The sequence below is a fragment of the Dendrobates tinctorius genome, unplaced genomic scaffold, assembly GCF_039654945.1.
Source record: "Dendrobates tinctorius isolate UK_male_01 unplaced genomic scaffold, ASM3965494v1 ptg000107l, whole genome shotgun sequence".
In the NCBI taxonomy this organism is placed as follows: domain Eukaryota; kingdom Metazoa; phylum Chordata; class Amphibia; order Anura; family Dendrobatidae; genus Dendrobates; species Dendrobates tinctorius.
The window spans coordinates 38809812-38881900 of NW_027361775.1; the positions used below are offsets into that span (position 1 = coordinate 38809812).

Below are 72089 nucleotides of genomic sequence, written 5' to 3' on the forward strand. Positions count from 1 at the left end.
TATCGGAAAGAGTCTTCAGTGCAGCTGGATCAATCCTGACAGAAAAAAGGACCCGTCTGTCAACCCAAAATGTGGATGATCCAACCTTCATTAAAATGAACCACGCATGGGTTTCCAAGGATTTTGTCCCACCTTCCCCTGATGACACATAGGGTGACAGAAAAATGGCTTGCTTTGGTCCACCTCTTCCTGGTACTTCACTTATTTCGCCTTTTGCATCAGCTGAATGTCCAACATCAACATATGCCACTTTCTAAAACTCCCTAACTGTGCTGCCTCCCCCCCATGGCCGGGGTCAACACCTAGCGCACGACACCGTGCGAGTGCCGTTGCCCTGGACAGGTGGGTAGGCCGACTCTTGGGCGCGGGCACTGGCACAGGGTCCCTGATAGTGCAATCAAGTGTCTCTGACGGTGGTGGTGCACACCCGCCGTCAGACACACCGCTGTACTATGAGGGGCCCAGTGCCAGTACCGACGCCCACGAGTGGGCCCCCCTTGCTTGGGCAGGGCCCCAGCATTTGCAATCTTTACCTCTCCCTGCTCCTCCGCTGTGTAATCTGGGCCGTCAAATCCATACTGGGCCTAACACCGTCTGAGCCTGCCTCCTGAGACATATATTTTGAATGTGTACGCTATCCATACATGTTATCCAGGGATACGGTACCCTTTCTAACCTTTGTGCAATCACGTGCAATCCATACTGGGCCTAACACCGTCTGAGCCTGCCTCATGCTGTATAGACATATATTTTGAATGTGTATGCTATCCATACATGTTATCCAGGGATACGGTACCCTTTCTAACCTTTGTGCAATCACGTGCAATCCATACTGGGCCTAACACCGTCTGAGCCTGCCTCATGCTGTATAGACATATATTTTGAATGTGTACGCTATCCATACATGTTATCCAGGGATACGGTACCCTTTCTAACCTTTGTGCAATCACGTGCAATCCATACTGGGCCTAACACCGTCTGAGCCTGCCTCATGCTGTATAGACATATATTTTGAATGTGTACGCTATCCATACATGTTATCCAGGGATACGGTACCCTTTCTAACCTTTGTGCAATCACGTGCAATCCATACTGGGCCTAACACCGTCTGAGCCTGCCTCCTGAGACATATATTTTGAATGTGTACGCTATCCATACATGTTATCCAGGGATACGGTACCCTTTCTAACCTTTGTGCAATCACGTGCAATCCATACTGGGCGTGAGAACGGCTGGCGAGCTGTTAAGCAAGCTACAGCACCTGTCCAGACAAGTACAGGGATTCCCTAGCGAGGAGACTTATTTGATTGTTTTCAATGTTGGGACAGCAATTTTTGGGGAGCACTATACTCTGGAGAATGGTAGATGGGGCCCACCATACACTGGAACATTCCAAAGGTGGACATCAGACACTGGAGCAGCATTTACAGGGCCCATTATACACTAGAGCATTAGAAATGGGGCCCATTATGTTTGGAGCATTATTTGGGCCCATAAGACAGTGGAGCTTCATCCATGGGGACCAACATATACTGTAGCATTATGTGGAGCTCATCATATACTGTTTCAAACATTATATGGGACCAATGATTCTGTATGGAGAAATAGATGGGCCTCGTCATGAGATGTAAAAGTGAGGTATTTTTCATTGTACTATACCGCTATTTATCTGCCATATCGGAGCATGATGAGTTGTGGTATGTGTTAAAGGGGCGCTCTTTCGCCCAGGGCACATGAAAACCTGCAGCCAGCCCTCCCCTCCCCACAACTTTAGCCAAATAACCCCCATTTTTCAGTGCGTAACTTGTATTATGAAGTTAATTAAGGTTGACAAGCTTAAGTAAGAAGAATTGATGCTTTTGACATTCAAATGGGCACTGTAGGTGTGTTTCCTGTCCTCCTCTCACTGCTGACTTTTATTCCCCATTGACTTACATTGGGTTTCGTGTTTCGGGACGACCCCGACTTTTCCCTATAATCGGACGATCTTGCTCGACCCGACTTTTGGAAAAGTCGGGTTTCACGAAACGAAACGCGACCCTAAAAAACCAAAAGTCGCTCAACTCTAGTTAACATAAGTACTATTGAGAGTTATGTGGAAAAAAAATGCCAGACCTAAAGCATGCTGCATTTTCACGTAAAAAAGACAAACAAAAAACGCCACCAATCCCTAAATACCAAACCGATGTGAAGGTAGACTTCAATATTTTACTCTCAACTGTTCATCGACATCTGGCTGCAGCATTTTGCAAGCAGAGGAACAAAAATGCCTTGAAACACTAGCTGCTGTAAGTAAAAGCTCCCTATGTAAGCTTTTATATTTGGGGGACTTGATGGCGGAAAAATGTTCTTATATTTCTATTAATTTATTTTCCCCAACTTTTCCTTTGGAGATTAACTACTATTGTTTTGCACTTGTCAGCGAATTGGTGATTGTAGTTCACACATGTATTTGGTGACTGCATCTTCACTTTCCTTGAAAATATGTACAAAAAAACAAAACAAACAAAAAAACAAAAGAAAACATTTTATTACATTAATTAAAAAGTCATTTCCACAGACATATAGTCTTTTTTAGATCATTCTTTTTTTTTCTAGGCCAATAGATTGACTAAACGCCATCATAGAATCATAGAATCGTAGAGTTGGAAGGGACCTCCTGGGCCATCTGGTCCAACCCCCTGCTCAAAGCAGGATTCGCTAAATCATCCCAGTTAGATGTCTGTCCAGCCTCTGTTTGAAGACTTCCATTGAAGGAGAACTCACCACTTCTCGTGGCAGCCTGTTCCACTCATTGATCACTCTAACTGTCAAAAAGTTTTTTCTAATATCTAATCTGTGTCTCCTCCCATTCAGCTTCATCCCATTGCTTCTAGTCTTTCCTTGTGCAAATGAGAATAAAGTTGATCCTTCTACAATGTGACAGCCCTTTAGATATTTGTAGACAGCTATTAAGTCTCCTCTCAGTCTTCTCTTTTGCAAACTAAACATTCCCAAATCCTGCAACCTTTCCTCATAAGACAGGGTTTGCAGACCGGTCACCATTCTGGTCGCTCTTTTCTGAACTTGCTCCAGTTTGTTGATGTCTTTTTTAAAATGTGGTGCCCAAAATTGGACACAATATTCCAGATGAGGTCTGACCAAAGAGGAGTAGAGGGAAATAATTACTTCACGTGATCTAGACTGTATGCTTCTGTTAATACATCCTAGAATTGCATTTGCCTTTTTTGCTGCTGCATCACACTGTTGACTCATATTCAGTCTGTGATCTATTAGTATACCCAAGTCTTTTTCACATGTGCTGTCACTTAGACCTATTCCTCCCATTCTATATATGCTTTTTTCATTTTTATTGCCCAGATGTAGTACTTTGCATTTCTCCCTGTTAAAAACCATTCTGTTAGTTGCTGCCCACTTCTCCAGTTTATTTAAATCTTTTTGAATCCTCTCTCTCTCTTCTCTAGTATTAGCTATCCCTCCTAGCTTTGTGTCATCAGCAAATTTAATCAGTTTACCCTCAATTCCTTCATCTAAATCGTTGATAAAGATGTTGAACAATACAGGGCCCAGGACAGAGCCCTGTGGTACCCCACTTGAGACATTCTTCCAACTGGATGTGCAGCCATTTACGACCACTCTTTGGGTCCGATCACTAAGCCAGTTATGAATCCACCTAACAGTTGCCTTGTCCATTCCATACTTAGTCATTTTTTCAATAAGGATTGTATGAGAGACTTTGTCAAATGCTTTGCTGAAGTCAAGATATACTATATCTACAGCATTTCCTTGATCCACCCAATCAGTGATACCGTCATAGAAGGAAATTAAGTTAGTCTGACATGACTTATTAGTTACAAACCCATGCTGACTCTGTTTAATCACTTCATTCTTATCCAGGTATTGACATACATTCCTTAGGAGAACTGAAACCTGAGTAGTTTCATTTCTGTGAAACCATTATTATCCCAGAGGAGGAGACGATGCTGCAGATATAAAGGCAAAGTCTTTCCATTGTTTCACATTCACACCAAAGAAGAAAGAAAGCTCAGACATTTACAGCAAAACAGGTAAAATGCTAAAGCTGCAGGTAACAAAATCCTTCACTTCTAGCTAAATTCTAGTGAATATATAAATTGTTTTTACACATTATGTTTTACTTCTAAGGTTTGCACTTGTATCAAACTTTGCTATGCAAGTTCCTATGGATTTAATACATCTTAAAATTATTTTATTTTCTTGGAGCTTACTGTTTGCCACATGGGTTTTTTTTGCCTTCCTCTGGATCAACATGTTAGGATAGGATATGGGTTGAACGAGATGGACTTAAAGTCTTCCTTCAATCTTAATTACTGTGTTACTATGTTATAAAATACAATTTTGCACTGTCTTTTTACACAGGAGCTCATGCAGACATGATCCCTTGTCATCTACACTCAAAGAAAGACCAAATTGTGATACATCATATCTAACAAAGTGTGATCATTGAATTGTTCTTAATAATCCAGAAGAAACTCTCCATCTAGTTATTAATGAGATGTCTGCTATTATGATATTGTAGTTCTTGAGAAATTCTACACTGTATTTACAACACTGACTAATAAACTGAGGTAATAGATTTTTCTGGTCACCTATAGTCCAGGTTCTTCACTGTACATGCACCCAAGGACTACACACCTTTAGTCCAGGGTTGATCACTTTCAGGGTATGTGCACACGCTGCGGATTCCGCTGTGATTCCGCAGCGGTTTTGGCCGCTGCAGACCAGCAGCAGTTTTAGCTGCGGTGTACAGTACCATTCAAATGAATGGTAAAAAAAAACGCTGTGTAGACGTTGCGGAAAAATCAGCGCGGATTTGCTGCGGTTTTTAAACCGCAGAAAGAATTGACATGTCAATTCTTTCTGCGGAATCCGCAGCGGGTTTCTATCTCCACCATTGTGGAGATGGTGAATCCGCAGGACCAAACCGCAGGCAAAACAGCAGATAATCCGCAGGTCTTTTGACCTGTGGTTTATCTGCGGTTTTTGCAAAATCCGTCTGGATTAATCCGCAGCGGATTCCGCAGCGTCTGCACACACCCTCATAGTCTTTGTTCTGTGGCTTTCACGTCCAGCACATTGGATGGTGATAGCCTTCATTGTACGTCTGATGCAGTTTAATCGAACTGGTTGGTATGGCGCTTGAAAATCATAATTAAATAAAAACAATGAGATACCAGTTTGATAAAAAAAAAAAAAAAAACTTGACCCTCAAATGAATTACATTAATTGATACACCATAAGGGTATGTTCACACACTGCGCTTTTGTTTTTCATTTCTCTCCTTGTGGGGGAGGAAGGGATCTCATTAAAATAACGAACATGCTGTGTTCATTAAAGAGGGAAAAAACAGGTCAAAAGGGGAAAAAAATCTAAGTTTGAGTGAGATGTTTTAGAAATCTCATAATTTTTGCTTCTATGCAACCTCAACTTTTTTTCTGCCTGCAAAAAAAACAAAAAAAAAACTAATGGAAAAAAAACATGTCTAAATGTTTTGCTAGTGTTATCAAGTTCTGGTAAAGTCATGGCATATTAGACTATGTGCAGTCGCTGAAATGATTTCTCTGCTGCACAATAATTGCCATAACACTGAGACAGTGGGGCTACTGGAGAAATTGGGGATAGATGTATTGGCAGCGACAGAGGAGTGTATTACTGACTACAAGCAGGTTAGGCTGCTACAAGGACTTCTGTAAGTAACAATGTTCACCCCACACTTGGGGTTGAGGGGGATCTAATCTTGAGGGCTCCATTTTGACATAATTACATTAATGGAGTCCACATTTTTGTTTTGATTTCTCACAGTTAGGGCTCCATTCACACGAGTTTCACATAGTTGTTGTTTTTCATGGTAACAACATATACCCATTAAAGTCAAATTTCTTGTTGTGTAGCACAGGATTTTCAAAATGAAAGCCTTTGATAGATGTAAAAAATGCCAAAGAAGCTTATTTTAAGCCGTCCTTTAACTCGGCAGAAGAAAATAACATCAAGTAAAAAAAATCCACACTTTACTCAACAAAAGCCTCTTACATCAGGCTGAGCATATCCATTCACCATGATCACAAAACCAGACATCACAACTATCCACACTTATTGCTGTTAATTGTGGAAACTCCGACAAGTGATTGCAGTATTCAGCATATAAGGCCGGTTTCACACGTCAGTGTCTCTGAGACGTGTGGTGACAGTTTTCCTACGTACCGGAAACACTGACACACGTAGACTCATTCAAATGAATGGGTCTATGTATATGTCAGCGTGTTTTTATGGACTGTGTGTCTGTGTGCAATACACGCTGACATGTTTTGAGCCACAGCACGGATCACACGAACCATACAAGTCAATGGGTCCGTGTAAATACGTACCGCACATGGATGGCGTCCGTGTGCCATTCGTGTGCGTTTTAAAAGTCATAGGGTTAACATTGAAACAAATTGTTTCAATGCACGGACACCATATGGACAGCACAGGATCACACACAGATGGTACACACTGATGCCACACGAATTTGACAAATTGACACACGGACACACAGACATGGATATCTCCGGTACCGTTTTTTCCGGTACAGGAAATATCAGGACGTGTGAAACCAGCCTAACAGAAGGCTCCTGGCCTGTCTCTTAGGGTATATTTTCACGGTCAGTAAATGCTGCGGATTGGATGCTGCGTACAGCCGCAGCATCCAATCCGCAGCGGCCAGATGTTACAGCATAGTGGAGAGGATTTTATGAAATCCCATCTTCACTATGCATGCAGGGACGCTTCCGTCTTCCATGCGTAACCGGACATGCGGCGCATCTTTCCAGGCCGCAGCAGGTCTATTATCTTGCGGAGATGCTTCATCTCCACAAGATAAATATCACAGTCCAATGTATAGGATGCAGTAATTCAGCATGGTTCAATGAACACATTCAGAATCACCATGTGTAGAGCTTTGAACAGAGCGGGCATGTGCTGTGTCCAAAGTGCTGCTGTTACGGACCGTGGAAACATACCCTTACAAGATCAGAGCAGACACCCTGCTGTAACTGAACTAGTGCAGGTAAGGGAATATGTAACACTATTATTTAAAGGGAACCAGTCAGTAGAATTGTGCACAGTAACCTACAGACAATGTCAGGTCGGAGCCGTTATACTGATTAGGCCGGGATCACACATGTGAGAAACTCACACAAGTCTTGCATCTTAATACCCGGCACTGTATTTCTATGCAGCTGAGCGCTCTGGTCCCGAGTGCCGGGTATTGAGATGCGAGACTCGTGCAAGTTTCTCGCATGTGTGACCCTGGCCTTAAAATGATGACTGGTGATGAAATCCATCTTGTGTTAGTTGTTTTAGGCTGGAGTCACACTGCCGTATTTCTCATACGATAATCGCATCGCACAGCATGGACTGGCCGCCACCTCGCCTGACCTGAGCATGACAGTGTGATGGATTGCTACGCAGATGTCATGCTCAGGTCAGGAGAGCTGACAGCCAGTGCTAGTTTTACCATGCTGTTCTCACACGTGAAATACGGCAGTGTGACTCCAGCCTAATCTTTATTTTCAGTTTTGTGTTAATGATATGCTCATGCCCCGGGACGGCCTGTGGGGGATCTTCATGTGGTGCTCTGATTAGGTAATCGTCAGTCTGGCTTCTGATCTCTCATACCTTCCCTCCATTTTACATACTGAAAATAACATGGTTTGGGAAAAAAAAAATCTGGGGCTGGTGGTAGCATGATACAGGGATAATATGCATATTTTTGTTTTATTTAGACATTGTTTTTGAAAAAAAAGTGTGAATAAAATGAAAATGTGCATATTTTTCCCTTCTCATGTTACAGCGCCCGCACCTGCCTGCTGAATGTGAATTTTTTTTTCAAAACCATATTATATTCAGTATGTAAAATAGGGGGCAGGTCACAGGGGAATCAGTGACCTGAGAAATGGCAAAAAATGCTGAATTAGGCCTCATACTCACTGGCGATAAAATCGGACGATTGCAATCTGATTTTTAATCGGATTGCACTCTGACCAATGTTAGTGAATGGGTGACATCTCACTTGCGATTTTTTTTCTCAGCCAAAATCGGTCTGACAAAAAAATCGCAGCATGCTGCGATTTGCAGCAATTTTCGTTAATAGAAGTCAATGGGTGCGATTAAAAAAAGGACCAAAAACGGACCATCCGTTTTCAACGCATACATCACCATTCTGTGGTATAGAACACTGTAAATGGTCCTGTAAATGACTGTAGTAAAAGAGTGGCTGGGAAAAAAAAACGTATGAAAAACAGATGGAAAACGGATGCAAAAATAAAAAAATCGCATGACACTGGCATAACACTCCACCCTTTTTTCCAGTCCAGAAATTGGACCGTTTTTTTAATCGCCAATGGGTATGAGGCCTTAAAACATAGCTTTTACTGAACAATTTTAAAATTAGTATAATACCAACAGAACAATTAGTAGCATTAACAACATACACAATACATTTAAAATAGATAAAGCTCGTATCACTGAAGAGGAAAAAATGCGATGACAGCGGTCACACAGTATAGAGAGCAAGTGCATTAATTTTTCACAATTAAGGATAGCATGTAAATTATATCTGGCGTAACAAGGTGGCTGTACAATATATTCAAGTGGCAATAAAATTGGAACATTCTCACCATTTTGTTTTATTTCTGCTGTTTCCTGTATGTTTTTTTCTGTCACCATCCAAAAGGGGTCCCCGTTTTTTGTCCATGCCACCCCCAATGAAGATATGTCCAATTTGCAAATTAAAATTGGCCAGTCAAGTCAATGATTCTGTAAAAGCCCCACCGCATTGCTTTTTTTTTTTTTCTTTTGTTTTTTAAATGTTCTATAAAAGAAAAAGAAGCTTTTACACCTGTATTGAATAGAATTAGAATGGATGCCAAATGTATGGTAAAAACATACATACAAACCAAGTACGTGTAAAAGAGATCCATTTTAAAAACAAAACCAAGACTTCTGAATAATTGTGATTGAAATACAACTTGGTAAAACTCTCTAATGTAAAACATGATGATGTCTGCCCCGGTATCCTGATATGACACTCGTAGCCTCACTTCTGCATATAATTTCACAAATCTTACTACCCCACCCCATGTCAGCGCTTGTTTTGACGAGTGACATGTGTGAAGGGGGCTGGTTATTTTGCGCAGTTGATTAGCTTCATCGGCCCCCTTCTCCATTATGATTTATGCAGAATGTTCTCTTCTGTGGAAAGCAAAGAAAAAGTGGAGAAACCCAGACCTGCATCTGGCACTGAAATCAAGACAATGTGGCAGCTATAAAAATATATATTTTTTTTAATCTAGTTTTAAACATTTTAATTATGCTATATAATATTACCAGGGTTTTGTTTTATTGCAGAAGATCTAGAAAATCCTGTTAAATCGGAGTGGCAATGAATAATACAGCTTGGATGGAAGATTTTGCTTGTGAGATAGACAATTCAGGAGTTCCTCATAGATGGAGTTTACATGTGGAAAAAAACCTTCTGAAAAAAAATGATGCTAAATACTTTTCACAGAAAACATTTGGCAGGTAAATAAAGAACTTAAAGCTTTAAAAACATTTAGAAAGCATTGGGGTTACTTTGCTCCATTTTTGGGAACTCTTTGTAAAAATGAGTTGCATTATGAACCATGATTTAACTACAAAGCTTAGAGTGCCCAAATTTGACAGAAAAATGAGGCTGAAGGCCTAGTAACCTAATTTACATAATGGCTGCAGAAAATTTGCAACGTCAAATATTCATTGTGGAAACGTAGCCTTACTATTATATTTTTGTACCAGCAGTGAAATGATTGCATGCATGCTTAAGATTATAAGTAGGATTAGGAAAAAGGACTGTTTATTGCTCCCCTAACTTTTATATTTATCCATCAATATGGCCACGTGAGGCTTGTTTTTTTGCGGGACGACACCATTGATTTTACCATGTAGTGTACTGGAAAATGGCAAAAAAAAAAATCCAAGTACAGTGAAATTGCAAAAAAAAGTGTAATTCCACATTTGGTTTTTGGGTTTATTTACCACGTTCACAAAATGCTAAAACTGACCTGTCATTATTATTCTCCTTAGTAGAAACTAAAAGAAAAAGAGCGCAATAGGGTCTTACCCGAGAAACTGAGAATGTAAATTAATTCGTTATACTCACCTTATGTCGGAGAGTATCAGACATAAAGGAACAAAGGTCAGCTTGCTGCACATCCAAATGACCACGCCGTGGTCATAAATCATCAGATTCAAAGAAAAGAACTTTTATGGATTAAGCGTGCGCTGCCAGACCATCACTCCTCACAAGTGGTGTGCTTTATACATTTATTCCCAACGCGTTTCAAAGTTAACAACTTCTTCCTCAGGGGATGACATGTACGATGTCATTACGAGTTCGCAGATACCAAACATGTATAGACTCTCTTTTTTTAATTATGTGGTGAAACAAAAAAATCCAAAGTTTGGGGGAAAAAAATGCCATTTTTTCAAGATCTCAGACTGGATGAGGGCTTATTTTTTGCATGCCAAGCTGACATTTTATAGATACCATTTTGGGGTAGATGCGATGATTTGTTCTCCTGTTATTGCATTTAATTGCAATGTTGCAATGACCAAAAACAATGTACTTCTGGGGTTTTGATATTTTCTTTCTCATTACGCTGTTTATGGATTAGATTTTTTTTTAGATTTTAATTAGGCACACCGTGCAGCCCTCCAAAGAAATGCCTCCCCACACCATTACTGACCCACTGCCAAACCGGTCATGCTGAAGGATGTTGCAGGCAGCAGATCACTCTCCATAGCGTCTCCAGACTCTGTCATGTCTGTCATATGTGCTCAGTGTGAACCTGCTTTCATCTGTGAAGAGCACAAAATTTTGGAGTTGTAGGTGTTAATTTAAGGGGTTAATTCGTTGTAAAAAATTGCGGGGAATTCCACTGACGTCACTGAGGCTGCAGGGCGTCCCCGCAATTTTTTACAATGAATTAACCCCTTAAATTAACATCTACAACTCCAAAATTTTACACAAAAACCCTCATCTAATTACTAGTGATAGACATAAAAAAAAAAACATGAAATGACATGGTTAACTATATGTAAACCAATGTCATTTCATGTCGGGTAGGGGAATGAATTTACAGAAGCCGGCAAATGTTACAGTGGCTATTCTGCTATGAAGATCTGCATGAATTATATATATATATATATATATATATATATATATATATATATTGCATTCTATGTGTCTATATCTATTCTTTCCTTTGTGTTTGAATTTGAAAACCTGTCATAGGGCTCCATTAGATGTCCATTTTGCAAGTCTGTGAGAAAATCTCGCCAGATGGATGTCAAACGGATGCTTACATGCGAATAAAATTGGTTCTACGCTGGAAAATCAGATCACAGACGGAGCCATTGTGAAGAAACCTTTGTGCGATTTCGGACCGTTAAAATCGGACTGGTTTTTTTAATCGTTGTGTGTGACTCCAGCCATACATGCACATTTGTGGCCTGCTGGAGGTCATTTTGCAGGGTTCTAGCAGTGCTACTCCTGTTCCTCCTTGCACAAAGGCGGAGGTAGCGGTACTGCTGCTGGGTTGTTGCCCTCCTACGGCCCCTCCACATCTCCTGGTGTACTGGCCTGCCTCCTAGTAGCGCCTCCAGCCTCTGGACACTATGCTGACAGACACAGCAAATATTATTGCCACAGCTCGCAATGATGTGTCATCCTGGATGAGCTGCACTACCTGAGCCACTTGTGTGGGTTGTATAGTCCGTCTCATGCTACCACGAGTGTGAAAGCACAGCGAACATTCAAAAGTGACCAAACATCAGCCAGAAAGCATTGGTACTGAGTTGTGGTCTGTGGTCCCCACCTGCAGAACCACTCCTTTATTGAGGGTGTCTTGATAACTGCCAATAATTTACATCTGTTACCTATGCAATTTGCACAACAGCATGTGAAATTGATTGTCAATCAGTGTTGCTTCCTAAGTGAACAGTTTGATTTTACAGAAATTTGATCTACTTGGAGTTATATTCTGTTTGTGTTCCCTTTATTTTTTTGAGCAGTGTATTTGTCTGGATCCTTGCGACTCCTTTTAACTTTCTTACAGTGCAGAACTAAGCTGTCATAGATTGCCACATGGGGGGCTCCAGAATGACATAGAACATCCATGCAGGGTTTATCTACAACACAGTAAAAAGTCATAATTGTGGCCTATAAGAGGTTAGTGCTATTTTGGTGAACATACAAATTGATTACTTTTTTTTGTGTACATATGAAAACTTTGTCTAGATGCTGAAGGAAAACGAGTGCATACGGCCAATTGGGCTTTATAGTATATAATTAAAAACCTTTTGGTCCTGGTAAACCCCACCACACCCTTAATGACCTGGGACAGAAGAATTTTTATGCATGTTTGCTCCATTTCTTTTCCAGAATCCATTAGAAAGTTCTCTGCATCTCTGCACAGGTTCTCACTAATGTGTTGGGGTTGTTGTTCTCTAGAAATTACAATTCAGCGAGGCACAAAAACCGTAATACCTACTGTCAATTTAAGTGATACTGCAAGTTAGGCCGGGGTCACACTGGCGAGGAATACGGACGAGTGAGAGGCGTTAAAAGCACGCATTACACACGGACAAATTATTCTCTATGGGTTTGCTCCCAACAGCCGTATATTTCTAGGGTGTATTCTATGGTCCGTGCCAATCGCAGCATGCTGCGATTGTCAGCATACTACGCCCGTAATACGCCAATGCAAGTCTATGGGTGCGCTAAAAATACGGATTACACACGGACCACACATGTGACTTGCGAGAAATACGCACCCGGTGTCTTTTAGAAAAGCCGGCAATTCAGTGCGCTATACAGTAAACTCACACTGACAGGTTTAATAAAGAAAGAATAGATATATACATATAGAATCCATATATATATATATATATATATATATACATGCATGTCATTGTGACAAACATATATATATATTTATATTTCACAGAGTTCTTCAAAGCAGAATAGCCGCTAATTAAATTGCCGGCATCTATCAAATCATTCCCCAACCCGACATGAAATGACACATGGTTTACATTCAGTAAAGCATTTCATTTCATGTTTTTTTTATATATCCCTGACTAATAATTAGATGAGGGTTTGTGTGCAAAATTTGGGAGTTGTAGTTGTTATTTTAGGGGGTTAATTCGTTGTAAAAAAATGTGTGGGCTTCCCATTGCCCTATAGTGGTGGCGAGTGGGCTAATCTAACAAAGGGTTAATGTCACCATTCGATTGTAAGGGCAATGGGAAGACCACGCATTATTTTAAGGCAATGCTTTACTGAATTTAAACCATGTGTCATTTCATGTCGGGTTGGGGAATGATTTGATAGAAGCCGACAATTTAATTAGCGGCTATTCTGCTATGAAAAACTCTGTGAAATATAAATATATATACAGTCATATGTAAAAGTTTGGGCACCCCTATTAATGTTAACCTTTTTTCTTTATAACAATTTTGGTTTTTGCAACAGCTATTTCAGTTTCATATATCTAATAACTGATGGACTCAGTTATATTTCTGGTTTCAAATGAGGTTTATTGTACTAACAGAAAATGTGCAATCTGCATTTAAACAAAATTTGACCGGTGTAAAAGTATGGGCACCCTTATCATTTTCTTGATTTGAACACTCCTAACTACTTTGTACTGACTTCCTGACGCACTAAATTGGTTTTGTAACCTCATTGAGCTTTGAACTTCATAGCCAGGTGTATCAAATCATGAGAAAAGGTATTTAAGGTGGCCACTTGCAAGTAGTTCTCCTATTTGATTCTCCTATGAAGAGTGGCATCATGGGCTCCTCAAAACAACTCTCAAATGATCTGAAAACAAAGATTATTCAACATAGCTTTTCAGGGGAAGGATACAAAAAGTTGTCTCAGAGATTTAACCTGTCAGTTTCCACTGTGAGGAACATAGTAAGGAAATGGAAGAACACAGGTACAGTTCTTGTTAAGCTCAGAAGTGGCAGGCCAAGAAAAATATCAGAAAGGCAGAGAAGAAGAATGGTGAGAACAGTCAAGGATAATCCACAGACCACCTCAAAAGACCTGCAGCATCATCTTGCTGCAGATGGTGTCACTGTGCATCGGTCAACAATACAGCGCACTTTGCACAAGGAGAAGCTGTATGGGAGAGTGATGCGAAAGAAGCCGTTTCTGCAAGCACGCCACAAACAGTCGCCTGAGGTATGCAAAAGCACATATGGACAAGCCAGTTACATTTTGGAAGAAGTTCCTGTGGACTGATGAAACAAAGATTGAGCTGTTTGGTCATACAAAAAGGCGTTATGCATGGAGGCTAAAAAACACAGCATTCCAAGAAAAACACTTACTACCCACAGTAAAATTTGGTGGAGGTTCCATCAAGCTTTGGGGCTGTGTGGCCAATCTTGATAAAGTTGAGAGTCGCATGGATTTAACTCAGTATCAGCAGATCAGTGACGAAGTTGAAGTTACGCAGGGGATTGATATTTCAGCAAGACAATGATCCAAAACACTGCTCCAAATCTACTCAGGCATTCATGCAGAGGAACAATTACAATGTTCTGGAATGGCCATCCCAGTCCCCAAACCTGAATATCATTGAACATCTGTGGGATGATTTGAAGCGGGCTGTCCATGCTCGGCGACCATCAAACTTAACTGAACTGGAATTGTTTTGTAAACAGGAATGGTCACAAATACCTTCATCCAGGATCCAGGAACTCATTAATAGCTACAGGAAGCGACTAGAGGCTGTTATTTTTGCAAAAGGAGGATCTACGAAATATTAATGTCACTTTTATGTTGAGGTGCCCATACTATTGCACCGGTCAAATTTTATTAAAATGCAGATTGCACATTTTCTGTTAGTATAATAAACCTCATTTGAATCCAGAAATATAACTGAGTCCATCAGTTATTACATATATGAAACTGAAATAGCTGTTGCAAAAAACAAAATTGTTATAAAGAAAAAAGGTTAATATTAATAAGGGTGCCCAAACTTTTACATATGACTGTATATGTTTGTCACAATGACATGTATGTGTATATATGCATTCTATGTGTCTATATCTATTATTTCATTTCTGTTAGAAACCCTGTCATAGGGCTCCATTATATGTCCATTTTGCAAGGCGGTGAGAAAATCTCGCCATACGGATTGCATACGGATGGCATACGGATTACATACGGATGTTTACATGCGCAAAATACGTGACCACACCTTGCTTACGGATGACATACGGAGCACTATTTAGGGGTCATTCATTTGTATTACGCCTGTAAACTACGGACCGTATTTTGCGTCGGTTAGTGTGACCCTGGCCTTAAAGGGGTTGTCGGGTCTAAATTGATAAGTCTCCAGTCACTGTGTGTGACTGCAGACTTTTGAATCCACCACAGAGCACAGACTGTGCTGTGGGGATTTGCCAGCGTTGCTGTATGTGGTGATATATGCAGTAAGCTGGGATCACACATGCGAGAAACTCAGACGAGTCTCGCATGTTAATACCCAGCAGGACTGCCACTAGGAATTTCAGGGCCCCATACTGGCAAAATTTTCGGGGCCCCCTTGAGACTCCGCTCAGGCTCCACCCCAGCCTTGCCTCCACCCCTTGAACTGTCCACAGTCCCACCCCTTTCTCTTGGAAAAGCTCCACTTCTCACCAATCACACATTAACAGTTCCCATCACGAGATCACACACACAGCCAGCAGATTTTGTTTTGGCCAAAAGATTTTTTAATCTGCCACGATGACAGGGTAGACCCTTTTGACCAGAGTCTACTCTACTCTAACCTATCAAACATTTGTTAAAATATCCAATACAATTTAGGTATATTTTGATTTATTTTTCAATTTTTAAAATGACCAATAATACCACATACAAGAGACAAATACCACCACACCATGACCAGACACCATATTACCACCACATAGTGACCTATAATACCATATACAAGGAACAAATACGCCACACCATGTCCAGACCACATATTACCACCACAGTGACCGAACAATATCACATGCAAGAGACATATACCACCGCACCATGTCCAGATCACATATCACCACCACATGGTGACCAGTAATACCACACACGGAACAAATACTGCCACATCATCATTTGCAGTCCCCATCACCGCCACATCATCATTTGCAGTCCACTTTACTTCATCATTTCTAGTACCCTAACCTCCCTTCACTTCATCTGCAGTCCCCCGTACTTCATTATTTGCAGCCCCCTATACCCCTATCATTTCATCATGTGCAGTATCACTCCCCCCACCTCACCCATTTAACCCCTTTCCTACATTGGATGTAATATTCTGTCCATGTGACCTGGGACCTAATTCCCATGGATGAAATATTATGTCACAGCGATCAGCGGCACTCACGGGGGGAGCGCCACTGATCGCGGCAGGGTGTCAGCTGATTATCACAGCTGACACCCGGCACAATGTGTCAGGGGCGGTCACGGACCGCCCCCGACACATTAACCCCTGGCACACTGCGATCAAGTATGATCGCGGTGTACCGGGGGTTAAAGGGAAGCATCGGCAGGGAGGGGGCTTCCTCCTTGCTTCCCTGAGCCCCCCACAGCAGCGCAATGTGCAGCGCTGCTGTGGGGGGCTCATTCCCTCCAGGTCCCCGGATCCAAGATGGCAACGGGAACCTTCGGGGGCCTGCAGGGAGCTGGCTTCCTCAGTGCCTGCAAAGCGCCGGCGCGAGGAAGCCTTGTGCAGTGCCTGTGACAGATTGCTGATCTGTCACAGCAATCTGTGATGTGACAGATCAACGATCTGTTACAGGACAGTGATGTCCCACCTGGGACAATGTAATAAAGTTAAAAAAAAAGTGTAAAAATAATTTTAAAAAAATCGCTAAATAAATTAAAAAAGAAAAATATTCCCTAATAAATTCATTTTTTGGAAATAAAAAAAAACAATAAAAGTACACATATTTGGTATCGCCGCGTCCGTAACGACCCGCCCTATAAAAGAGTCCCATTAGTTAACCCCTTAAAAAATAAAAATAAAAAATGAAGCAAAAAATAATCATTTATTATCATACCGCCAAACAAAAAGTGCAATAATGCGCGATCAAAAAGACGCATATAAATATCCAAGGTACCGTTGAAAATGTCATCTTGTCCTGCCAAAAACAAGCTGCTGCACAGCATCATCAGTGAAAAAATATAAAAGTTATAGCTCGCAGAATAAAGCGATGCAAAAATAATTTTTATATAAAATTGTTTTCATTGCATAAAAGCGCCAAAACATAAAAAACGACATAAATGAGGTATCGCTGTAACCGTACTGACCCGAAGAATAAAACCACTTTATCAATTTTACCATAAGCGGAACGGTGTAAATGCACCCCCCAAAAGAAATTCATGAAACACTGTTTTTTGTTCATTCTGTGTCCCAAAAATCAGAAGAAAAAGCGATCAAAAGATTTCACATGCCCGAAATTACCAATACCAATAAAAACGTCAACTTGTCCCACAAAAAATTAGACCTCACATGACTCAATGGGTCAAAATATGGAAAAATTATAGCTCTCAATATGTGGTGATGCAAAAACTGTTTTTACAATAAAAAGCGTCTTATAGCGTGTGACAGCTGCCAAACATAAAAACCCACCATAAATAGTAAATCAAACCCCCCGTTAACACTCCCTTAGTTAGGGAAAAATAATAAAATTTAAAAAATGTACTTATTTTCCATTTTCCCGTTAGGGCTAGGGTTAGGACTAGGGTTAGGGCTAGGGTTAGGGCTGAGATTAGGGTTAGGGGTGTGTTGGGGTTAGGGTTGGAGTTAGAATTGGGGGGTTTCCACTGTTTGGGCACATCAGGTGCTCTCCAAACGCAACATGGCATCTGATATCAATTCCAGCCAATTCTGTGTTGGATAAAGTCAAATGGTGCTCCTTCCTTTCCAAGCTCTGCCATGCGGCCAAACAGTGTTTTACCCCCACATATGAGGTATCAGCTTACTCAGGACAAATTGGACAACAACTTTTGGGGTCCAATTTCTCGTGGTACCCTTGGGAAAATAAAAAAATTGGGGTCTAAATGATCATGTTTGTGGAAAAAATACAATTTTTTTATTTTCACGCCCGGGGATTATAAACTTCTGTGAAGCACTGGGGGGGTTCAAAATGCTCACCACACAGCTAGATAAGTTCCTTGGGGGGTCTAGTTTTCCAAAATGGTGTCATTTGTAGGGGGTTTCCACTGTTTTGGTACATCAGGGGCTTTCCAAACGCGACATGGTGTCCGATCTCAATTCCAGCCAAAAAAGTCAAATGGCGCTGCTTCCCTTCCGAGTTCTGCCATGCGCCCAAATAGTCGTTTCCACTCACATATTGGGTATCAGCATACTCAGGACAAATTGCACAATAACTTTTAGGGTCCTGTTACCTTTGGGAAAATAAAAATTGGGTGTGAAAAGATCATTTTTGTGGAAAAAATACGATTTTTTTTATTTTCACGCCCGGGCATTATAAGCTTCTGTGAAGCCCCTGTGGGTTCAAAGTTCTCACCACATATCTAGAAAAGTTCCTTGGGGGGTCTAGTTTTCCAAATGGAGTCACTTGTGGGGGGTTTCCACTGTTTAGGTACATCAGGGGCTCTCCAAACGTGACATGGCATCCGATCTGAATTCCAGCCAATTTTGCATTGAAAAAGTCAAACGGCGCTCCTTCCCTTCTGAGCTCTGCCATGCACCGCCACATATCAGGTATCGGCGTACTCAGGACAAATTGCACAATAACTTTTGCTGTCCAATTTCTCCTGTTACCCTTGGTAAAATAAAAAAAATTGAACCTTAAATATTTTTATTGTGAAAAAAGTTAAATGTTCATTTTATTTTTAAATATTCAAAAAATTCCTGTGAAGCACCTGAAGGGTTAAACTTCTTGAATGTGGTTTTGAGCACCTTAAGGGGTGCAGTTTTTAGAATGGTGTCACTTTTGGGTATTTTCTATCATATAGACCCCTCAAAGTGGCTTCAAATGTGATGTGGTCCGTAAAAATAAAATGGTGTTGCAAAAATGAGAAATCGCTGGTCAACTTTTAACCATTATAACTTCCTAACAAAAAAAATTGTGTTCCAAAATTGTGCTGATGTAAAGTAAACATGTGGGAAATGTTACTTATTAAGTTTTTTGTGTGCCGTATCTCTGTGATTTAAGGGCATAAAAATTCGAATTTGGAAAATTGCAAAATTTTCAACATTTTCGCCAAATTTCTTTTTTTTTTCACAAATAAACACAAGTTATTTGAATGAAATTTTACCACTAACATGACGTACAATATGTTACGAGAAAACAGTGTCAGAATCACCGAGATCTATGGAAGAGTTTCAGAGTTATTACCTCATAAAGGGACAGTGGTCAGAATTGTAAAAATTGGCCCGGGAGTTCTCGTATATGTATCTTTTTGCTGCACAATGTATATTATAGGGACAGTGTAGCTAAAGCCACTAGATGGTGGTACAGAGTCCTTAGTCAAGTCACCCTGTAAATAGTTAACATTGGACGGGTTAGCTGGGGAGTTACGTAGCTGGATTTCCTGTTTAATTCAGTCAGGGCGAGAAGCCCACAGTGCGATCTCCGATATTCACGGCAAAGAATGCGTACAGCAAGCCGAGGAGGGGTAGAGTGAGGGAACAGAGGCAACACCCATCGGACTGGACCGAACAGATTACCATACAGCGCGGGACAAATTAAATAAGCTTTTTATGGGTGATACATGGGGAGTCAGGGGGTTTCAGAAGTAGTTGTGGAATGCATAGCTGACACCGAATTAACTGATGTTTTTAGCTGGTAAGCAAAAAAGTGGTGACAAGTTCCCTTTAAAGGGAACCTGTCAGCTGTTTTGGCCGCTATAAGATGCTGTAATGCTGTAGATGAGCCCTCGAACCGGCCTGCAAGTGAAGAAAAATAAGTATTATACTCACTCGGGGGGCAGTCCGGTGCGGTCCGGTCCGATGGGTGTCACAGGTCTGGGTCCGATGCCTCCCATCTTCTTGCGATGCCACCCTCGTGCTTGGTTCGTGGCTCCCCGCCATCGTGCTCCGGCGCAGGCTTACTTATCTGCCCTGTTGAGGGCAGGGCAAAGTACTGCAGTGCGCTGGGTCTCTGACCTTTCCCAGAATGCTGTAGATAAGCCCTGAAAGGCAGTGGCCGCATCTTATAGCGGCCAAAACAGGTGATAGGTTCCCTTTAACACAATCCCTTAGTATATAGCGTACTCACTTATTATACATAGCACAGGCTCTTAGTATATAGTGTACTCACTTATTATTTATAGCACAGTCCCTTAGTATATAGTGTACTAGCTTATTATGTGTAGCGCCATCCCTCAGTATATAGTGTAGTCACTTTTTATGTAGAGCACAGTCCCTTAGTATATAGTATACTCACTTATTATGTATAACTCCATCTTTAGTTACATAGTTTCCTCTTTTGTTATGTATAATACTGTCCCTTATTACATACCATCCTCTCTAGTTATATATGGTGCCATCACTTATTATATAGCTTCCTCTGCTGTTATGTACAGTGCTGTATCTTACATAGTTTATTCTTGTTATTTTTGTTATTCACAGTGCCCTCTTTTATTACATAATCCTCTCTCTTGTTAGATATAAAATGACTGCTGATGGAGCAGCCAGTGACCAGACTACCAGGCCATTATCTCCTCCATTAGAAAAGAAGCTTTCCCATGTCCCATCAGCCATTATCAGTATGTAATAAAAACTATATAATCCAATATGTAAGGGACGGTGCTGTACATAGCAAGAGAGAGCACTGTATAAGGGATGGCAATATACATAATAAAGGACACTATGTAATATATATATACATGTATGAGTGCGTGGCTATATATATATATATATACTGTATATATATGTGTAGCTTTGTCGCCATCTCTATATATAAAATTGAATGTGTGTGTGTATCATCAATCAATCACGAAGCACCTTTCATTTCAACAGAGCTGTTTAAAATAAGCTAAGCTGTGATTGGTTGCTATGACCAACAGTTTTCTCACTGCATGACAACACCTCAGCAGACAGTGACTGGATGGGAGAAATCTAGCATCCCTGGGAACATAAGCTCCAGCCATCATCTGCCCAGCAGAAAGGAGCAGTGAGTACATGACAGAAATGAATCCCCCCTCCCTGCCCATATCCCCATCACACATCCTCCATCCCATAGGCACATCTCCCCTCTTAAAGGGATCATTGGTATGGAAGTCAGGGCAAATCCATCCAGCGCTTTGGTTTGACCCCAGGCCTCTCTTAAAGAGATCCCCGTTATGGAAGTTTGGACCGTTCCACTCAGCGCTCTGGTTCTGACCCCAGGGTCTCTTAAAGGGATCCCTTGTATGAAAGTCAGTGCAATTGCCTTCAAATGTTCTGGTTCTGACCCCAGGCCTCTCTTAAAGGGATACCCGGTATGGAAGTCAGGGCAATTGCCTTCAAATGCTCTGATACTGACCCCAGGCCTCTATTAAAGGGATCACTGGTATGGAAGTCAGGGCAAATCCATCCAGCGCTTTGGTTTTGACCCCAGACATCTCTTAAAGGGATCCCCAGTATGGAAGTTAGGACAGTTTCACTCAGCGCTGAGGTTCTGACCTCTGGGCCTCTTAAAGGGATCAGTGGTGAGTTCGCCTTCCAGACTCCCTCTGGTGATGACAGGAGGTGGTGAGGCTGATTTGGTCAGTGGAGATCTACCACCTGATGGTGATGATGACGATTGGACCTCAGGAATGTTAGATTGGATTTAAGACTGCCGACGCCCTAAATCAGTGCTGGTGATTGCTTCAGGCTGCTCAGGTCTTGGTTTTCAGCTCTGTTCCAGCCTTCTCAAAGCTAAGTGTTTTTGCTAATGTTCACACTTGATTTTGTTGGTCTATTCAGTTTTTTTGTGTGTTCAGCCAGCCCCGGCTGGGCTGTGCTGAATTTCCACTCTTATTTATCTGTATTTGCCAATTTGCTTTTTAGTCCCTTATTAGATTGGCCTCTTTTTGCTCTGTCTCAGAATATTTCAGAGTGCTGATATAGTGGGAGAAGTCTAGTGACTTCAGGGTTAATTTTGTTATCAGAAATGTTGGACATTATTTTGTAGGGTTTTTTGGCAGATTGCAGACAGTGTCTTTCCTTTCCTGTTCTTTATAGTTAGTTGGGCCCCATCGTTTGCTCAGCCTATTTTCCTGCCTGTGTTTGTGTTTTCATCTTGCTTCACCGTCAATACATGTGTGGGGGCTGTCTTTCCTTTGGGGTCTGCTCTGGGGCAGTTAGTTTTCCCGCTTTAGGTTTATGTAGTCCTCCAGCGGTGACGAGGCATCTAGGAACATCGTAGGAACGCTCCACTGCTACTGTTAGTTGTGTGGTTAAGATCAGGGATCTGCAATCTGCATAGTTACCAACCTCTCTGGTTTTCTGGGACTTAGCTTTTGTTGTTCCTCCTCGGTGACCCATTCATAACAGCTTTGGTACTGACCCCAGGCCTCTCTTAAAGGGATCCCAGGTATGGAAGTGAGGACAATTCCACTCAGCATTCTGGTTCTGACCCCAGGCCTCTCTTAAAGGGATCCCTGGTATGGAAGTCAGGGCAATTGCCTTCAAATGCTCTGATACTGACCCCAGGCCTCTATTAAAGGGATCATTGGTATGGAAGTCAGAGCAAATCCATCCAGCGCTTTGGTTTTGACCCCAGACATCTCTTAAAGGGATCCCCGGTATGGAAGTTAGGACAGTTCCACTCAGCGCTGTGGTTCTGACCCCTGGGCCTCTTAAAGAGATCATTGGTATGGAAGTTAGAGCAATTATGCTCAGCGCTCTGGTTCTGACCCCAGGCCCCTCTTAAAGGGATCCCTGGCATGGAAGTGAGGGCATATCCACTCTCCGCTCTGATTCTGACCCCAAACCCCTCTTAAAGGGATCCCCAGTATGGAATTGAGGGCAAATCCACTCTGCGCTTTGGTACTGACCCCAGGCCTCTCTTAAAGGGATCTCCAGTATGGAAGTTAGGGTAAATCCCTCAGCGCTCTGATTCTCACCCCAGGCTTCTATTAAATGGATTATTGGTATGGAAGTCAGGGCAAATCCACTCAGCGCTCTGGTTCTGATGCCAGGCCTCTCTTAACCCCTTCACCCCCAAGGGTGGTTTGCACGTTCATGACCGGGCCAATTTTTACAATTCTGACCACTGTACCTTTATGAGGTCATAACTCTGGAATGCTTCCATGGATCCTGGTGATTCTGAATTTGTTTTCTCGTGACATATTGTACTTCATGGTAGTGGTAAAATTTCATTCAAATAACTTGCGTTTATTTGTGAAAAAAACGGAAATTTGGCAAAAATTTAGAAAATTTCGCAATTTTCCAACTTTGAATTTTTATGCCCTTAAATCACAGAGATCCAGCACACAAAAAACTTGATAACTAACATTTCCCACATGTTTACTTTACATCAGCACAATTTTGGAACCAAAATTTTTTTTTGTTAGGAAGTTATAAGGGTTAAAATTTGACCAGCGATTTCTCATTTTTACAACACCATTTTATTTTTAGGACCACATCACTTTTGAAGCCACTTTGAGGGGTCTATATGATAGAAAATACCCAAAAGTGACACCATTCTAAAAACTGCACCCCATAAGGTGCTCAAAACCACATTCAAGAAGTTTATTAACCCTTTAGGTGCGTCACAGGAATTTTTTTGAATATTTTAAAAAAAATGAACATCTAACTTTTTTTCACAAAAAAAATACTTCAGGTTCAATTTTTTTTTTTTTTCCAAAGGGTAACAGGAGAAATTGGACTACAAAAGTTATTGTGCAATTTGTCCTGAGTACGCTGATACCTGATTTGTGGGGGGGGAATGACTGTTTCGGCGCATGGCAGAGCTCAGAATGGAAGGAGCGCCGTTTGACTTTATCAATGCAAAATTGGCTGGAATTCAGATCAGACGCCATGTCACGTTTGGAGAGTCCCTGATGTACCTAAACAGTGGAAACCCCCTACAAGTGACCCCATTGTGGAAACTAGACCCCCCCAGGGAACTTATCTAGATATGTGGTGAGAACTTTGAACCCACAAGGGCTTTACAGAAGTTTATAACGTACAGCGGTACAATAAAAAATCATATTTTTTCCACAAAAATGATCTTTTCATCCCAATTTTTTTTTTCCCAAGGGTAACAGGACCCTAAAAGTTATTGTGCAATTTGTCCTGAGTACGCTGATACCCCACATGTGGGGGTAAACCACTATTTGGGCGCATGGCAGAGCTTGGAAGGGAAGCAGCGCCATTTGACGTTTTTGGCTGGAATTGAGATCAGACACCATGTCGCGATTGGAAAACCCCTGATGTACCAAAACAGTGGAAACCCCCCACAAATGACACCATTTTGGAAGCTAGACCCCCTAAGGAACTTTTCTAGATGTGTGGTGAGCACTTTGAACCCCCCAGTGCTTCATAGAAGTTTATAACGCCCGGACGTGAAAAAAAAAAATTCGTATTTTTTCCACAAACATGATCTTTTAGTCACCATTTTTTTATTTTCCCAAGGGTATCAGGAGAAATTGGACCCCAAAAGTTGTTGTCCAATTTGTCCTGAGTATGCTGATACCCCATATGTGGGAGGAAACTACTGTATGGGCACACGTCGGGGCTCGGAAGGGAAGCAGTGACGTTTTGGAATGCAGACATTGATGGAATGGTCTGCGGGTGTCATGTTGCCTTTGGAGAGCCCCTAATGTACCTAAACAGTGGAAACCCCCCACAAATGACCCCATTTTGAAAACTAGACCCCCTAAGGAACTTATCTAGATGTGAGGTGAGCACTTTGAACCCCCAAGGGCTTCACAGAAGTTTATAATGCCAGGGCATGAAAATAAAAAAATCGTATTTTTTCCACAAACATGATCAATTAGTCCCCAATTTTTTTATTTTCCCAAGGGTAACAGGAGAAATTGAACCCCAAAAGTTGTTGTCCAATTTGTCCTGAGTACGCTGACGCCCCACATGTGGGAGAAAACTACTGTATGGACACACGTCGGGGCTCGGAAGGGAAGCAGTGACGTTTTGGAATGCAGACTTTGAGGGAATGTTCTGCGGGTGTCATGTTGCCTTTGGAGAGCCCCTATTGTACCTAAACAGTGGAAACCCCCACAAATGACCACATTTTGGAAACGAGACCCCCTAAGGAACTTATCTAGATGTGTGGTGAGTACTTTGAACCCCCAAGGGCTTCACAGAAGTTTATAATGCCAGGGCATGAAAATAAAAAAATCGTATTTTTTCCACAAACATGATCAATTAGTCCCCAATTTTTTCATTTTCTCAAGGGTAACAGGAGAAATTGGAACCCCAAAAGTTGTTGTCCAATTTGTCATGAGTATGCTGACACCCCATATGTGGGAGAAAACTACTGTATGGACACACGTCGGGGCTCGGAAGGGAAGCAGTGATGTTTTGGAATGCAGACTTTGATGGAATGGTCTGCGGGTGTCATGTGCGTTTGGAGAGCCCCTGATGTACCTAAACTATTGAAACTCCCCACAAGTGACCCCATTTTGGAAACTAGAACCCCCACGGAACTTATCTAGATGTGTGGTGAGCACTTTGAACCCCCAAGTGCTTCACAGAAGTTTATAACGCTCAGACGTGAAAATAAAAAAATCATTTTTTTCCACAAAAATGATATTTTTGCCCCCAATTTTTTATTTTCCCAAGGGTAACAGGAGAAATTGGACCCCAAAAATTGTTTTGCAATTTGTCCTGAGTAGGCTGATACCCTACATGTGGGGGTAAAACACTGTTTGGGCGCATGGCAGAGCTTGGAAGGGAAGGAGCACCATTTGACTTTTTCAACTCAGAATTGGCTGGAATTGAGATCAGACGCAATGTTGCATTTGGAGAGCCCCTGATGTGCCCAAACGGTGGAAACCCCCAATTCTAACTCCAACCCTAACCCCAACACACCCCTAACCCTAATCTGAGCCCTAACCCTAACCCTAGCCCTAACCCTAGCCCTAACCCTAGCCCTAATGGAAAAATGGAAATAAATACATTTTTTTAATTTTATTATTTTTCCCTAACTAAGGGGGTGATAACGGGGGGTTTGATTTACTATTTATGGCGGTTTTTATGTTTGGCAGCTGTCGCATGCTAAAAGACGCTTTTTCTTGTAAAAATAGTTTTTGCATCACCACATATTGAGAGCTATAATTTTTCCGTATTTTGACCCACCGAGTCATGTGAGGTCTTATTTTTTGCGGGACGAGTTGACATTTTTATTGGTACCATTTTCGGGCACGTGACATTTTTTGATCGCTTTTTATTCCGATTTTTGGGACGCAGAATGAATAAAAACCAGCGTTTCATGAATTTCTTTTGGGGGAGTGCGTTTACACCGTTCCGCGTGCGGTAAAATTGATAAAGCGATTTTATTCTTCGGGTCAGTACGGTTACAGCGATACCTCATTTAGGTCGTTTTTTTATGTTTTGTCGGTTTTATGCAATGAAAACTATTTTATATAAAAAATTATTTTTGCATCGCTTTATTCTGCGAGCTATAACTTTTATATTTTTTCGCTGATGATGCTGTGTTGCAGCTTGTTTTTTGCGGGACAAGATGACGTTTTCAGCGGTACCATCGATATTTATATGCGTCTTTTTGATCGCGCGTTATTACACTTTTTGTTTAGCGGTATGATAATAAATCATTATTTTTTGCTTCGTTTTTTATTTTTTAAGGGGTTCGCTAAAGGGGTTAACTAATGGACAGTTTTATAGGGCGGGTTGTTACGGACGCGGCGATACCTAATATGTGTACTTTTATTGTGTTTTTTTTTTTTTTTTTATTTCCAAAAAATGGATTTATTTGGGGGAATATATTTTTTTTTTTTTTCTAATTTATTTGGCGATTTTTTTTTTTTTAATCATTTTAACACTTTTTTTTAATTTTTTTTAACTTTATTAAATAGTCCCAGGTGGGACATCACTGTCCTGTGACAGATCGCTTTGCAGGCACTGAGGAAGCCAGCTTCCTGCAGGCCCCCAAAAGCCCCCGTCGCCATCTTGGATTCAGGGGCCAGCAGTAAAGGAGCCCCTCGCAGCAGCGCTGCACATTGCGCTGCCGTGGGGGGCTCAGGGAAGCACGGAGGGAGCCCCCTCCCTGCCGATGCTTCCCTTTAACCCCCGGTACACCGCGATCGTGTTTGATCGCGGTGTGCAAGGGGTTATCGTGTCGGGGGCGGTCCGTGACCGCCCCTGACACATTGTGCCGGGTGTCAGCTGTGATAATCAGCTGACACCCGGCCGCGATCAGCGGCGGTCACCACGTGGGCGCCGCTGATCGCGGTAGACGTACTATCCCGTCCATGGGCATAGGGGCCCGGGTCCCATGGACGGGATAGTACGTCTGATGTCAGAAAGGGGTTAAAGGGATCCCCGGTATGGAAGTGAGGACAATTCCCCTCAGCGTTCTGGTTCTGACCCCAGGCTGACGGGATGATGTGGAATATTAGGGGTAGTAGTCCGGTGGCTCTGGCTGATGGGATGATGTGGGATATTAGGTGGAGTAATCTGGTGGCTCTGGCTGATGGGATGATGTGGGATATTAGGGGTAGTAGTCCGGTGGCTCTGGCTGACGGGATGATGTGGGATATTAGGGGTAGTAGTCCGGCGGCTGTGACGGGATGATGTGGGATATTAGTGGAAGTTGTCCAGTGGCTATGGCTGACGGGATGATGTGGGATATTAGGGGTAGTAGTCTGGTGGCTTTGAAGGGATGATGTTGGATATTAGTAGTCTGGTGGCTCTGGCTGACGGGACGATGTGGGATATTAGGGGTAGTTGTCCGGTAGCTCTGGCTGACGTGATTGTGTGGCATATTATAGTGAATATGGCTATGCGGAGTGTGCGGGGCTATACACTCAGGTATATATATATATATATATAGATACATTCATTATAATTTGTTGTAACTAACCGTAGTTAGTTACTATGCCCGGGCAGTGCCGGACTCTTCAGCTAGTAATAATATAATAATATTTTTCACCAGAATAACAGTTCCAAAATTAGTTTGGTCAGATTGCTCCCAAGTTGATGGACATATTTGGTCTAAGGTTATCTAGTCTATCCCACCTGCAGTAGGCACTGCTCACAGGGGTGGCACTAGCCTCTGGTATATTCTTGCCCTGGTTACTGGAAACATTAGGCCGGTGCCTGTCTCTGGAATTATGTTACTTCTTCTACACGCTTGCTTCTTGCATGCCAAAAACATTTGCAGAATAAATTTAAAAGGATGCAATCACCAGAAAATGATCTGTTGTGTGATCAGATTTTTCTGTTGCATGCATTTTTTTTTTAAATTGGCAATTATTTTTTTTCATATCATAATATTTATACAAAAAAAAAAAGCAAAACTAATCCTGCAATTTTCACACTGGCATGGGGCTTTATTGTCTGTTTCTAGTCATCTAAGGAAGAGTTTTCAGCAAGGTTCCTTATAAGAGGCAGGATTACAATGATGGGTAACGCCTCAATTCAAATCTAAAAAATAGATTTAAAAAAAAAAAAAAAATAGAATAAAAAATTAAATAATGGGTCATTTTCTAATGATAGCTTCTCTTTAAGAGCATTCCCTTATAACACTGTTTAAAAACTACAGTCCACAAAGGTGATGCATTATTAAGAAGATTCCTTCAATTAACTTGTAGCGACAGCATACAGACATTTGAAGAAGAAAACGTGTAATATTTGAAAATTTTTCATGAGAAGGAGTGCTATAGACAAGGATATTACAGCTTTCCAGTGTTGTGTCCACCTGTAGACATGTCACTTGTCTGCTGTTAGGATAATTCACCCGTCTGTTTCATAATTTATGCATGCACAACAATGCCCAGACCAATCACAGATTTTCTGACATGAACTAACAACCTCATATGAGGCCAATCGCTTGGCTCAGAAGAGGAGACTCACGGTTGTTTGACACCGTGGTTCAAATATAGACTGTTAAGGGCAAACGTGAATTTAGCCAAAGTCTAAGTTTCTAGCTAGCCTTTGGTGAACCAATCTTTAGTACTATGCAAAACGCCTTTAAGGAGTTTCTGAAACACTCCAGAAGCAATACACTGTCACTGGCTCCTTTGCAACATTTTTTTTTTAAAGTGGAATCTATCAATACGATCAATTTCCCAAAACCGTCTATATGGGCATGTAGATTATAGAAAGTTGAATAAAACAGTACCTTGATATCTGCTATCCAATGTCTTATTCCAGAGAAATCCACTTTTTTATGTAAATGAGCTGCAATATCTATAGGCCGGAAACTGATATGCATTATTTCTGCCTCTTGATCTTTTTTTTTTTTTTTTTTTTTTTAAATAAAAAGCGCCTTATCGCACACAGATCAGAACTAACACAGTAACACAGTAAGGGCTCATACTCATTTTCAACAAAAACGGACGAGTGCAATCCGAGAAAAACTAAGATTGCACGCTGACCAATGTTATTCAATGGGTGACATCTCATCTGCAATTTTTTTTTTAGCTGAAATTGGACTGAGAAAAAAATCGCATCATGCTGCAATTTTCTGCATATCTCTGACGAGACTCGCCAATGCAAGTCAATGGATGCGAGAAAAAAAATTGCACAGCACTCGCACCATGCGCGTGCTGTCCGATTTTTACGCACTGGTGTCCTTAGAAAAGCCGGCAATCCATGTGCGGTGTACAGTAAAACCACACTGACAGGTTAGAATAGATTAAATATATACAGGGTGGGCCATTTATATAGATACACCTGGGTGGGCCATTTATATGGATACACCTGGGTGGACCGTCTTCAAAATGGCCGCTATGGTCACCACCCATCTTGAAAAGTTTTCCTCCACCCATATACTAATGTGCCACAAACAGGAAGTTATTTTTGCAAAAGGAGCATCTATGAAATATTAATGTCACTTTTATGTTGAGGTGCCCATACTTTTGCACCGGTCAAATTTTGTTTAAATGCAGATTGCACATTTTCTGTTAGTACAATAAACCTCATTTGAATCCAGAAATATAACTGAGTCCATCAGTTATTAGATACATGAAACTGAAATAGCTGTTGCAAAAACCAAAATTGTTATAAAGAAAAAAGGTTAACATTAATAGGGGTGCCCAAACTTTAACATATGACTGTATATATATATGTATTTATACTGAATAGATAGAAGAAAAGCCGGTAATACATCCGCCGGGTTCTGTAAAATCACTGCTGGAGCCGACAGGATAGAAGAGATGGTTTACATACAGTAAATACAAATGGAATAGCTAGATACTGTATATAGATGTTAGTGACAAATATAATTAGCACAGTGTGTGTGCAAATTACTGGACATGTATTTAATTAATAAAAGATTAATTTTCCCAAAAAAAATGGCGTGGGCTCCTGCACAATTTTCAGAATCAGCAGCTTGCGAGCAGGGCCCTCATTCCTCTTGGTATCTATTTTCATCCGTGTTTATTGTTTTGCTGTATTGTCTATTGTCTGTGCAAGTCCCCTCTAAAATATAAAGTGCTGTGGAATATGTTGGCGCTAGAGAAATAAAATTATTATTAATCAGCAGAGGATAAGCCAACCGCTGGGGGCCAATGTTTCTAGCCTGGGAAGGGGATAATACCCATGGAGCTTCCCAGGCTATTAATATCAGCTCACAGCTGTTTAACTAGCCTTTACTGGCTATTAAAATGGGTGACACAAAAAAAATGATGTGGGGTCCCACAACTATTACCCCACTTGCTACCGCTACAGGGCAAGTGGGAAGAGCAGAGGCTAAGTGCCAGAATCGGTGCATCTTACACATGCGCCGCTTCTGGGGTGACTGAGAGCCGATGTTTTGAGACAGGGAGGGGGCGATATTCATGGCCCCCTCCTAGGTTATTAATATCAGCCTGCAGCTGTCTGCATAGCCTTTGCTGGCTATTAATTATAGGGGGACCCCACGCCATTTTTTTCGGGAAAATAATCTTTTATTAATTACATACATGTCCAGTAATCTGCACACACTGTACTAATTGTATTTGTCACTGACATCTATATACAGTATCTACTTATTCCATTTGTCTTTACTGTATGCAAACCATCTCTTCTATCCTGTTGGCTCCTGCAGTGATTTTATAGAACCCGGCGGATATATTACCGGCTTTTCTTCTATCTCTCTATTCATTATTAATACATATATGTGTGTGTGTGTGTGTCACTGATAGAATATATATATATATATATGTGTATATATCTATTCTCTTCTAACCTATCAGTGTGATTTTTCTGTATACGCACACGCATTGCCGGCTTTTCTTCTATCTATCAATTATATATATATGTGTGTGTATTTGTTTTGACTTATATTTCCCTTGAAAACCATGTGTAAATAACAGAGAACTGCTGTATGTAAAAGCTCATGTTAAAATCGGATAGCAATCGCAATGCACTCGGAAGTAAATTGGCTGCTAGGTGTGAAATCGCATTGTACTCGCATGACACTCCTCCATTTTTTCGGTCCAGATTACGGACCGTTTTTTTTCTCATATATGGGTATGTACCCTAACAAGTGGAAGTTTGTCTCATTACATACATTTGCAGCAATTGTCCTTTCATCTGCTGCAGAGCTGTATCTGATTATAAGTAATATAGTGTAGGGTTCTAGCAGGTTCTCAGGATGCAGTGACAAGACACGAGACAGGGTATGACTTGTATAATAAACTTTTATAAATTGAAGCCACTAGGGCTATACTGAACAGACAAAAATGGGGGAGCAAGCAATCTGTCCTCGCAGGGACTCAATGAACTAAACAGTACTTTTTGTGTAACTGCGAGTAACCCGGCTAGTCCGGGTGACGGAGGCCAGACTATGGCCAAACTATAACACTTATTTTCTAAAGTCCACTTATCCTTCCATGCGTCGCTCGGGATTGCAGATGCGGCCGCTTAGAGGTCGTTGATGAGGCTGCCTTGATGCCTCGATCTTCCGGGAAGGTTTGGGCTCGTCGGGCCCTGAAGAAACTGTACCGGTGGGGCGCAACAGGCCCTGAAGAAACAATGCGGGTGGGGCGCAACAGGCCCTGAAGAAACGGTGCCGGTGGGGCGCAACAGGCCCTGAAGAAACGGTGCCGGTGGGGCTCAACAGGCCCTGAAGAAACGGTGCCGGTGGGGCGCAACAGGCCCTGAAGAAACGGTGCCGGTGGGGCGCAACAGGCCCTGAAGAAACGGTGCCGGTGGGGCGCAACAGGCCCTGAAGAAACGGTGCCGGTGGGGCGCAACAGGCCCTGAAGAAACGGTGCCGGTGGGGCGCAACAGGCCCTGAAGAAACGGTGCCGGTGGGGCGCAACCAGCCCTGAAGAAACGGTGTCGGTGGGGTGCAACAGGCCCTGAAGAAATTGTGCTGATGGGGGCGCGGTAATGATGCAGTCTCTAAATATAACCGTTCGCCAACCTCTGCTCAGGGTCCCTTAGAAAACCGGACGGGGGCCTCTACTGCCGCCTGTAGCGAGGTGGCACCCCCTGGGGCCGGTGATGACAGGGCCGCAGCTGTGAGAGAAGGCAGGGGGGCAGTGTCCTGACCGCTGTAAAGGAATGGCCTGTTGTTGCAGCTGTCACTTGAGGTAGTAGCCATGTCACAACAGGGTGGGAAGCAGCGGGAGTCGCTGTATGCGACCGTATGCGGGGAGCGGCCGCCGGTGCAAGTCTCTCACATGTCACTAGTCGGTGAGTCCGCAGCTTCCCTTTCGGTCTCTCCACAACACACCGTCTGCTCCCTCGGTCCTCTCTGTCTCACACGGCTTCCTGTCTGTAGTCTGGCTCTCTGTCAACTGCCACTTCAGCGCGCCCCCTGCTCCTTTTAAGCTTGCCCCGCCCCCTGTTTCCCTGACAACTTCATTCAAGTCTTTCCTTTTACTGTCCTCCCAGTGTCGTTCCCTCAGGAACCCTGATGGCAGTCCCCTGGGTACCTGCCCATTCACTGTCTGGGAGTCCTCCTCCCCACAATAGTACAGCAGATTTGAACCTTGTCTCATTACAAACACAAGTACATTTGTAGTTGTCTTCCCATAGTGCTGTCAGCTCTGCTGTACTGCCTCTCCCCTCCCACAATGGAAGCTGAAGCACTGAGAAGACTGCAGCTGTAAATGTTTTTGTAATGAGGGAAACTTCACTTCTGCTGTACTGTATTATCTCTGCTGTTCTGTTATGTCAGATTTTACTCCAGAGCTGTGATTGAGAGCAAAGCGTTAGTCATTACTTGTCTCACACTGGTTACTCCCCCTTTAATTTAAAATCTCTGTAGGTGGATTCTCAAGGAGATCAGTGTCCAGCCCATAGATCTTAACAGCTCATTTACTTATAAAAATATGTGGATTTCTCTGGAATAAGACATTGGATCGAAGATATCATTTGCTTCAACTTTCTTTGACCTATATGCCCATATAGATGGCTTAGGGAGGGTTGATCTTTGCTGACAAAATTTCTTTCACCCATTTATAACTTTGGACGTATAGGTACTGTAAGTCGAAGGTCGCCTTTCTCTATATGATGTGGGCTCCGGCAATGTGCCTACAACTTTACGGCACATGTCAGATGACTTGAATTTTTTTTTCACCAACTAAATAAAAAAGAACCTATACGTGCTTGATATGTACAAATTCATAATGACCTGAAGAATCATGATGGCAGGTCAGTTTTAGCATTTAGTGAGCATAGAAAAAAAAATTAAAAAACAATTGTAGAATTGCACATTTTTTGTAATTTTAGCACACTTTGAATTTTTTTTCTCCTGTTTTCCAGTACATTCTATGGCAAAACCAATCGTGTAATTCAAAAGTTTAACTGGAAGGGGAGCAAAAATACGTAAAAACGCAAGGTAGTGAAGGGGATAAAAGTGTTCAGACTTGCAGATCCAGGACTCTCCTGATGTTCTCTTTATTAAAAGGTAGTGTGTTGACACATGTCAAACACTTGTACGGATGGCTGTTAAAGAGACTGTCAGGACAGGATGACTGTTCAAACTAAATACCGCCGCTCAGTTGTTCACGGTGGAGTCAATCATTTAAATACACCTTCACACCTGCTTGTTTTCCCTCAATTTCCATCTTTGAGAGCTCTGGCTACATAGGATCAGAGAAATGTTGTTGATGGAGGGAAAACAAACAGGTGAGAAGGTGTATTTAAATGATTGGCCCCGCTGTGAAGCATCGAGCGCCTGTACTTGGTTTCAATGCAGTAGCGTAGATACCGAGGGGGCAGTGGCACAGGGCCCCACTCTCTGAGGGGGCCCACCCGGCACTACACTATGTAACTGTATCGGCGAGCACATCTCACTGTTTCAGTTATATTCTGCAGCAGAGCAAGGAGAATCAATCTCCCTACTTTCCACCCAGCTGCTATGGGGCCCCTGAGCAGGCGGTGGGGTCACGGTGCCAGCAGTGGCCCCCCGCCCATCATTGTAGGGTCAACTGTATCGGCATCTAGCCAATGCAGCTGACCGCATTGATGATAGAAGGAGCATTACGCTCCCTCTCCCATCATCCCTCTCTCAGCATCTGACGCAGACACTGACAGAGGGCGCGATGACTTCACTACCTGGCGCCCGCTGTCAGGAGATGAGCGAGAGCTCGGAGCAGAGCAGGAATCAGGAGGAAAAGAGGTGAATATTTATTATTTTTTTAATGGGGCTGCATTATAATACAGAGGCTGCCTATGGGGGTGCATTATAATATAGAGGCTGCGTATGGGGAGTGCATTATGATATAGAGGTTGCCTATGGTGGTGCATTATAATACAGAGGCTGTCTATGGTGCTGCTTTATAATATAGAGTCTGCCTATGGGGGTGCATTAGTCAAACAACTGAAAAAGAAAGAGCGCAATAGGGTCTTACCCGAGTAGAGATTGATATAAAATCAAATCATTATACTCACCTTATATAGGGGAGATTCAGACATATAGAAGTAAGTAGTCAGCCTGCTGCACATCCAAAGGGGATGTCATCCCCTGAGGAAGAAGTATAAACTTCGAAACGCGTTGGAAAATAAAAATACATTTAACAATATCTGGAAGGAATGATCTGTCAAGCAGCGCATGTTTAATCCATTAACTTTCTCCTATGGGGGTGCATTATAATACAGAGACTGTTTATTGTGCTGCATTATAATACAAAGGCTGCCTATGGGGATGCACTATAATATAGAGGCTGCTTATGGGGAGTGCATTATAATATAGAGGCTGCTTATGGGGGTGCATTATAATAACGAGGCTGCCTATGCGGGTGCATTACAATATAGAGGCTGCCTATGGGGAGTGCATTACAATATAGAGGCTGCCTATGGGGAGTGCATTATAATATAGAGGCTGCCTATGCGTGTGCATTATAATATAGAGGCTATACACACCTCTATATACACACGGAGCTGAGCCGTGTGTGTACGAGGTGGACGGAGCAGAGCCGCGTGTGTACGAGGTGTGCGGAGCGGAGCCGCGTGTGTACGAGGTGGACGGAGCGGAGATGTGCGTGTATTATGGCATGGGGGGCCCCATTTGAAAGTTCGCACCGGGGCCCATAACTTTGTTGTTACGACACCAAGTGTGGAGATTACAGTAATGGGGCCATCAGAGTGTTGGAGCCATTAAATAGTTTGGGGGGATATTAAGGGGTTAGTATGTATACAGTAAGGGGGCATTATACTGTGTATAAGAGAGCATCATACTGTGTATAGGGAAGCTGTACAGAGGGGGACTCGGGACATTATTAAATGTAAAGTCTGCACTTATTATTATAGGGGAACTTTGGTAACTGTGACTGGTAAAGGGGCACACACAGGGCAATATTACTTTTTAGGGGACAACATGTGGGTACTTTTCTAGGGCACTTGCACCAAGCATTACTATGTTCTAGGGTTGCTTTAGAATTTAGAAGGCACAGAGAACCACTCAGTATGTGCAGTAAAAAGGACACATATGGCAGCAGCCGCTCAGTATTGGGGTATCAGCAGGATAAGGAGTTTGTGCAGGTTGGGAATAGATGTGGACAGGGTTGAAAATATGAGAAGTGAAATGTGTCTGTGGCGCCCCAGGGGGTTCGGTCGCCACAGAGGTACTGCACCTCATCCAGAGGTGTAGTATCCGACTTCCCAGGTAAGGTGAAAACACCTGACAGTACTCTACTCCTGCATCCAACACCCACCCTATAGCAGCAGGGCATCTGGATGGACCCCACGGGAGGAGGATCTCAACTCTGCCTGGGTGGTGAAAGGGTGTTAAGAGTTGGGTGGAGCTTAGGTTAAGAGCGGGAGAACTGTAGGAAATTAGATTCTAGTGATGGGCAGTCCGTCTCTTTTTGGTGATCTGGCTCACTCGGCTTCGCTCACCAAAAAGAGTTGGCTCTTTTTGGCTCAAAAAGAGGCTCTTCTTGCAAAAAGTTCTACTTTCCCCACTTTTATCACTCCAGTCTCTTAACTATAAAGCCTGGGCCTCATTATACAGCTGTACAGGGGTCTAGTGAAGGCTTTTTTTGCCATTTCCTCAGAGTGGAAGCTCCTGGGATCAGGCCCTCACTCCTGTCCGTATTGCTGTTTTGTGTTATCCTCTAATATCTGATATTTGTCCATGTGTTCTACATTAGTCAGTGCTGTGACATCTGCCGGCACTGATTATTCTAAGGGTATGTGCACACGTTGCGGATTTGCTGCAGATCCACAAGTGATTTACAGTACAATGCTATTCTATGGGGGAAAAAAACGCTGTGCACATGCTGCAGAAAAATCCAAGCGGAAACGCAGCAGTTTATTTTCCGCAGCATGTCAATACTTTGTGCGGATTCCGTGGCGTTTTACACCCATTCCATTATAGGAATCCGCAGGTGTAAAAACGCAGGCGATATCCGCACAAAATCCACAATAAATCTACATAAAAACCTCACGGATTTAGACCTGCAGATTCTGCCAAGAGATGCAGATTCCGCACAGAAAATTCCACACAGCAATCCGCAACATGTGCACATACCCTTATACAGTAAGTAAATCCTTGGAGACATGTTCCAGGTTCTTACAGAGTAACTATGATATCTGCACCATACATGGCACCCCTTACCTACCAATTCTGATATGCATGGCCCCCTCATCCCCAATCCTGGTATGCATGGTACCCCTCATCGCCCAATCCTGGTATGCGTGGTCACCTCACCCCCAAGCCTTCCACAAAATGGCGCCGGAAAGCGCAGACTGCACATGCGCCGATTCCGGCCCAACAACCCGTCCTCTCCTGTCATCACCGCCAGGCGCAAGACCCCGCGGCAACACCGAATTGGTAAGGCCTGTTTCATACCTCCGTCACCGATGGTCAGTTGAAATCCGCCAAAGGTTGAAACCAGCTGATTCGTGACGGACGGATGTCAGCAGAGCACGTAGGATGAAGGATCCTTGGGAGAAGCAATGCTGCCAAATTTAAAGTGACTGCGGCGGTCGAGAATTGCATGTAGATCGCGTGAGGTGGAGCGCGACAGGGAGAGGGACATCGCAGGAGCTGGAGAAGCGCGATCGGGAGAGGGATATTGCGGGAAGTGGAGCGCGATCGGGATCGGGATATCGTGGGAGCTGGAGTAGCGCGATCGGGAGAGGGATATCGCGGGAGGTGGAGCGCGATCGGGATTGGGATATTGCGGGAGGTGGAGCTCGATCGGGAGAGGGTTATCGCGGGAGGTGGAGCGGGATCGGGAGAGGGATATCGTGGGAGGGACGGGTGAGTTGGAGCGCGATGAGAGAGATTTTATCGGGTTAATGCTGAAATTAGCGGACCGTCAAAGCAAGAAAACATTGCAGGGTCTGTTTCATCCACCCGGGAGCCGCTAAAATCTTGGCGGATCCGTAAAAAAACGGGTGGGACGGACGACCGTCAGTCAAGATCCGCCAATAATGTAAGTCTATGAGGGAAAAAAACGAATCCGCCCCTTTTTTGGTGGATTTTGACTGAAGGGAAAAAACGGATGTGTGAAACAGGCCTAAGGTGTTCAGTGCTTACGCATACCGCGATCGCCAGGGGGAGTGCGTCTACCGTGATCTTGTGGGGGGTGCGTCACTCTGTCTGGAGCCAGACTGCGCAGGTGCGTCGCACTTGTGCAGTCTATAAAGGCTTCGGACTGAGTGATGCTTAGAGCGTTATATTATACATATACCCCGGATCTGTCCACAGAGTTTCGCTGCCTTAGATTTATATTATTACTTTCCCACTGTAGAGCAGCAGGAACTACAGAAAATAATGAGAGGTGTAAGATGGCTGTCAATGCCTGACCTCAGCGCCTCTGCTCATCCTGCAGCTGCCGGACATCCACTGTTATGTCAGTGACACTGACAGTCTGTGTGACTGCACATTGTGATCGATCACAGATCATGTGTGTGCACTCACTACACTGAGCAGCCAATCACAGTACAGCTATGTGTTCATGTGGGAGGAGCCCAGTCGCAAGTCAAAGCCTTGCCAGTCACTCCCCACTTGTACTCACTGCTCTAAGTCTCCTCCTCAGCTCCTCCCAGCCCCCAACCAGGCAGGAAGAAGCTACACAAACAGCAGGGGAAAAAAAAAATTGGCTCCGCTCCCAGTGGTGAGCCGACTCCCATCGGTCACATGAAAGAGCTGGCTCTTTGTCTCGGTTCGTTCACGAACGACACATCACTATTAGATTCGGTTCCCCTCAGGGAGAGAAGTGAGAGGACGTGTGTCCAGCAGCTCCTGTGCTGGAGGAGCTGCTGGGAAGGACAGAGACTGAGGAAAGCTCCCTGGAAGAGGGAAGGGATCCCAGAGGCACGGTACAGCGACCATACTGTCCGTGGGGCTCGTTCCATGCTGATAGCCATCAGGTGGAGGGATCAGGTCGCACTATAGGGACTGGCCCTATAACTAGTGGAGTGAACAACAGACTCAGCTAGATAAACCAGAGGCTGTGAGCATTGCAGGTACTGCAGCCAAATCTACAAATACATCGCTGAAAAGGCAGACACATAGGATCCAGGGACCTAGAGGTTATGCCTGACAAGATATGAGTCTGCTGGCTTAGGACACTGTTTGTGAAGGTGCTGGAAGGAGGGAGGAAATCAGCACAGGGAGACGGCCAGGAAAGGAACACACTGAAGGGAGTTCTAGAAAGGTGTTCTCCATCTACCTTGAAGTTTGCTGGACCCCTCACCTGGAGGACATAACACTAAGCAGGCAGCTGTGTGTGCCAGAACTGTAAGTAAAGCTTTTGGAACTACATGCAATTGTGTCTTCTGCCTCCTTCTTGCTTCACCAACTCAGCACTGCTACAACCTTTACCTCACACTACATCATCATCTCCCTTAACATCTACTGCAACTGCCCTGGGATGACAGCTCTGCCTGTGGAGAGCTATTCCAACTTTGCTGCATCCTACCATCCATCCTACAGGATCTCCACTGCAGCGCTGGTCCCTAGTTGATCAGATACCACAGGTGGCGTCATGAATTTATCTACACATAAACTTTATTCCTCACTTTTCATGGACGCTCATATCCATGGACCGGGTCACTGCTGCCGTGACACATCCCTTTAAGACACCGGCCTAGTACCGAGTAACCCCCAGCCCTGGGGGCACTCCATGTCCTTGTCGTAATCTCTGCAGCAGAGTCCTGGCTGGAAGAAGTTGTCATGTCGGTCGGGACCAGATGGAAAAGATATCAAAAGTAAATGATTCCATCAGAAAGAACATCAGCGGTAAGTTACTATCTGTAGCTCTGCTGTAATCTATTATATGTTCCGTAGGACTGGTAATTACCACTGACCATATGGCGGTAATATCAATATTGATCTTTATATAGAGATTATTTTCAGCAACAGCGCGGTCATCTGCTGAGGTTCTCCTCCACTATTAGGGTGCGTCACCCAGTTGTAATTAGGGTTACCTGGTTAGGTGCCCACTCAGATGTTTGGCCCCCAAACCTTTCAGTGGTCATTCTGTGCTAACACAGTCCCTTTAAGTCCCATCTACAGATGTTGTGGCACTATGCTCAGGCTGTCCAGTCAAGTAATATGTTGGGTACCACAGTTATGGTCTCTTCTGTCTGACACATTCACCTGAAGGATGATCTCCTGCATCACTGTTCTTGCTGTTATTTATCAACAGCAGATGTGACAGCTCCTGAGATACTGGCTTACCAACTCCTTCTGTATGTGCCAGGGGTGTCCAGACTGTATGGGTAATGGAAATAAAATACAGTTCAAAACATACCAGTTACATTTTTGTAAGAGGGCAATGAGGGAAGTGAACTACTTGCAATTCCCCAACCTATTGTCATAAGGGATGCAGCCACCCTGGACTCATCGCTCTCGCTCTCTCGGGGCCCTATAGCAGCTGACACATGCCTTTGACTATGCAAAAAATAATGTTTGGGCTAAATCTGCATTTCCATGAAGGATGTTGACAGAGTTGGCAGTTCTATAGTTTTCTACATTTTAATGTTCATGGTTAAAAGTGTTTCTAATACGTATGCTTTTTTCTAACTTTCTCTAGCTTTCGCTGCTTAAACTGTAAACGCAACTGGAGCTCATCAAAAGTCTTCATATTGTTCTGTATGAAGCTAAACAATTATCAGCGACGTGGCAACGTGGCAATGAGGATTTTCAAACAGGGATGTCAAAAATGCACAAAAATGCAAGAGCCTGTGATAAACTCTGAAAATATAGAAAGAGTCATCAGCAATGTAGTTTGTCATATTCAGAAGGCATTTTATGGGAAACAAAATGTGAATGATGACCGTCCACCCAACATTTATGGTCCTTTGGATGGCCCACATGATGAAGAGCATTGTGAGGCTTGCCAGTTGAATTTGTGCGATAGGCAGATGATGACCTCTCAAGAAACATCACTTGGTTTGCTTTCTGCTCTTGTAGGTATTGGTGCTGCTGGTGCATTAGCACTAATGTACCTATCTAAAAATTAATTGATCCTTTAAAGCTAATAACGTCTTTGGAATGCGATACATAATTTTACATATGTTAGAGTCTATTGTTAGAGTAAAAAAAGAAGTTAAATTTATGTGAAAAAAATTGTCTGCAATCTTTATTCCTTCATTCGTGAATTTTAAGTTTTCAGCCTACTCCTAGTATCCAATTTCTCTCGTGGGCATGTCCTTCCCAGGATGCTACCTGCACTAGCTCTTATGTATCAGTCAGTACAGCTTCATTTATTTTCTCGTCATATGCTTTCTTCCCCATCTACAAGCTGTGTCTGCATTCACTAAGTATATAAATACTTTCCCACTCTCCACACTCTGATTTATGTACTGCTCACTCCCTACTTGAAAAAAAAAATAAGGGGGCGATCTGCCAGAGCTTTGGATTTGTGTCAAATTTTGCCGCCTAGTTAGGTGAAAGGCTGACATATACTCTGATGTAGAAAAAATGTAAAATTTTAAATGCATGCTACTTAGAAAGTTACACATGACAAAAAAGGGACTGCAGCATTCACCGCTGATGTAAAGCTGCTCCTTATTGCGTCATCTGGTCATAGGATGTAACAGATTGGCATCAACTGTTTCGCGTATCTCCACATTTGCGTTAGCCCTAGAGGAAGAATGAAGACATACAAAACATCTGTTGCCAATCTGTTACTTTGCATCAGTGGGTCGTGTTGTGTAAAAGAAGGTTTTCATCAGTGGTGAGTGTTGCAGAATTTTTCAGTTGTGTTGGATTTATAAAATCCTTGTTAACTTGATGTATAGCAGTGCCTGTGTTTCTTGTTTCTTAGGCTAGTTTCACACTAGCACTTTTGAGCGCAGCGACGGCCTGCGCACGGCCGCCGCTAAGCCCCGCCCCCTGCCGCGCCTCCGCCGGTAGCTCCGCCTACCGGTGCATGACGCTGCATGCGTCCTGCGTCCCCTATCTTTATCACTGGGGGCGCAGGCCGTGCGCAGTATGCGTTTGGCGGCGTATGCGCCTTTTTGACGGTGCGCCGAGCACAACCAAACTGCAGCAGGTTGCGTTTGGCGCAGGTCGGCGCACCGTCAAAAGGACGCATGCGCCGCCAAACGCATACTGCGCACGGCCTGCACCCCCAGTGATAAAGATAGGGGACGCATGCAGCGTCATGCGCCGGTAGGCGGAGCTACCGGCGGAGGTGTGGCAGGGGGCGGGGCTTAGCGGCGGCTCAAAAGCGCTAGTGTGAAACTAGCCTAAATTGGGTGTTTCTAAATAGGAAGGAACTAAAAAATAAAAATAAATGTGTGTCCTACTGTATCCTCACTCATCCCTGTAGACTGTGAGCCCTCGCGGACAGGGTCCCCTCTCCTTATGTACTTGTATGTCCCTTGTCTTACACATGTTTACTATACTTGTCTATATTTCCCCTTTTCACATGTAAAGCGCCATGGAATAAATGGCGCTATATAAATGCATAATAATAATATATAATGATGTACTGATTTGCACATTTTATGAATAAACATTAAGGCATCAACACATCTGCGGATTTATAAATTTTTATAATTTTGCTTTACAAATGCTTAAAATCCATTTCTTCTAATGAAATAATGATCACTTAGGAGGATTATTCAGTTTAGTCAAACCAAACATGTATTTTTTTTGGGGGGTTTCTCACCCGTTTTAAGTGACACTGAACTGTCAGAAAGTGTCACTACCTGGCAATCACTGTTTCACTTCTGTCAAAATGTTTATTTTATCCCAGGAATTGAAAAAAAAGTTAATGTGTGGGATAAAAATCTATCTGTGTGGGATTTATGCTGCATGAACCAGCCATCGCCTACGTTATTGAATCTGTGAATGTTTTAATCTGAAACAATACAGTGTTTTAATCTGAAACAATACGGTGTTTCAGAGAGAGCATACTTTGAAAAACTGGGTTCTATTCATCAGTGTTTTATGCCAGTTTTCTGGTGTAGTGCACAGTTGTGCAAAAATTTTACGACTTTTGGCACTTTCGCACAGTTTCTGCCAAAATGGGAGGAGCATGGGTGGGGCATGAAAACAGCACTTGACTGCCAAATTATGCCATTTTAATAGCGTTTATGCTAAAAATGTTACTCCAGTCCCTGATTAACGTCGTACTTTTTGCAAGGCACACAGGAGCTTACGACTGAGAAGATGCAGTGAATTCACTAAGTGGCACATCTTACCCCACCATACCTCTTCACTAAGACGGGTATATACTAATGCTAGTCTTAATGATCATCACCTACAGTATGTGTCTCAGATGACTAGTCCCACAGGTCGGTTCCTGGAGTTTTTTCCTTCCCACTTTCCGGACCACCCTGCTCACCTTCCCGTCCTGCCATCAGAGACTGGCCTTGGACTAGTACTCTGAGATGTATATAGTCCAATTTGGCGTTTTAAAGTATGTTTTCTCTGAAATGCTACAGTATACATAGTGAACGGTTGGTACATTATAATGCAGCTGGTGTCTGATTCATGCAGTTTGAATGACTGTGAGATACAGCATAAGGGAATGTATCCTGAGTAGGGATGAGCGAGTATGCTCATTACTCGAGATTTCCGAGCATGCTCAGGTGTTCTCCGAGTAGTTCGGGCGTTCTCGGAGATTTAGTTTGTTTTGCTGCAGCTTCATGATTTGTGGCTGCTAGACAGCCTGAATACATGTGGGGGTTGCCTATTTCTTAGGTAATCCCCACATGTATTCAGGCTGCCTAGCAGCCGCAAATTATGCAGCTGAGGTGACACAAACTAAATCTCCGAGCACGCCCGAACTACTCGGAGAACACCTAAGCATGCTCGGAAATCTCGAGTAACGAGCATACTCGCTCATCACTAATCCTCACATGTGAAGACCTTTTCTTTGTGCCACCCACTTTTTTTATAGTCCTGACTCCTGAACATAAGCTCATGTTTCCAGGATGACCCGGATTAGCCCCTTTAAAAGATTCTATTTGTAAATGGACGATGGGTGTTAACATAAGCTGTGGGGTTTCAAATATCCTGTCTCCCTCCCAATCTCTCTAAACAGACAATAGGAAATATTCTTTCATAGCTACAAATCATCTGCCTGCTCTTTGAAGCTGCCAATGCTTGATACCTCTAGCATTCTGGCAGAAGATCACCATCCATGTGGTTGAGTTCCTGCAATAAGAGCAGGCAGATGCTATCTCCTTAACCAGTTGTTCTATTGACATTATAGTCTACCTTACAATTATATTCTTCCTACACAAATGCGGAGTCGCTTCAGTCCAAATTGGATTAGGTCTGAGTAAAATTATTCTGTATCAAAAGTGCCGCAATTAGAGATGATCAAATTGATTCAATGCAAATTGAATTTCATGATATCTGTAGATTCTAGCAAATTTGAGAGATTTGATCCATGCAAATGTCAGTCACCATTGTATACATTGTGGAAGATTGCATCGTCTACTACAGGCTACAGGCTTCCACGAATAACACATATTGTATAAATAGTAATGTGACAGGTAGTATCGCTTGCTGTGCATGGTCCTGAAAAGTGAAAGCATCACTTCCTGTGAATACTCCTTCTTTCCTGGCAAATTTAGTTGTCACAAATCGAATTTCGGCAAATTGAAAAGCTGGCAAATTTTGAATTTTAAGAGGTCCAATCTTCTCTAGCCTTAATTTCTCTGAAAAAAACCCCAAACCATGTATTATACTCTAAAGTTTTTCCAGACCCCTAAGCATTCTAAATGGAGAAGATAGAAAAGGTTAAAAATAAAGTTTTAGGTCACCTGTTCTAGGACCTCACCCATTTTACACTGTTGTCTCAGTCGATACCCCGTTTTTTGTGCTAGTCTTTGGTTCCTTCAGTGTTTCCTCTTCGGCGCTTCAGCAAAATGCTGTGCATCACGCCCTCCGTAATCTCTGTGACCGCATAAAGCCAGTCACATGCTGTCACGCTCAGTGTGGGAAAGACTAAGTGCAAGATAAAGGGATGCGGGGAATGGAGCCCAACACTAGGGAAACGGGGAGTGGAGACCCATAGGCAGACTTAACATCAACTGTCAGCCCTAAGTGTCCCTATATAGGTTCTGCACCAATCACCAAGCAGGATACCTAAACCCTGCCTGGCCCTAGCAGTAAGCCCTGCTTAGGGAAGGACAGGGTGAGCACTAGGACAAATAGGAGAGACAAACAAGGGGAACACTTAGCTTGAGTGGACACAGAGAGAAGCACAGATGTCCTCCAAACACCAAAGATGAAGATAGCCGACTACTGTAGCTCCAAGCCTCAACAGTGGGAAATGGAAATATCATCGGAAACTCCCAGCAGCCAGCTGGGAGTCTATAAACACCCCAGTCCAGGTGTGTCAATTAGAGCCGAGGGAGGTTGCCACTGGATCCTAAATCAGAATGACTAGGAAGGAGTCTGCAAAGCCAGCCGCTGAGACCTTCTGCAGCTAAATGCAGTGCGACTGTCTGCAGCCTCTGATACAGCCATGACAGCACCCACCCTTCTATGAGTGGCCTCTGGACACTCAGGACCAGGCTTCTCAGGATAAGAGGTGTGAAATGAACAAACCAGCCTGGGGGCATTCATCTCTGATTCCGAGACCCACATCCTTTCTTCTGGGCCTTAACCCTTCCAAGTATTGTAGGGAATGACATTGGAGGGGAGAATCTACAATCCTCGAAATCTGAAACTCCAGATTTCCATCAACCATTATTGGAGGCAGCCATAGGGGTGAGGGCTCAAGAGGTTCCACATATTTCTTGCGCAAAGACCTGTAGGAGACATTGTGGATTATAATAGCCTGATGAGTCTCAAGACGAAACTCTGCTGGATTAATGTTAATTTATAGGGACCAATGAATCTAGGTCCCAACTTCCAAGAAGGGACCTTCTACCTGATATTCCTTGTAGACAACCACACAAAGTCATTCATATTCAGGTCCGGACCTGGCACATGTTTTCTGTCAGCCATACGTTTGTACCTGTCTCCCATAATCTTCAAATTACTCAGCACCCCCTGTCACTCTGAGGAGAGCGACAAAGCAAAACATTCCTCTTCAGGAACTCCCAAAGCCCCTCCCCTGCTAATAGTACCAAACTGAGGATGGTAACCTTATGCACCAAAGAACGGTGACCTGACAGTAGATTCCTGACTGTGATTATTGATAGCAAATTCTGCCAGTGGTATTTAGGATGCCAAATCCTCTTTATTTTCAGCTGCAAAACACCTAAGGTAGGTCTCCAAATTCTGATTAACATGCTCGGTCTGTCCATTCGACTGGGGATGGAAGGCAGAGGAAAAGGACAGCTGCACCTCCAGTCGATAACAGAAAGCCCTCCAGAACTTGGAAGCAAACTGGGTCCCCTGATCTGACATCACATCGGAGGGAACCCCATGAAGCTTCACAATCTGATTTCTAAACAACTGATCAACAGAATTGGCATTCAGAAGTGCCGGTAATGCGACAAAATGGATCATTTTACTGAACCCCACCAAAACTTTCTTGGCTGCAGACACCGGTAGGTCAGTAATAAAATCCATGGACAAGTGTGTCCATGTCCTGCTGGGAATAGGTAGTGGAAGAAGAGAACCAGATGGATGGGTATGCGATACTTTGGAACGTGCGCAGACACTACAAGCATATATTTGTTCAACCACATCCCGGTGCAACCCAGCCACAAAAAACATTGAGAAAGGAGGTCCGCAGTTGCCTTATCACCTGGATGACCAGCAGGCACAGAGTTGTGATGTTTGCTTTTTACTTTGCGGCACAGATTTGGTAGTACAAATAACATTCCTGGAGGGCAGGAGGCAGGAACATCCCCCCTGGGCCTCCAACACCTCACCCTCCAGCTCAGGGTACAACGTCAAAATGACTACCCCCTTTTGCAAAATCGGGGCAGGGTCCTCATGGTCAACACCACCAGGGAAGCTCCGGACAAAGCCTCAGCCTTGACATTTTTGACCCCTGGACGGAAAGTGACGACAAAATTGAACCTAGTAAAAAACAGGGACCATTTAGCCAGCCTAGGGTTGAGACGTTTAGCCGATTGAAGATATAACAAGTTCTTATGGTCAGTGATAACAGTAATAGGATGGACAGTCCCCTCCAATCAATGTCGCCATTCTTCAAATGCCAACTTGATTGCCAAAAGCTCCCTATTACCCACATCATAATTTCAGTTGAAGAAATTTTTTTGAAAAGAAGGCACATGGATGCCATTTACCAGGGGACAGACTCTGAGACAACACAGCCCCAACCCCCGTCTTCAACGCATCAACCTCTACAACAAAGAGTTGGGAAACCTCAGGTTAACTAAGTATAGGAGCCATGGTGAAACAGCTCTTTAGGAAGAAAAAAGCCTACAGGGCAGCATTTGACTATTTGGAAAAGTCAGATCCCTTCTTTGTCATGTCAGTAAGGGGTTTCATGATTACTGAATAATTCCGGACTAATTTCCGGTAAAAATTAGTAAAACCCAGAAAATGTTGTAGGGCTTTCAGGTTCTCGGGACGGTCCCAGTAAAGAACAGCATGGATCTTCTCTGGATCCATCCGAAAACCTGAAAATGACAACAGGTACCCTAAAAACTGCAACTCCTGGATGGCGAAAACACATTTTTCCAGTTTGGCAAACAATTTGTCATCTCTTAATATTTGCAGCACCTGTCTAACATGCCCCTGATGTGTCTCCAAATCAGGTGGGTAAACCAAAATATAATCTAGAGAGACCACCACAAACCTACCCACCAATTGATGGAAAATATAATTAATAAAATGCTGGAATACCGCAGGTGCATTGGTCAGACCGAAAAGCATGACCAGACTCTCGAAATGACCCTCAGGGGTATTGAATGTCGTTTTCCATTCATCCCCTTCTCTGATTCTAACCAGGTTGTAAGCTCCCCTAAAATCCAACATGGAGAACACCTTAGCTCCCACAACCTGGCTGAACATATCAGGAATCAGAGGAAGAGAGTATGGATCTCGTATGGTAATTTGATTTAATTCCCAGAACTCTACACAGGGACGTAGATCGCCAGCTTTTTTCTTCATGAAGAAGAACCCTGCCACTACGGGCAAAAATGAGGGTCTGATGTGTACCTTCTCAAGACTTTCCGCAATGAGATCCTTTATGGTTGTCACTCTAGACTTAGGCAGTTTAGCTCTGGGGACAAGATTAACAGGACAGTCATATTGACGATAAGGAGACAAATCCTGACATCCCCTCTCAGAAAAATCATCCTCAAACCCAGACAAAATAGCAGGTAAGGTTTCTGTAGAGAATGAAGAAAGGGAAATATTTAAACAGTTCTTCTGGAAGTAATCCCCCCCCCTCAATGACCTTCCTGGCTTGCCAATCTACAAACAGATTATGTTTCACCAACCAGGAAAGGCCCAATACAATTGGAGTGGGGAGACAGTCCAGGACATAGCTGTTAGGTGTTGGGTTCCTGCAGCTGCACAGCAGGAATCCAAAGTCTTGCATACAGCAGTCTCCCATTCTCCACCGACTGCTCAGGAGCCTGCACAGCAATCTCAGCGTCCCAGACGCTCTGCTCAGACCAGCTCTGTAGGACTGGTTGTTGCTGCCACCTCTGGGTCAGCAATAGCAGCGGAGGCTATCCTGCAGCAAGCCACTCCGGAGGCCAAGTCCTCTCACAGTGCTACTGGGCATGCTCACGAGACGATCTCCCATTGGAGATCGGGAGTCATGTGCTCAGGTCCTTCTCCTGATCTGATTGGTCTATCTCAGAGATCTGGAAGGTCCCGGAAGCGCACGGCTATAAAAGGTCCGCATGGCCTCTCGGCCATGCGCTACTATAGACTCTAATTGCTACTGTGTGTATGGTGATGGATGTATGGACTGCGAATGACTCATTAAGATTCCCCTCCCTCTGATATTACGAGTGCGTTTAGGGATCTAGTTATAGAGTCAGCGCCAGTCAGTGGCAAGTTACTGGCCACATGGTACATCCTCCACAGTGCTAGCGTCCGACAGTGCGCCCCTCTTGGGAACTGTCGCATTGCGGCTGGGTCAGTCGCCGCGCTGCTGTAGCAGCACTAGTTGGCGTCCACGATAGTGACGCCGCACGCACGGAAGGTCTAGACGGACCTCGCCCTGAGTCTTTGGCTTAGTCCTGTGACCACATACCATGCATGCACTTCGCTGAGTCCTGTGAGGTTAACAGGCTCAGCATTTATGTTCATGTCTTAGGTGACTCTGTGAATCAACAGAGTACGCCCGGCGCACATCCGGTGACGTCTAACCCGTGTGTGCTATACCGCCATATAGCGCGTCTGCCATTGTCAGCAGTTTTAACACCTACTGCACGGTGGACCCCGGGCGGCGAACGCACTTTCTATTATTTAATATTTAGTGCGTTCCTCCGTCCCTAACTTTATACTATATAAAGTGCTCTCAGTGAGACAAACAAAATAGGAATCTTGTGGGTATGATACCTTTTAATGGCTGATTCACTATTATTTGTTAGCCATTAAAAGGTATCATACCCACAAGATTCCTATTTTGTTTCTCTCACTGAGAGCACTTTATATATTTTTTTCTACTGGCTAACACGGTACCAAACCACTTTTTTCGTTTAACTTTATATTAGCGCCAGGGTCTGGCTAGTAATGGCGGACCTGCAGCATCTACGGCGGTACATTCGGCAGCTGGAGAGCTGGTTGGAGGCAATTGAGAGCTCCACCTCAGCTGCGAATGCTACAGTGGCGCTGCCCAGGCAGTCGCAGAGGCTCTCTCACGTGTTCCCACACCCACACCAGTGCCGACAATGTCCCGCCTCCCGTTGCCTGATAAATTTTCTGGCGACAGTGCCACCTGCAGGGGTTTCGTAAGCCAATACTCTATCCAGCTTGAGTTACTGGCCGCGCGATTCCCTATAGAGCGTGCTAAAGTGGGGTTTATCGTCTCCCTCTTGTCGGGCAGGGAGTTAGAATGGGCCACGCCGCTGTGGGAGTGTGGTGACCCTGTGGTTCTAAGCGCTGCTCAGTTCCTCACCTCTCTAAAACAGGTCTTTTTTGGAACCACGGGTCACTCACGACACCTCTCTCCAGCTATTAGCTTTAACACAGGGCTCCCTCTCAGTCAGCCACTACGCCATTTGTTTTCAGACACTGGCTTCCGAGTTGGAGTGGCCTGATAAGGCGCTTGTCCCTGTGTTCTGGAGGGGCTTGGCGGAGCATGTCAAAGATGCTTTAGCTACCAGGGAGGTTCCCGCAACTCTGGAGGAGCTGATTACTATCTCCACCTGCATTGATCTCCATTATATTGAGCACAGGTTGGAGCGAGCTCAATCCAGACAGAGGGTTAGGTTGGCTCCTGCCTTCTCTGTACCTCTTGAACCCACGGAGGTGTCTCGCACCGGCTCTAAGCCGCGTCAGGTGTGAAGCTCCGCATGCTGTTATCAGTGCCGGCAGTTTGGTCACTCAGGTAACACGTGTCCACAGTGGTCGAAAAAACGATCACGCCCCATGGTCGTAGGAGGGGGTCTATCTGATATGAAACTCTTTTCTCCCAAACCGGTATTCCGAGGGACGTTAGATAGCGGTGCTTCCACCTGGGAGGTAGAGGTCACAGTGGACTCCAGGGCAGAAGGAAATTTCATGTCTTCGTCCTTCACCCAAAAACACACTATCCCGCTGGTGCTACTGCCCATCCCATGACTATCAGGGTGGTTAATGGTGTGCCTTTGCCATCTCAGGTCACCCACCAGACAGGACCTCTTGGTCTCTCTATCTCACCATCTCACCATGAGACCTTGTCCCGGTTCATTTTGCCAGATGGCATCGACCTGGTGCTTCTCGGAGTCCCCTGGCTCGGTTACCATTCCCCTCATATTGATTGGTCTTCGGGGAATATACTGAGTTGGAGCAAGTACTGTGAGGGGAGGTGCATGAGGGGCAGTGTCCAAGTAGCCTCCACAGAAGTGCCCGCGGACCTTTCTGCGCTTCCTACACACTACCGGCAGTACGCGGACGTTTTCTCCAAAAAGTCTGCGGAGACGCTTCCGCCGCACCATCCATACGATTGTCCGATAGACCCATTGCCAGGCACGGAACCTCCTAGAGGCCGCGTATATCCTCTATCTCTCCCCGAGGTGGAGGCTATGTCACAATATATCCGGGAGAACCTGGCAAGAGGTTTTATCAGAAAATCGGTGTCGCCGGCTGGTGCAGGGTTCTTCTTCGTGCAGAAGAAGAGTGGAGAGTTGCGCCTCTGCTCTGACTACAGAGGTCTCAACGCCATTACTGTAAGAAAAAAATACCCTCTTCCTTTGATCTCTGAGTTGTTTGACAGGTTGCGAAGGGCCCGGATCTTTACGGAATTGGATCTACGGGTTGCGTACAACCTGATCCGCATAAGCGAAGGAGACGAGTGGAAGATAGCCTTTAATACCAGGGATGGCCACTACGAGTATTTGGTCATGCCCTTCGGCCTCTGTAATGCGCCCGCTGTCTTCCAGGACTTCGTAAATGACGTCTTTCCCGATATGCTTTCCACCTCGGTGGTGGTCTATCTGGATGACATTCTCATCTTTTCTCCAGATTTGACCTCTCACCGGAGAGACGTCTGCAAGGTCTTCGACCGTTTGCGGGAGAATTCTCTATTCACCAAGCTGGAGAAATGCCAGTTTGAGCAGGAGTCCTTGCCGTTCCTGGGCTACATCATCTCGGCCCATGGGTTGGCTATGGATCCTGCCAAATTGCAAGCAGTAATGGACTGGCAGGAGCCCCATTCTTTGAAAGCGGAGCAGCGCTTTTTGGGGTTCGTTAATATGATCAGGGATAAAAATTTTCCATGAAATGTCACCTGCTTAACCCAGCAGGAAGTACGGCGGCGTCTGAAAATCACTAAAATTGACAAATCCCTGGGCCCGGATGGGATACACCCCCGAGTACTGCAGGAATTAAGCACAGTCATAGATAGGCCGTTATTTTTAATCTTTAAAGATTCCATAATAGCAGGGTCTGTACCACAGGACTGGCGTATAGCAAATGTGGTGCCAATATTCAAAAAGGGGACAAAAACTGAACTTGGAAATTATAGGCCAGTAAGTTTAACCTCAACTGTGGGTAAAATCCTGGAGGGTTTTCTAAGAGATACTATACTGGAGTATCTGGAGACGAATAACCTCATGACCCAATATCAACATGGGTTTACGAGGAACCGTTCCTGTCAGACTAATCTGATAAGCTTTTATGAAGAGGTAAGTTCAGGACTGGACCAAGGGAATGCAGTGGACGTGGTGTACATGGACTTTTCAAAAGCTTTTGATACGGTGCCACACAAAAGGTTGATACATAAAATGAGAACAATGGGGATAGGGGAAAATATGTGTAGGTGGGTTAAGAGCTGGCTCAGGGATAGGAAACAAAGAGTGGTTATTAATGGAGCACACGGACTGGGTCACGGTTAGCAGTGGGGTACCACAGGGGTCAGTTTTGGGCCCGCTTCTTTTTAACATATTTATTAATGACCTTGTAGGCGGCATGGAGAGTAGAATTTCAATATTTGCAGATGACACTAAACTCTGCAGGGTAATCAATTCAGAGGAGGACAATTTTATATTACAGGAGGATTTATGTAAACTAGAAGCGTGGGCTGATAAATGGCAAATGAGCTTTAAAGGGGATAAATGTAAGGTCATGCACTTGGGTAGAACGACCAAGATGTATAATTATGTGCTTAATTGTAAAACACTGGGCAAAACTGTCACTGAAAAAGACCTGGGTGTATGGGTGGACGACAAACTCACATTTAGTGGCCAGTGTCAGGCAGCTGCTGCAAAGGCAAATAAAATAATGGGATGCATTAAAAGAGGCATAGATGCTCATGAGGAGAACATAATTTTACCTCTACTAAGTCACTAGTGCGACCACACTTAGAATACTGTGTACAGTTCTGGTCTCCGGTGTATAAGAAAGACATAGCTGAACTGGAGCGGGTGCAGAGAAGAGCGACCAAGGTTATTAGGGAACTAGGGGGTCTGCAATACCAAGACAGGTTATTACACTTGGGGTTATTTAGTTTGGAAAATCGAAGGCTTAGGGGTGATCTTATTACAATGTATAAATATATGCGGGGACAATACAAAGACCTTTCTAATGATCATTTTACTCTTAGACCTGTGACGGGGACAAGGGGGCATCCTCTATGTCTGGATGAAAGAAAGTTTAAGCATACTCACAGACACGGATTCTTTACTGTAAGAGCAGTGAGACTATGGAACTCTCTGCCATATGATGTTGTAATGAGTGATTCCCTAATAAAATTTAAGAAGGGACTGGATGTCATTCTTGAAAAGTAAAATATTACAGGGTATATACACTAGTTTCCTTAATATTGCGTTGATCCAGGGAGCTAGTCTGATTGCCGTATGTGGAGTCGGGAAAGGAATTTTTTTCCCCAATGTGAAGCTTACTGTTTGCCACATGGTTTTTTTTTGCCTTCCTCTGGATCAACATGTTAGGGCAAGTTAGGATAGGATATGGGTTAAACTAGATGGACTTAATGTCTTCCTTCAACCTTAATAACTATGTTACTATGTTAATTAGTATCGTCAGTTCATTCCCCATTTCTCCACACTGGTAGCTCCTTTGGTCGCTCTCACCAAGAAAGGAGCCAATCCTAAGGTTTGGTCAGAGCAGGTCTCCACGGCCTTTTCTTCTCTGAAGTTCCATTTTGCTGGCACTCCTATCCTCCACCGTCCCGATGTGGATAAACCCTTTATCCTAGAGGTGGATGCATCATCCGTCGGTGCAGGAGCAGTCCTTTTCCAGAAGGATGCTCAAGGTCGGAAGCATCCCTGCTTCTTTTTCTCAAAGACCTTCTCACCGGTGGAGAGGAATTACTCCATCGGGGACAGGGAGTTGCTGGCCATGAAACTGACCTTTTCTGAGTGGAGACATCTCCTGGAGGGAGCCCGGTTTCCCTTCCAGGTGTACACCGACCATAAAAACCTGGTCTATTTGCAAACGGCCCAGCGCTTGAACTCTCGTCAAGCTAGGTGGTCGCTCTTCTTCTCCAGCTTCCGCTTCACCTTGCACTATCTGTCTGGAGAGAAGAACGTCCGTGCGGATGCTCTCTCTCGCTCGGTGGTCTCAGCGGAGGAAGAGGAGGCTGAGCCTCGGCTAATCATCCCCACAGAGAGCCTGAGGACTGTGGCTCGGGTCACTCTTGAGGCTGTTCCGCCGGGCAAGGCCTTTGTCCCTCCTCGCCTGCGGCCGGAGGTCCTCGCGTGGGCACATGCGTCCAGGGTGGGTGGTCACTTTGGAATTAAGCGGACCACAGAACTCCTGGCAAGGTCTTATTGGTGGCCGCACATGGCTCGGGACACAAAAGAGTACATTCAAGCATGCGTCTCTTGTGCTCGGAACAGGTCCTCTAGGCAAAGGCCGGCTGGGTTGTTGTATCCCTTGCCGGTGGCAGACAGACCCTGGGAGATGGTCAGCATGGACTTTGTGGTCGGCCTGCCCGAGTCCGGTGGCAGCACGGTCATCTGGGTGGTTACCGATCATTTTTCTAAAATGGTGCATCTGGTGCCACTCGCGCGGCTGCTTTCCGCTCGCGGTCTCGCCGCACTGTTCATAAAGCATGATTTTCGTTTGCATGGTATGCCAGACAAAATAGTCAGAGACCGAGGTCCCCAATTTGCGTCTCGGTTTTGGAGGGAGCTCTGCAGTCTACTCAGTATCGAGCTAAACTTGTCCTCCGCCTATCACCCTGAGACGAACGGATTGGTTGAAAGAGCCAAACTCTGGTCACGTACCTGCGACATTTTGTCTCTGCCAGGCAGGATGACTGGGAATCCTTACTACCGTGGGCTGAATTTGCCCTGAATAATGCAGTGGCTGATTCCACTAGTCAGACGCCGTTTCTTCTTAATTACTGTCAGCATCCACGCGTCTCCGTCCCGATGCCAGTGTCTTCCACTGACTCCAGGGTGGCAGACTGGGCAGTGAAGGCTCGCGACATTTGGGATCGCACCCAGGATGCTATTCGAGCCTCTAAAGAGAGAATGAGAGCGTCCGCCGACACACATCGGTGTCCCACTCCAACTTTTGTCCCTGGCGACTTGGTGTGGCTATCTGCCCCTAATATCAAGCTGCGGGCTGAGTCCTCCAAGTTTGCTCCGCGATTCATTGGTCCCTTCAAAGTCCTTGAGCGCATCAGCTCAGTGGTCTACCGTCTGGCTCTTCCACCACACTTGGCCATCTCTGACGTCTTCCACGTGTCCCTTCTCAAGCCTGTTCACATGGCTTGGTTTTCCGAGTCATCTGCCGGGACATCAGACCTGTCCTCGGATGAGTTTGAGGTCAACGCCATTGTGAGACGCAGGATTGTGCGTGGTAAAAAATTTTAATTGGTGGACTGGAAGGGTTATGGTCCTGAGGCCCGGACCTGGGAGCCAGTGGAGAACATCCACACCCTGCTCCTGATTGCGGCGTTTGAGTGTACCGAGGCTCAGAGGGGAGGGGGCCCTAGGGGGGGGGGTAATGTTAGGCGTCAGGTTCCTGGAGCTGCACAGCAGGAATCCAGAGCCTTACATACAGCGGTCTCCCATTCTCCACCGACCACTCAGGAGCCTGCACAGCAATCTCAGCGTCCCAGACGCTCTGCTCAGACCAGCTCTGTAGGACTGGTTGTTGCTGCCACCTCTGGGTCAGCAATAGCAGCGCAGGCTATCCTGCAGCAAGCCACTCCAGAGGCTAAGTCCTTTCACCGTGCTACTGGTCATGCTCACGAGACGATTTCCCATTGGAGATCGGGAGTCATGTGCTCAGGTCCTTCTCCTGATCTGATTGGTCTATCTCAGAGATCTGGAAGGTCCCGGAAGCGCACGGCTATAAAAGGTCCGCATGACCATGCGCTAGTATAAAATCTAATTGCTACTGTGTGTATGGTGATGGATGTATGGACTGCGAAAGACTCATTAAGATTCCCCTCCCTCTGATAATACGAATGCGTTTAGGGATCTAGTTATAGAGTCAGTGCCAGTCAGTGGCAAGTTACTGGCCACACGGTACATCCTCCACAGTGCTAGCGTCCGACAGTGCGCCCCTCTCGGGCACTGTCGCATTGCGGCTGGGTCAGTCGCCGCGCTGCTGTAGCAGCACTAGTTGGCGTCCGCGGTAGCGACGCTGCACGCATGGTACTTCTAGACGGACCTCGCCCTGAGTCTTGGGCTTAGTCCTGCGACCACATACCGTGCATGCAATTCGCTGAGTACTGTGAGGTTAACAGGCTCAGCATTTATGTTCATGCCTTTGGCGACTCTGTGAATAAACAGAGTATACCCGGTGCACATCGGGTGACGTCTAACCCGCGTGTGCTATACCGCCATATAGCACGTCTGCCATTGTCTAGCAGCGGTTTTAACACCTACTGCACGGTGGACCCCGGGCAGCGAGCGCACTTTCTATTATTTAATATTTAGTGCGTTCCGCCGTCCCTAACAATAGCAAGGAATTATTTCATACCGACCCCACACTCAGTCTTACATTACTTACACTGTGAGTGAAAGCTTTCTGTACAAGTGGCACTGAGTCAATGGCGAAGATGGAAATGGGCCTAGCTAAAGCACAGCAAACCATACCATGAGTTCTGGCAAACCATGCTGACTCCAGCTCCACTGTCAACATAGAAATCTCCTTGGTTTTGCTCTCCAGCACCACCTCTGCTTGCAGGACAAACCGGGAACTGCAGGTTGATGAAAAATGCACCACTTCCTCAGTTAACCCCTTTCAACCATCTGACATACTATCCCGTCCATGTGACCTGGGACTTAATTCACATGGACGGGATAGTACGTCATAGCGATCAGCGGCGATCCCGGGGGAGAGCGCCACTGATCGTGGCCGGGTGTCAGCTGTGATAATCATCAGGGCAGTCAAGCACCGCCCCCGGCACATTAAGCCCTGGCACGCTGTGATCAAACATGATAGCAGTGTACCAGGGGATTAGGGAAGAATCGTGCAGGGAGGGGGAACCTTGCGTGCTTCCCTGAGACCCTCAGAGGAGCGCAGCTCCTCCCTGCAGGTCCCCGGATCCAATATGGCCACGGGGGCCTTCGAGGCCCTGCAGGGAGGCGGCTTCCTCAGTGCCTGCTGAGAGCAGGCGCTGAGAAAGCCTGCTGAAGCGCCTGTCAGATCGCTGATCTGACAGAGTGCTGTGCAAACTGTCAGATCAGCGATTTGACACTTTATTATATTGTCCCACACTGGGACAATACAATAAAGTAAAAAAAAAAAAACAAAAACAAGTGTAAAAATAATTTATAAAAAAACCTTAAATCTAATATATAAAGCTCAATGTGGGTGTGTACGTATGTGTGTGTACAGTATGTGTGTGTATGTCCGGGATTGGCATCCGCACCATCGCAGCTACAGCCACAAAATTTTGCACAGTCACACGTCTGGACCCCGAGAGCGTCATAGGCTATGTTGTGAGGCGAAATTTTAACCCCACGCGTTCCAATTCACCAAACAATTTTGCCCCTATCTACATAATGGGGAAAAAGTGTGAGTATCAAGCCCCGCCCCTCATTATGATGTCATAATGGTTACCATGGCGACGCTGATGTCATCGTAGGTTGCAAGGCCCGCCCCTCATTATGATGTCATAATGGTTTCCATGGCGACGCTAATGTCATAATAGGTTGCAATGGCGAAGATGCTGTCACAATGGTTGCCATGGTGACCATGATGTCTTAATAGGTTTCAATGGTGACGGTTATGTCATAACGGTTGCCATGGTAATGATGATGTCATAATGGGTATATGGGCACGGGACTATGGAATGGAGGATAATTATAATTTGTTATAACTAACCACAGTTAGTTACTCTGCCCGGGCAGTGCCGGGCTCTTCAGCTAGTAAATAATAATAAAAAAAATCCTAATAAATTCTTTTATTATGTAAATAAAAAAAACAATAAAGATACACATATTTAGTATTGCCACATCCATAACAACCCTCCCTATAAAACTGTCCCACTACTTAACCCCTTTAGTTAGCCCCTTCAAAAAAAAAAACTAGGCAAAAAACAATGCTTTATCATCAAACCGCTGAACAAAAAGTGCAATAACACGCGATCAAAAAGACGTAGAATAAAGCGATGCAAAAATAATTATTTTTTATATAAAAATGTTTTCATTGCATAAAAGCGCCAAAATATAAAAAAAACTAAATAAATGAGGTATCGCTGTAATTATACTAACCCAAAGAATAAAACCGCTTTATCAATTTTACCACACGCGGAACAGTGTAAACGCACCCACCAAAAGAAATTTATGAAATACTGTTTTTGTTCATTCTGCGTCCCAAAAATCAGAATAAAAAGCGATCAAAAATGACCAGCGCACCCAACGCTAAGTATAGGGTATGCTGATCGCATGCAGCGTCATGCGATCAGAGGAGGATCTGACCGGAGGGGGCGCGGCCGGGCTTAGTGGAGGCTGTGCGCTGCGCCCTGTAACGCTAGTTGAAACTAGCTTTAGCGTGTGACAGCTGCCAAACATAAAAACCCGCTAAAAATAGTAAATTAAACCCTCCCTTATCACCCCCTTAGTTAGGGAAAAATAATAAAATAAAAAAAAATGTATTTATTTCCATTTTTCCATTAGGGTTAGGGCTAGGGTTAGAGCTGAGATTAGGGTTAGGGGTGTGTTGGGGTTAGGGTTAGAATTGGGGGGGTTTCCACTGTTTAGGCACATCAGGGGCTCTCCAAACACAACATGGTGTCTGATCTCAATTCCAGCCAATTCTGCGTTGAAAAAGTCAAACGGTGCTCTTTCTCTTCTAAGCTCTGCCATGCGCCCAGTGGTTTACCCCCACATATGGGGTATCAGCGTACTCAGGACAAATTGCACAACAACTTTTGGGGTCCAATTTCTCCTGTTACCCTTGGGAAAATAAAAATTGGGGGCAAAAATGTCATTTTTGTGGAAAAAAAAATGATTGTTTTATTTTTATGGCTCTACATTGTAAACTTCTGTGAAGCACTTGGTGATTCAAAGTGCTCACCACTAGAGTTGAGCGAAACAAGTCGAAAAAATTCAAAAGTCGCCGACTTTTGGCAAAGTCGGGTTTCATGAAACGAAACCCGACCCTAGGATGAGGTCGGCCACGAGGTCGGCGACTTACGCGCCAAAGTCGCGTTTCAAAAGTTTGTTTTGCGCTCTTTTTCAGCCAATCAGGATCCACGGACACTGTGGGCAACGTGATGACATAGGCACGGGTCACCACCATCTTTCAGAAGGGCATGCAAGTGATTGGCTTGCTTTGGTGGGCGTCACAGGGGGTATAAAAGGGCATGCACGCCGACCGCCATCTTACTTCTGCCGATCTTAGTATAGGGAGAGGTTGCTGCTGATTCTGTAGGGAGAGCGTTAGGCAGGGAAGAAGACAAAAAAACTGCTTCTGCTGCTAGCGATTTGGCCTGCACAACACACCAGTCACTGTGTGTGCAGTGCAAGGGGAGGCTATATAGTGGTGTATCAGTGGTGTTGGTTGTTGGGCTGCCTTCTAAGGCTTCCTGACATTCCTGCATTGCTGTTTACCCACTGCTCCGCAAACTGCTTTTTTAAAAGCAATCCCAATTTTTTTTTTTTGTCCTGCTGAGAAGACAAAAAAACTGCTTCTGCTGCTAGCAATTTGGCCTGCACAACACACCAGTCACTGTGTGTGCAGTGCAAGGGGAGGCTATATAGTGGTGTATCAGTGGTGTTGGTTGTTGGGCTGCCTTCTAAGGCTTCCTGACATTCCTGCATTGCTGTTTACCCACTGCTCCGCAAACTGCTTTTTTAAAAGCAATCCAATCTCCCTTATCCTCTAGTCACTTTTGTCACAGCTGTGCCATCGAGCCTGTCACATAGCGCTCAGATATCAGTGGGCCTCACACAATCCAAAAGTGTCCAGTGTCCAAAAGTGTGTGCAGAGATTCAAAATCTCCCTTATCCTCTAGTCACTTTGGTCACAGCTGTGCCATCAAGCCTGTCACATAGCGCTCAGATATCAGTGGGCCTCACACAATCCAAAAGTGTCCATCCAGTGTCCAAAAGTGTGTGCAGAGATTCAAAATCTCCCTTATCCACTAGTCACTTTGGTCACAGCTGTGCCATCGAGCCTGTCACATAGCGCTCAGATATCAGTGGGCCTCACACAATCCAAAAGTGTCCATCCAGTGTCCAAAAGTGTGTGCAGAGATTCAAAATCTCCCTTATCCTCTAGTCACTTTTGTCACAGCTGTGCCATCGAGCCTGTCACATAGCGCTCAGATATTCATTGGGCCTCACACAATCCAAAAGTGTCCAGTGTCCAAAAGTGTGTGCAGAGATTCAAAATCTCCCTTATCCTCTAGTCACTTTTGTCACAGCTGTGCCATCGAGCCTGTCACATAGCGCTCAGATATTCATTGGGCCTCACACAATCCAAAAGTGTCCAGTGTCCAAAAGTGTGTGCAGAGATTCAAAATCTCCCTTATCCTCTAGTCACTTTGGTCACAGCTGTGCCATCGAGCCTGTCACATAGCGCTCAGATATCAGTGGGCCTCACACAATCCAAAAGTGTCCATCCAGTGTCCAAAAGTGTGTGCAGAGATTCAAAATCTCCCTTATCCTCTAGTCACTTTGGTCACAGCTGTGCCATCGAGCCTGTCACATAGCGCTCAGATATCAGTGGGCCTCACACAATCCAAAAGTGTCCATCCAGTGTCCAAAAGTGTGTGCAGAGATTCAAAATCTCCCTTATCCTCTAGTCAATTTTGTCACAGCTGTGCCATCGAGCCTGTCACATAGCGCTCAGATATTCATTGGGCCTCACACAATCCAAAAGTGTCCATCCAGTGTCCAAAAGTGTGTGCAGAGATTCAAAATCTCCCTTATCCTCTAGTCACTTTGGTCACAGCTGTGCCATCGAGCCTGTCACATAGCGCTCAGATATCAGTGGGCCTCACACAATCCAAAAGTGTCCAGTGTCCACAAGTGTCTGCAGAAATTCAAAATCTCCCCTGTCCTATAGACACCTTGTACCTTGTTTTACATTACTATATAGTTTGTTGGATTTTGTCTACATTTCTACCAAAAATGAGGAAGGCTGGTGGAAGAGGCCGTGGAATTGGGCGGGGGTTGGCAGCTGGTAATGATGGTGTTGGTGGTGGATCTGATGGTAGTGGCAAGATCAAAATAGGACCGAATGCAGGAGGTGCTGACCCTGCGTCATCGTCTGGCTACATAAGGCCTCAAACGCTTAGTTTTCTAGGAGTTGGCAAACCGCTTTTAAAGCCAGAGCATCAGGAAAAAGTTTTGTATTACATTGCTGACTCAGCCTCCAGCTCTATCGCCTCCTCTTCTTCAGTTGTAAAAAGTAAAAGCACTGAGTCGTCATTGGAGGCTCATGTTCATGAACCACACCTTTCCTTGTGTCCTTCACCCCAACCAAGATTGAAGGATGACGCAGGCCATACTACTGATTACTCCATGGAGCTGTTTTCACATACCATGCCTGGATTATCAAGTCAAATGGTGAATTACCCAGGCCAAGATGAATCTGACATGGAGTGCACTGATGCACAGCCGCTGATGGATGATTCTGCTGGTACATTCACTCAGAGCACTACATTGTCCTCGCAGTGTACAGAGCCAGATTCTGACCCTGATGAGACTCAGGTGCCCCTTCCCGCACACTATACCACCATACACGGCGACACAGAGGAAGGTGCACATGACATAGAAGAGGAGGTGATGGATGACCCAGTTGTTGACCCAGATTGGCATCCATTGGGGGAAGAGGGTGCTGCTTCCAATAGCTCAGATGAGGAGCATCCACAGCAGACATCGACATCGCAACAGCTGTTATCTGGCAGGCTCGGAGCACTCCAAAGACAGGTTCCAAACATCAAAAGAGTTGCTGGACAGCTTGTCCAGAGGGTCAAAAGATCACAGCGTGCTAGGCCGCAAAATGTCTGCCAAAGTAGGAAGAGTGCAGTGTGGCACTTTTTTGAACAAAATCCTCATGATCAGGCCAAGGTTATCTGTAAGAAGTGTGCAAAGACCTTTAGCCGAGGGAAAAATCTGAAAAATTTGAATACCAGTTGCATGCTTAGACATTTAACCAGCATGCACTTGCAAAGCGTGGACACAACACCAAACCTCAAGTGCCACATGTGCAACTGATCACAACGAAGGTAGTCAGCAACGCTACATTGTTTCCCCCACTGTAAGCCCACCGGTTAGCACAGCAGCAAATGTTGAGGTGTCGTTGCAAGACCACAGCAGTCAGGGAATCCCACTGTTATATCAACGAAAGACTGATTCTAGGCCATCAGAAAGAACACCAACTCCATCACCATCATCAACCCTCTCTCAGTCCGCCCTGTCCACCGCTACTTCCACCATATGCAGCTCTCAAGTCCAGCTCACTCTCCCAGACACTATGAGTAGGTCAAGAAAGTACTCAGTCTCTCATCCGCGTACACTGGGTTTGAACGCCCACATTGCCAAACTAATCTCGTTTGAGATGATGCCCTTTCGGTTGGTGGAAAGCACAGCTTTCCGCGAACTCATGGCCTATGCAGTACCACGCTATGACCTACCCAGTCGCCACTTCTTCTCTCGCAAAGCCATCCCAGCCCTCCACCATCATGTGAAAGACCGCATTGTCCATGCACTCAAGCAGTCAGTGAGCGGAAAGGTGCACCTCACAACTGATGCATGGTCCAGTCGGCATGGCCAGGGCCGTTACGTGTCCATCACTGCGCACTGGGTTAATGTGGTGGATGCAGGGTCCACAGGGGACAGCGGTGGTGGGACAGTGCTGCCTAGCCCACGGTATAGGAAACAGTTGGCTGTAGGCGTTCGACCCTCCTCCTCCTCCTCCTCCAGAAGCGAAAGCTCGTCCACAGAGCGCAGTCGTACGAGCACTCCATCTGCAGCTGCCACTGTTGCACACGATGTGTCCCCCTATCGAGCAGCTAGTGGAAAGCGTCAGCAGGCTGTGTTGCAGATGATGTGTTTGGGCGACAGACACACCGCCGAGGTGCTGGCCGAGTACTTGAAGCGACAAACTGAGTCATGGCTGGGCAGTGTACATCTTGAGGCAGGCAAGGTAGTTAGTGATAACGGCCGTAATTTTGTGGCAGCCATAGCCCTTTCAAAACTCAGCCACATACCTTGCTTGGCTCACACCTTGAACCTGGTGGTGCAGTGCTTCCTCAAAAATTATCCGGAGTTAACAGCCCTGCTCCAGAAGGTGCGAAGACTGTGGGCGCACATCCGCCGGTCGCCTGTACACTCCGTTCGTATGCAGAAGCTGCAGCGATTGCTCCACCTTCCCAACCACCGCCTCATTATCGACATTGCAACAAGGTGGAACTCCACCCTGCACATGGTGGAGCGGCTGTGCGAGCAGAGGCAGGCCATAATGCATTTGTGGGAGGATACACAGCCAGGCACTTTTAGAGCAGACATGGAGTTGACAGGTGTGCAGTGGTCGAAGCTGAAAGACCTTTGTAAAGTCCTTCAGTGTTTTGAGGCATGCACACGGCTGGTAAGCGCAGACAACGCCATCCTAAGCATGAGCATCCCACTTATGCGTCTGCTCATGCAAACTTTGACGCACCTTAAGGAGCAGGCGTCTGCAGCCAATGTTGATGAGGAGGAAGAGGAGGAGGGAATCCTTGATGACATTCAGCCATTGTCTGCTCAGGGACCTCTCCTGGACGAGGTGGAGGAAGAAGAGGAGGAGGAGGATGATGATGGGGATGATTACTTAGGGGAGGAGGATGCATCTCGTGGGGCAAGTGAAAATGTTGGCGTGGCAAGGTCTGGTACAGGGTTTGTGCGTGACTGGAGGGATGTGGATTTGCCAGAAAGTGCTCCTCCACCCAGCACTCGCAGTGCATCATTGACACCGGGAACATTGGCCCACATGTCAGATTATGCCTTGCAGATCCTAAAAAGGGACCCCCGCATTGCCAAAATGATGAACGATGACGACTACTGGTTGGCCAGCATCCTGGATCCACGCTATAAAGGCAAATTACAAAACATCATGCCACAGGAGAACCTTGACCTAATATTGGCTAATAAACAAGCAACTCTGTTAAATCGGTTGCTTGAGGCATTCCCAGCACACAGCAGCGGTGATGGTTCTCACACGAGCCGTACGGGCCGGGGGCAGCTTGGCAGAGGTGTTCGTGGTGCACACAGCAGAAGTGGCGTTGGAGACAGGGGTTTCATGACAATGTTGTGGACTGATTTTTCAAATACCGCTCACACAACTGGTAATACTGCATCGATGGAAAATGACAGGAGACAGCAGTTGTCAACTATGGTTACAAACTACTTTTCCTCCCATATCGATGTTCTCCCACACAGGTCATTCCCATTTGACTATTGGGCCGCTAAACTGGACACCTGGCCTGAATTGGCACAATATGCCTTACAGGAGCTCGCTTGCCCAGCTGCAAGTGTGCTATCGGAAAGAGTCTTCAGTGCAGCTGGATCAATCCTGACAGAAAAAAGGACCCGTCTGTCAACCCAAAATGTGGATGATCTAACCTTCATTAAAATGAACCACGCTTGGGTTTCCAAGGATTTTGTCCCACCTTCCCCTGATGACACAAAGGGTGACAGAAAAATGGCTTGCTTTGGTCCACCTCTTCCTGGTACTTCACCTATTTCGCCTTTTGCATCAGCTGAATGTCCAACATCAACATATGCCACTTTCTAAAACTCCCTAACTGTGCTGCCTCCCCCCCCATGGCCGAGGTCACCACCTAGCGCACGACACCATGCGAGTGCCGTTGCCCTGGACAGGTGGGTAGGCCGACTCTTGGGCGCGGGCACTGGCACAGGGTCCCTCATAGTGTAATCAAGTGTCTCTGACGGTGGTGGTGCACACCCGCCGTCAGACACACCGCTGTACTATGAGGGGCCCAGTGCCAGTACCGACGCCCACGAGTGGGCCCCCCTTGCTTGGGCAGGGCCCCAGCATTTGCAATCTTTACCTCTCCCTGCTCCTCCGCTGTGTAATCTGGGCCGTCAAATCCATACTATGCCTGACACCGTCTGAGCCTGCCTCCTGATGTATAGACATATATTTTGAATGTGTACGCTATCCATACATGTTATCCGTGGATACGGTACCCTTTCTAACCTTTGTGCAATCACGTGCAATCCATACTGGGCCTAACACCGTCTGAGCCTGCCTCCTGAGACATATATTTTGAATGTGTACGCTATCCATACATGTTATCCGGGGAAACGGTACCCTTTTTAACCTTTGTGCAATCAGGTGCAATCCATACTGGGCCTAACACCATCTGAGCCTGCCTCCTGATATATAGACATATATTTTGAATGTGTACGCTATCCATACATGTTATCTGGGGATACGGTACCCTTTCTAACCTTTGTGCAATCACGTGCAATCCATACTGGGCCTAACACCGTCTGAGCCTGCCTCCTGAGACATATATTTTGAATGTGTACGCTATCCATACATTTTATCCGGGGATACGGTACCCTTTATAACCTTTGTGCAATCACGTGCAATCCATACTGGGCCTAACACCGTCTGAGCCTGCCTCCTGAGACATATATTTTGAATGTGTACGCTATCCATACATGTTATCCGGGGATACGGTACCCTTTCTAACCTTTGTGCAATCACGTGCAATCCATACTGGGCCTAACACCGTCTGAGCCTGCCTCCTGAGACATATATTTTGAATGAGTACGCTATCCATACATGTTATCTGGGGATACGGTACCCTTTCTAACCTTTGTGCAATCACGTGCAATCCATACTGGGCCTAACACCGTCTGAGCCTGCCTCCTGAGACATATATTTTGAATGTGTACGCTATCCATACATATTATCCGGGGATACGGTACCCTTTCTAACCTTTGTGCAATCACGTGCAATCCATACTGGGCCTAACACCGTCTGAGCCTGCCTCCTGAGACATATATTTTGAATGTGTACGCTATCCATACATGTTATCCGGGGATACGGTACCCTTTCTAACCTTTGTGCAATCACGTGCAATCCATACTGGGCCTAACACCATCTGAGCCTGCCTCCTGAGACATATATTTTGAATGTGTACGCTATCCATACATGTTATCCGGGGATACGGTACCCTTTCTAACCTTTGTGCAATCACGTGCAATCCATACTGGGCCTAACACCGTCTGAGCCTGCCTCCTGAGACATATATTTTGAATGTGTACGCTATCCATACATGTTATCCGGGGATACGGTACCCTTTCTAACCTTTGTGCAATCACGTGCAATCCATACTGGACCTAACACCGTCTGAGCCTGCCTCCTGAGACATATATTTTGAATGTGTACGCTATCCATACATGTTATCTGGGGATACGGTATCCTTTCTAACCTTTGTGCAATCACGTGCAATCCATACTGGGCCTAACACCGTCTGAGCCTGCCTCCTGAGACATATATTTTGAATGTGTACGCTATCCATACATGTTATCCGGGGATACGGTACCCTTTCTAACCTTTGTGCAATCACGTGCAATCCATACTGGGCCTAACACCGTCTGAGCCTGCCTCCTGAGACATATATTTTGAATGTGTACGCTATCCATACATGTTATCTGGGGATACGGTATCCTTTCTAACCTTTGTGCAATCACGTGCAATCCATACTGGGCCTAACTCCGTCTGAGCCTGCCTCCTGAGACATATATTTTGAATGTGTACGCTATCCATACATGTTATCCGGGGATACGGTACCCTTTCTAACCTTTGTGCAATCACGTGCAATCCATACTGGGCCTAACACCGTCTGAGCCTGCCTCCTGAGACATATATTTTGAATGTGTACGCTATCCATACATGTTATCCGGGGATACGGTACCCTTTCTAACCTTTGTGCAATCACGTGTAATCCATACTGGGCCTAACACCGTCTGAGCCTGCCTCCTGAGACATATATTTTGAATGTGTACGCTATCCATACATTTTATCCGGGGATACGGTACCCTTTCTAACCTTTGTGCAATCACGTGCAATCCATACTGGGCCTAACACCGTCTGAGCCTGCCTCCTGAGACATATATTTTGAATGTGTACGCTATCCATACATGTTATCCGGGGATACGGTACCCTTTCTAACCTTTGTGCAATCACGTGCAATCCATACTGGGCCTAACACCGTCTGAGCCTGCCTCCTGAGACATATATTTTGAATGAGTATGCTATCCATACATGTTATCTGGGGATACGGTACCCTTTCTAACCTTTGTGCAATCACGTGCAATCCATACTGGGCCTAACACCGTCTGAGCCTGCCTCCTGAGACATATATTTTGAATGTGTACGCTATCCATACATGTTATCCGGGGATACGGTACCCTTTCTAACCTTTGTGCAATCACGTGCAATCCATACTGGGCCTAACACCGTCTGAGCCTGCCTCCTGAGACATATATTTTGAATGTGTACGCTATCCATACATGTTATCCGGGGATACGGTACCCTTTCTAACCTTTGTGCAATCACGTGCAATCCATACTGGGCCTAACACCGTCTGAGCCTGCCTCCTGAGACATATATTTTGAATGTGTACGCTATCCATACATGTTATCCGGGGATACGGTACCCTTTCTAACCTTTGTGCAATCACGTGCAATCCATACTGGGCCTAACACCGTCTGAGCCTGCCTCCTGAGACATATATTTTGAATGTGTACGCTATCCATACATGTTATCCGGGGATACGGTACCCTTTCTAACCTTTGTGCAATCACGTGCAATCCATACTGGGCCTAACACCGTCTGAGCCTGCCTCCTGAGACATATATTTTGAATGTGTACGCTATCCATACATGTTATCCGGGGATACGGTACCCTTTCTAACCTTTGTGCAATCACGTGCAATCCATACTGGGCCTAACACCGTCTGAGCCTGCCTCCTGAGACATATATTTTGAATGTGTACGCTATCCATACATCTTATCTGGGGATACGGTACCCTTTCTAACCTTTGTGCAATCACGTGCAATCCATACTGGGCCTAACACCGTCTGAGCCTGCCTCCTGAGACATATATTTTGAATGTGTACGCTATCCATACATGTTATCCGGGGATACGGTACCCTTTCTAACCTTTGTGCAATCACGTGCAATCCATACTGGGCCTAACACCGTCTGAGCCTGCCTCCTGAGACATATATTTTGAATGTGTACGCTATCCATACATGTTATCCGGGGATACGGTACCCTTTCTAACCTTTGTGCAATTACGTGCAATCCATACTGGGCCTAACACCGTCTGAGCCTGCCTCCTGAGACATATATTTTGAATGTGTACGCTATCCATACATGTTATCCGGGGATACGGTACCCTTTCTAACCTTTGTGCAATCACGTGCAATCCATACTGGGCCTAACACCGTCTGAGCCTGCCTCCTGAGACATATATTTTGAATGTGTACGCTATCCATACATGTTATCTGGGGATACGGTACCCTTTCTAACCTTTGTGAAATCACGTGCAATCCATACTGGGCCTAACACCGTCTGAGAATGATAGATGGGGCCCACCATACACTGGAACATTCCAAAGGTGGACATCAGACACTGGAGCAGCATTTACAGGGCCCATTATACACTAGAGCATTAGAAATGGGGCCCATTATGTTTGGAGCATTATTTGGGCCCATAAGACAGTAGAGCTTCATCCATGGGGACCAATATATACTGTAGCATTATGTGGAGCTCATCATATACTGTTTCAAACATTATATGGGACCAATGATTCTGTATGGAGAAATAGATGGGCCTCGTCATGAGATGTAAAAAGTGAGGTATTTTTCATTGTACTATACCGCTATTTCTCTGCCGTATCGGAGCATGATGAGTTGTGGTATGTGTTAAAGGGGCGCTCTTTCGCCCAGGGCACATGAAAACCTGGAGCCAGCCCTCCCCCCCACAGTCTGTAGCCAAATAACCCCCATTTTTCAGTGCGTAACTTGTATTATGAAGTTAATTAAGGTTGACAAGCTTAAGTAAGAAGAATTGATGCTTTTGGCATTCAAATGGGCACTGTTGGTGTGTTTCCTGTCCTCCTCTCACTGCCGACTTTTATTCCCCATTGACTTACATTGGGTTTCGTGTTTCGGGACGACCCCGACTTTTCCCTATAATCGGACGATCTTGCTCGACCCGACTTTTGGAAAAGTCGGGTTTCACGAAACGAAACGCGACCCTAAAAAACCAAAAGTCGCTCAACTCTACTCACCACACATCTATATAAGTTCATTGGAGGGTCTAGTTTCCAAAATCGGGTCACTTGTAGGGGGTTTCAACAGTTTAGGAACATCAGGGGCTCTCCAACGACAACATGACACCCGCAGACCATTCCATCAAAGTCTGCATTCCAAAACGTCACTACTTCCCTTCCGAGCCCCGACGTGTGCCTATACAGTAGTTTTCTCCCACATATGGGATATCAGCATGGTCCAATTTCTCCTGTTACCCTTGGGAAAATAAAAAAATTGGGGATTAAAAGATCATATTTGTGGAAAAAATATAATAATTTTTTATTTTACGGCTGTACGTTATAATCTTATCAGAAGCCCTTGGGGGTTCAAAGTTCTCACCACACATCTAGATAAGTTCCTTGGGGGGGGTTTAGTTTCCAAAATGGTGTCATTTGTGGGGGGTTTCCACTGTTTAGGCACATCAGGGGCTTTCCAAACGTGGCATGGCGTCCGATCTCAATTCCAGCCAAAAAAGTCAAATGGCGCTGCTTCCCTTCCAAGCTCTGCCATACGCCCAAATAGTCGTTTACCCCCACATATCGGGTATCAGCGTGCTCAGAACAAATTGCACAATAACTTTTGGGGTCCTGTTACCCTTGGGAAAATAAAAATTGGGGGTGAAAAGATCATTTTTGTGGAAAAAATATGATTTTTTAATTGTACGGCTGTACATTATAAACTTCTGTGAAGCCTTTGGGGGTTCAAAGTTATCACCACATATCTAGATAAGTTCCTTGGGGGGTATAGTTTCCAAAATGCGGTCACTTGCGGAGGGTTTTCACTATTTAGGCACATCAGGGGCTCTCCAAACGTGACATGTCGTCCGATCTGAATTCCAGCCAATTTTGCATTGAAAAAGTCAAACGGCACTCCTTCCCTTCTGAGCTCTGCCATGCGCTGAAACAATGGTTCCCCCCACATATCAGGTTTCAGCATACCCAGGACAAATTGCACATTAACTTTTGCAGTCCAATTTCTCCTGTTGCCCTTGGTAAAATAAAAAAAATTGAACCTGAAATAATTTTTTTGTGAAAAAAAGTTAAATGTTCATTTTTATTAAACATTCAAAAAATTCCTGTGAAGCACCTGAAGGGTTAATAACCTTATTGAATGTTGTTTTGAGCACCTTGAGGGGTGCAGTTTTTAGAATGGTGTCGCTTTTGGGTATTTTCTATCATATAGACCCCTCAAAGTGACTTCAAATGTGATGTGGTCCCTAAAAAATGGTGTTGTAAAAATGAGAAATCGCTGATCAACTTTTAACCCTTATAACTTCCTAAAAAAAAAAATTTTGGTTCCAAAATTGTACTGATGTAGAGTAAACATGTGGGAAATGTTATTTATTAAGCTTTTTGTGGGCCATATCTCTGTGATTTAAGGGCATAAAAATTCAAAGTTGGAAAATTGCGAAATTTTAAAAATTTTCGCCAAATTTCCGTTTTTTTCACAAATAAACGCAAGTTATATGAATGAAATTTTACCACTAACATGTCACGAGAAACCAATGTCAGAATCAACGGGATTCCAGAGTTATTACCTCATAAAAGGACAGTGGTCAGAATTGTAAAAATTGGCCCGGTCATGAACGTGCAAACCACCCTTGGGGGAAAAGGGGTTAACTCCAGAATACCAAGGGTTAAACGAGTCTCCCTTTGTTTAGGGATCAAAGCTCATGCCCCAATAAAATGTCCCTTTTTTCCACAAAAAAACATACCCCCTGTTTCTTGCAAACCTCCTGTGAAATGTCCGATGCAGAGGCACCCCCTAACTTCATGGGTTCCTCCGCCCTCCTCATTACTGGTTTACCACTAGACTGCTCTCCTGGAAAAGGGGCAATAACCCAAAAAAGAGACTGTGGAGAAGGTGGTCTTACTCACCTATCCTGAAGGCGTCTATCCACATGAATAGCCAAAGACATAGTGGCTTCCAAGGACTCTGGGGTTTCGTACACTGCCAAAGCATTCTTCAACCTTTCAGAGAGACCTTGAAGGAATTGGCTTCAGAGCGCCGGGTCACTCCATTTAGCATCAGTTGCCCACCTGCGGAATTCGGAGCTATACATCTCCACTGACCCCCTGCCGAAGTCGATGCAACCTGGCTTCCGCCAAAGCGACTTGGTCAGGGTCATCATAGATAAGAGCAAGAGCCCCATAAAATCCCTCCACTGACTGGGGAAAATAAACGAATCCTGCGGCAAAGAGAAAGCCCAGAACTGTGGACCTCCCTGTAGCAGATCACAGTATACACTCGTTGCTCTTCATTTCCGGAGGACTAAGGACAAAACTTAAAATCAAGTTTGCAAGCCTCTTTAAACACAAAAAAATTGAACCTTTCCTCCAGAAAATCTGTCTGGGAGGGCAACCTTGGTTTCAGGCTGGACCGGCCTACCTGCAGAGACCCCAACATCAGCGACCTGCAGCCACTGTCACTACCACTGAATCTCATTCACCTCTAGAGATAGATAGCAGCTGCTCTGTTAGGCTGGTTTCACATTAGAGTTTTTAGCGCAGCGCAACATGCGCGTCCATGCGCATGCACCCTGCGCCCCTATCTTTAACATGGAGCGCATAGTCTAGCTTTTGCATGCGTTCGTATGCGTTTTCGTGCGCATGCTTTTTTGTAGTGTGTGCCTGGGCGTGCCGGATGCTACCTGTTGCATTTTTGGGTGCA

At 44.8% G+C, this 72089-nt stretch overlaps 1 protein-coding gene across 3 annotated transcripts; it reads left to right on the forward strand.

Annotated features, from left to right (window-relative positions):
- Positions 1-3891: 3891 nt before the first annotated feature.
- On the forward strand, positions 3892-41509 carry LOC141100722 (receptor-transporting protein 3-like). Of its 3 annotated transcripts, none has more exons than XM_073589381.1 (3): positions 3892-4087; positions 9427-9600; positions 40688-41509. In XM_073589381.1, exons 2-3 carry the CDS (start codon positions 9461-9463, stop codon positions 41115-41117), a joined length of 570 nt encoding a protein of 189 aa, XP_073445482.1. In that variant the 5' UTR covers positions 3892-4087; positions 9427-9460; the 3' UTR covers positions 41118-41509. The 3 variants fall into 3 exon arrangements, with proteins under 3 accessions (XP_073445482.1, XP_073445481.1, XP_073445484.1); XM_073589380.1 differs by having other exon boundaries at positions 3894-4067; XM_073589383.1 differs by lacking the exon at positions 3892-4087 and adding an exon at positions 6951-7084.
- Positions 41510-72089: the final 30580 nt, after the last annotated feature.

Excerpts from the sequence above, each read along its gene's own strand:
- LOC141100722 (XM_073589381.1), top strand. The coding sequence starts at position 9,461 with ATGAATAATACAGCTTGGATGGAAGATTTTGCTTGTGAGATAGACAAT. Across the intron at positions 9,601-40,687 it reads TCACAGAAAACATTTGGCAG|CTTTCGCTGCTTAAACTGTA; the intron begins GTAAATAAAGAA and ends AACTTTCTCTAG.